This window comes from Anguilla anguilla, chromosome 2 (assembly GCF_013347855.1).
Source record: "Anguilla anguilla isolate fAngAng1 chromosome 2, fAngAng1.pri, whole genome shotgun sequence".
Lineage (NCBI taxonomy): Eukaryota > Metazoa > Chordata > Actinopteri > Anguilliformes > Anguillidae > Anguilla > Anguilla anguilla.
The window spans coordinates 748176-809123 of NC_049202.1; the positions used below are offsets into that span (position 1 = coordinate 748176).

Below are 60948 nucleotides of genomic sequence, written 5' to 3' on the forward strand. Positions count from 1 at the left end.
ACTGTTCAATGTAAACACATGGAGACAGGATCAAATCACACGCGTCTCCAGTCTTTTCTGTCTGTAGCTTTCTCTGGATTAGCAGTGAGCTCTTTATAAAAAAGAGTGAGTTTGGCTCAATGCTCAAATGAAATGTTCTGTGCCATGTATCTTAAAATGTTATGGAAACACATCTTTCCTATAAAATTTATATTTCATGAGACAGTGTCTTCCTAACTTAACTACACAGTCTAGCTCAGGGACCACCAGATACTTTGATAACATATACAAATTAATTGCCTAGCCTGTTCACACTTCAAAAAAAAAAAAAAATCTAAGCATGACTGTTTCATCTACAGTAGATGTTGGTGTGTGCATATGAAAGGTGTGTATGTATATGTCTGTCCCACTCAAAACAAGTACATTTACACATAAACAAAACTAATGAGAGCCATAAGCAGAGCATGGCTCTGGGGTATTACACACACAGGCAGCGCCGGGGAGAAGGGAAGGGCGCTCCTCGGGATCCCCAAATTAATTCACAGTCGATTAGATGTGCTGCTGCTGGCCCAACGAGCGGCACAAGACATGAGGAGCCTCATTAAAGTACGAAACCTAAAGGGTGTAAAAATACTGAGCGAGTCTGCTTGTGTCTCTCGCCAGGGAACAAAGAAAACTGTAAACAACAGACACCATGGGGAACTGACCCACAGACACCGGCGTGAGCTGATCGGTTACAACTGTCAGTGACATCATTACTGTTATTATTATCGTCAGTTATAAAAACAACGGTTAACAATCTCAGGTACACAGATACACTGGTGAATGCATCGCATGGCGCTGGTGTTTGTTTCTTAAGGCCCGTTAGTGTTTAAGCTGCACGTATAATCAGGTTTTGGCCCGGTTCCCCTTCTGAGAGGAAGAGCACGTGTGAATGAGCCGGGGCAGAACCGGAGCAGAACCGGGGCAGAACCGGAGCAGAACCGGGGCAGAACCGGGGCAGAACCGGAGCAGAACCGGGGCAGAACCGGGGCAGAACCGGAGCAGAACCGGGGCAGAACCGGGGAAGAACCGGAGCAGAACTGGGGCAGAACCGGGGAAGAACCGTGGCAGAACCGGGGAACCCCGCGGCGTGGTGGTCGTTTCGGGGGGGGGGGGTTACTGCACGCGGCGGCAGTAGTACCCCAGCACCTTGCACTTCTCACACAGGTGCTGCGGGTGCTCCTTGCTCTGGTCCGACACGTCCAGCCCGTCCGGCTTCTCCAGGGGCCTCTGGGAGAAGGAGAGGCGGACAGAGAGAGAGAGAGAGAGAAACAGGGTGAACACGCTGTGTTTGTAACCCTAACCCTAACTCGTCCGGCTTCTCCAGGGGTCTCTACGAGGAGGAGGAGAGAGAGAGAAACGCAGTGAGCCGCACCATCCTGCGCGGGCCTGTTTCCCAGAGCTGGTCCTGCACCTTCACCTGAAGGTCACGCCCTCGAACCGTGGACATCCCAGGTAAGGGTTCATTATGTTCCTCGTTTGACTGTCCCTTTTGTAAAAAAGGAACACCGAGTCAAGGACTGTTTTGAGCTGGTTGACTGGTTTGCACTTTTAGCACTAAGCGTTGTGAATGTGCTTTTGTGTTCTGTTCTTTATTCTGTTACTGAAGGTCTTAAGTAATTTGGCTGGGTTAAGTGAGGAAAAAAATTATTTCAGTGTTTATTCTAAATTTAAGTACAGTCGAACCTGGATGACCTTGAACAATTCAAATAAAGTGTCACCTACATTTTTACATTTGTAATGAATATTTTGCTGTATTCGTTTAAAAAAAGACCTTCACTGTGTCCACATTTACAGCAGAGTGTCATTGGCTGTTCTAGAAAGTATAAATTCAATACCATAATTTATTTTTCTATCAAATACCCTGAAAATGTGCTGAAAATGAAGGCCAAGACTTCAGTGTTTATTGATAGAGCAAAGCCCCAGAGGGGGGTACTGGGTACAAGCACACACTGAATGAGTTTCCATGCCAACACATCCTTTGGACAACGATCCTAAGCAATCATGCATATAAAAGTGATATTTAAAATTACAAGACAAACGCACAAAACTGACGCTGGTTCATATCAGGCGGTGTGTGCTTCTTAGGGAGCCGGTCACTGAATGGATTATGGCTAAAACGTTTTTCAGGAGTTTTACAGAGTTGCTCAGAAACGCTGAACTGATTTGTAAGGCGTGCAGATATAGTCCATGCCTCTAGTGAGTTTCACATCGCAGTACAGATCACTTTCCCCCCATTCATCTGGCCGACACTAAACTAGAACTGAGATTTTTTATTGTTGTAAAGCAAACAAGCACAGAGGTCAGAGGTCACGGTCACAGAAGCTATGTCAACACTTCCCTGCCCTCCTGCTGGCCTGTAATATGAACACCCAGGAAAAGCAGAGTCACCGACAACTTTACACTTTCAGCTGATGCATATAGAACGAAAAAATCTAGCCACATTACTAACTAGCGAGGGCAGTTTTTATTTGGTTCAATAGCTAGCTTACGAAATTCTTAGCATTCTTAGCCAAATTTAAGGATCAACAACAAGCTGAGCTGTGAAGCAAGAAAAGCCAAAATATATTTGCAACATCTTGTGAAGGATGTCCAGCCTCTACTTAAAAAAAAATTCTACTGTATTTTAAATGGAAATGGGCAGACTGGATCAGCATTGTTAAAGGTGTCATTTGCGCGGATAAAAAGATATTATTTGGTTCCATATGTCTGTAAAATGAGGTGTTGCGTGAATAAAACTGAACAATTAGTGACAAATGCGAGGCCTGGAGCTTGAAAGGGACCAAGACAGTTATCAAAACTATCCAAATCCAGTCGGAATGTTTCTTAATTGGCCACACTTGTATTCAGATGACGTAATGCGAGTGGGGAAAAAATGCTTTCGACAATTTGACCGAGCTAAACTTGCCAAAAACGAATCGCCCTCAGGAATTTAAAATTGTTTCCCGCCCGGTGTTGACAGGATTCTCCCATAAATCTTTATGAAAACTGAAATACCCGTATATTTTATGAGTTTATATAAGAATCTGGCCCCTGAACAGCATTGAGAATCTGATCTTTCCCAACAGTCATTAAAATGTGCATTGCTCTTATAGTACAGATGCATAGATGTTCAGCATTTCATGAATCAGAGAAAGTGAGCAGAGGGACAGATGGGGTGTGTTCACCAGCAGCCAGGAGGTCAACGCTGAGGAGAATCACAAATTTAAAAAATATATGTATTCCCGTAAATACGCTCCAGGGACTTTGATGAATTGATCTGTTGCAAGAGGAAAGGTGGACGCAGTTGTGCAACGTCTTTGACGGAATTTAGTACAGCTTAACTACGTAGAGAGGGGGCGCTGAGTCAGCACAGAAATAAATTTTGCAGAGCGACAGAATCGTGTTTCCCCCTTAATTCCCACTAAGACTTGAGAAAGAAAGGCCTTTCACTACAGAAATGTCACCACATGGTGTGAGTGGTCTCCACAGACATTGCTTATTTCAGAAAGCAGAGCCTGGCCTCTGTTGCGTTGGATTCCGCTTGTTTCCAGCATCTTCAGTAGGGAGGATAATGGCTTCCACACCTCCCTGACCCAGCAGCTGAATGAGAGCAGCTTACTCCTGGACACGTACGGAAATGGAAATCAAATGATAGAAAATTAAAGAGGCAAAGCCCAAGGAGGTATTGCCTGCGTGAAACTCTTAGTTTTTTCTCTTTTGGAGCTCATGCAGATACAGATGGTTAGAGCTGCGAATGAGTCTTCAGCAGACAGATTCTGAGACGTGTGTTGGCTGCAGTGATCCGAAGGCTACGTATGTTTGTAAAAAAATGAGGTCTGTGCTGTGTACTTGGAGCTTAAATTTCTATTTTACATACTCATATAGCAGGGAATACAGGACATATAGTGTACGATTCATGTGCTCTGTCAGCTTGAATGAGATATGGCCAAGTTAAATGAAATCTTGCCACCATTTGAAGGATATGTCTTAAGCCTGTCAAAGCCCAACAGCTCAGGAGTGTTCAGGCTCTCTGGAGGATTTAAAGAGGAGATATCAGTCCATAGTGTTACTCTCTTTTTAATATTTGCTGTTGTGTTCTCACTGCTATGTCCATTTAAGGGTGCTGCATGTTTGCTGAAAACACAAAGTGCACTCAAGGAAAGTGTGCTCACACCCGGGCTTTTCTCCCTGCCATAATTGCAAACAGACAAATTGAGTGATTTTTTTTTTGACATCACAAGAGAACAGCTCCCCAAGTAAACACCCGCAGTAACGTGAAGTGATTCGTGTGTCTCACAAAGTTGGGGGATTGAGTAACTAGTCTTTCAAGCACTAATCAGAGATTTCAAATGTTTTCTTTTTTGTAAAATAAAAAAACGTTTACTTCTACTATGTGTTTAAGGGTGAAGGGCTTAATTTAAAAGCATTTGAAGCCATTGTTTGAAGTTTAGCAGACCAAAAGAACGGGTCACATCTAAATAGCCAAGGAAATATCTAATGTGATCCCATCATGCAATCTGTCTCTGGATGTCATTAACACTAGCAAGTGGACTTTCTTCTGTCATCGAAATCAAACTTAAAACACGGCTCACAGTTATTCTTTGTTTAAACGTAAAATTTTCTGTATTTTCGATACTAAAATAAAATGTGCTCCTGTGAAAATGAAGACAGCCCGTGGCGTGCAGGGCACATCCCGTGTCTCGAGCCGAGCCTTCTGGGAATTATCACTAATAAAAGCCACGTTTATCCTCCGGGCACGCGACAGGAAAAAAAAAAAAGATTTTATTTTTTAACATAATACAAGTACCTTGGATGACAAAACTAAATTGGAAAATATTTCCAGAAATATAATTTGTATGATTTTTGTTGAATTTCCCTTCTGTAAATTTCAGCAGAGCAGAATATCCTGAGTTTCCTGAGATTAAGCCCAGAGAGAGATAGCAGCTCTAACACTTACAGCAGCACCTTCAGCTGCCTTTGAAGAGTGAAAGAGGTTTTTCTACATGCTCTCTCTTCTCCCTGCCTGCATTTAGAAGCAGTTTATTTCAATATCAGTTTATTTCTGACACAGAAGCTCGATCGGGGGAGCTCTTCTCCAGTACATAAACACAGAAGTCACGATATCCCTTCTGCACAGAATGCACTTGTTTCCAACCGGTTTGCCGTGAAACGAGCCTTTGCTGACCAATAAAGTACACCAACGTTTAAGATGGCAAAACTGAACATGCAAGAATTACAACTTGCAACGACTGAAAAACGACAACAGAAAGCCGCTTTACACAAGTCAGCGGTCCCTGGAGAGCTTCTGAACCGTTTCGCTGTTGCATGTTCTCTGCTTTTTGCCGATAAAGCTTGCGGGAAACCGTAGTGAGGACATTTCCTTCCCGTGCCGGACCTTTGGCCAGTGCTGCTCACGGTCCCAAAACAGAAAATACACACCGGTGACCTGGCCCTCAGAACAGGCACCCACTGATTATCCTTGAGCACTCGCCAAGCACAACATAATGCATTTTACACACATTCTGTGTAATATTAATGGATTCAAATGGAGTGTCTGATGATATTTTTTATTTTTTATTTTTTATTTTTTTTTACTATTACTTGCAATCCATGTTAAGTTGGTTTCAGGAGTGGGGAGGGGGTAGATTAGTGTGTGTTGCTTACAGAAATAAATAACTTAAACAACTTTTTTGGGCGGGGGCAAATCTGTTTGTCTGGACCGTCCAAATAAAGTCAATATTTGGGAATCAGTGTGAATGACTACTGATGAGCATGGAAAGAAGGTTAGATACCTGCTTGTGTGGGTAAACGTTGATGTGGCACTTGATGCACTCCTGTCCCATGTTGGCCCAGGAGTTCCCGCTCATCCACTTCCTCTTGCACTTGGGGCATTTGTACTCTCCGAAGCACCTCTTCTTGCCCTGGTACGGGGTCAGGCCTTCCCCCTTCGGCCGGGCCTGGACAGAGGAGAAGAGCCGCGGTTAGATCTGAACGCACGAGGACGCGGGAGAACGCCCTGCCGAACTCAGCCCTCAGCGAGAGAGGTCAGGGCCTGTTAGGCACCGCGCCGCATGGCGGTGGGCATCGTGGGGCATGTGGGCATCGCGGGGGCACGTCGGTGCCCGGTGGGCATGTTGGTGCCCAGGGCTTTAACTCAGCGCGCTCACCCTACAGGCCATCAGCTCAACACTTTCATTAGGTTTTGCTCTTTTTCTTCAACACCACCTTCTCGGCCTGTTTCAAAGTGCTGCAAATGGATTGCTGACATTAGTTAGCGCTGCGCTAACGTGTTAAATGACCAGAAACGTGAGAGCTCTCCGGCGTGACCTCTGTGATCTTTACACAGGGTTAAGTGCTGGGCAGAGCGTTTTTATGACAAAGGCCATTTCTGGACTTTAATAATGGCCAAACACAGGGTTCTGGCCACTGAGTTTAACCCTGGCAGTCCTTTCTAAGCTGTGGTCCTGCGTGTGCTATTTAATGGGGTTTAACCTTGTCAATATCTTATCTACGATAAGGAAACTCATGTGAAAGGTCTTAAATATAACCATAAAAATCTGTGGTTTGTGAGAATTTTTAAATGACTTATGATGTCAAACTACTGTTGCTTCTCTGATGGTAAGGGAATGGTAGAGTCAGTCATGCAGAATATTCTACTTTTCTTCAGCGATCTTTTATTTGGTGTTGATGAGATCCTAGATTCCGGTCCAATAATAAAACATTCACCCTGAAATTTGAACATTCACTGAAACAGCTAATACTTGCCCTTCCATGTCAATTTGGCGATTTTTAAAATAAAAATTTTTTGTGCCATAATAAAATAAACTTAAAATGTTAAGTGATAATGCAACACAGGCCTACATTCACTATTTAGTTCCATTAAAATTAATTTTAAGGGAAGTTTTCCAAATCTTTCTTGCAAAACATATTTTATTTCCATGCGGGTTAACTAAAGGTTAAAGAATAAATAAGTAAATAAGTATCGGCATTTGTCTGAATAGAAGTCATTGTTCTGCCCAAACGCAGCCTGTGTGAAATCCTAAATGTTTTGCGTGCGTATAGGGTCAGAGATTTAGCTGTGGACTCAGAGTAGCTCTGTATAATGAGCTGGACGTGTTTTTCTTCTCCTTTCTGAACGGGAGGAGTGATGTACGACTCGGCTGGGAGGGACAGAGCAACATGGAATTACTCCAGCATATTCCACTGGCTTCAGGGAGTACAGGCTGACTGAGTGTATTATCAAAATAAATACAACAGTTCAACCTGAGTGTCTTATCAAAATAAATACACCACTTCAACTTGAGTGTCTTATGAAAATAAATACATCATTTTCAGATTGCACACTGACATCAGGGACGAGCATTAGTAATATTATTTTCAATTATTGTCTACATTTTTTCAGATATTAATGTACGCGTGATTGACTCAAGTGTCATGACATCACTCTTAAATTTGCGGTCAAAATCCCATTCTCAGCACCGTGTTAAAGTGTGTATATATTTAAACAAAGAAATACAACGCTGTTGGCTTGGACTCCGTTTAAAGATGGTTTCTGTTTACTCAAGATGCATATCAGCAGCTGCATATAATGTGTTGGGAAATGCCTCTATCATCCAGGCTGCAAGGGTCCCTTTATGCTGCAGCCAGGTTTTTTTCCTGTTTTTTTAAGAAAAATGCATATTGTGATGCTTTTACCCAAGAACAGTTTGTTTTTGGGATCGCGTGTGCGTGTGCGTGTGTGTGTGCGTGTGTGCTGTTCTTAATGAGCTTCTCATCTGACCCGCTTTTCTTTACTGTGTTGCAGCTGCGTTGCTTTTGCAGCTACGTGGGCCAGCTGGCTTCACCCAGAACTTGTATTCAGTTTCACATAAACCCATCTATGCATATGCGTTCTGTAAATGTATATAATAACACTGAGTCAAGTGCACTCTAAGGTAACTCTTTGACTCTGAGGTGAGGCACTGTGCGCCATGATTGCTGACTCCGCTGAAACCAAACGGACACATTCCACACGCTACGCGGCTGACATCATCATTGAACAGAGTGGCTTATGGGTGTTAATCGGCTTAGTTTAACCAGATCAACGCTTTTTTTAAACGTGACGCCGAGGTTCAGTAATCAGTGAGAAGAACTGCCGCTCGACTCGCAGGGAAAGAGCGAGAGCAAGGCCTCCCTGGGGGGGCAGAGTTTCCCCATCGGCTGAAATATTCTTTGTTTTGTGTGTTGACCCCCCACCCTCCCCCCCATTCCTGGGGGCAGCTGAACACCAACACTTGGGAATATCGCACAAACAGGTCTGTTGTTTTGCCAGTTGGGAACGGGGATAAAAATCCATGACATCAGAATTCCAGCATTCCGTTCTCAGAGTCTGGCATTCCGAAGGGTCGGGTTGGGAAAACAGTCTCTCTCCGACACCTCAGAGGGACGGCGAATGTGGGGGGGCGAGAGTGAATGTCTGTAAACGCGTTCAGCAAAGGCCGTTCACACTTCTCCTGTAACTGCACTGCCTTACCAAAGCGCACTAATTCTGATAATATTACGTACATTAAGATAATGGCCCAAAGACACCAGCAGTGATTTCCCTTTTAAACCTCCCGTTCATCTCCATTAATGACACACTGCGATTGGCCAGCAGGGAACTTTGAGGAAATGCACTCCAAAGCCATCTGAGGCTAAAATGCTTTTTTATTACCCACTGTGCGAAACTCAGTTAATAGTCTGAAGGTGGAACACAGACAGAAGTATGGGAATCGTGCGAAGTCTCCGTGCTCGTGCACACGTGACCGAGCTGCTCGCTGAAAGCTCACAGACCGGTTACTTCACCACCGGTAATCCCAGACACCTATTTTTTACCTGCGTTTACTGTTTAAATTTCACTGCCTCACATCCTAACGGCAAAACACAGTCATCGGACTCTAGATCTGGCACACACATGGCGACCGTATGATTTGTTGTTTTCCAAACCATATCTAAACCTTTCCAATATATTCCTGGCCATTGGCTAAAATGTTGTATGCCAATAACCTCTGGTGAAATTGACAGGCTTATTGAAAGCTCGGTATGCTGACAGTAAGCAGCCATTTAATAGTTTTTTAAGCTTCATTTAATCATATTGTGCCAAATAATGGTCTCTAACTTCATAATCCATCGGTCAGTGGGCTTATTTTTATTTGATAATAGTACACCATTTACATTTTCTGTTATCTTGTTCATTGTCCCGATACACTTTCGTTTTACATTCCAACTCTGCCATAAAAACACTGAAGAACAATAATAAGCAGTACTGAACACCCAGGTTTGGCTGTGTTCTGCGCTGAATTCTGTAAAACGGCATTTTGCAATCCGGTCTGGAGGGACTAACTGCTGTTCGGAGTTTAAACGCGAGGCGACGGGCGCAGTGTGTGTTTCGGTCGTGTGTTTACACTCTCACACGCTGAGCAGCACTCTGGAGCTAACACATCCATCATGGCCGCTGTGAGGTCATCTCGCTGCTACAGGAAGAGGCTCACACACTCTGTTTCCCTGGGCGCCTGTCGAGCAAAATTACAACCTTAATTAGAAAATAAAATGATAATATACGAGCTGGTCAAGCAGAAAATGTTTGCTGACCTTAAATCTTATCGTACGGCGTAGTGTGTAGAGTTTTCTCTTCACATCTACCCTACGTTAGGATAGAAGTGGCTTGTTCTAGGGACCACCAGCCAGTTCCAGTAAGGAGAGATTGGTAAAGGTCATTACTAACGTAGACGGCAGAAATTGGTTGATACCAATCAAGTGCCTGAAATTACGAACCCGTCCCTGAAGTCATAGCTGCAGTACAGATACATCTGCACTGACTCAGACACCAGTCGGGTAATTCAGATACAGTGTGACTCAGTGCTTTTCTGACTGATCTGGCCTTATGAGCCAAATGCCGGAATCTGGGCAAAACCCATTTTATCTCTCAGCGGGAGCAGCGGGTCTCACCCTAGGGGATCGGTCTGGCCCATCTCCTTGAGCGCAAAGCGCCGCTTTTTTTTTTTGTTTTTTTTTTAAGGAGAAGCGGATTAAAAAGAGAGGTCCTCTCTCCCTCCAGCAGTGCCCCCCAGGGAGATTCAGGGGGGTCCTGGCCTGACTGATCCACCAATCAGCTGCAGCTCCCTTCAGAGGGGTGAATACCTCAGACCCCCCGTCAACGCTGCCAGCTGGGGAGGGCCGTCCCATCAGCCCTTAGAGGACTCGAGGGGGGGGGGGGGAGGGGGAGGAAATCAAAGCCAGATGAACTCCACACTTGTATAACACAAGAAAATACTAAACCCATTATAAAATCCCCCTGTCTGTTTTCAATTAAGTTGTGTGTTTTGAATTAAGTTATGTGTTAGAATGCGAAGGGGGGGGGGGCTAAAAAATTGAGAAGTGTACATGTTGAAGCCTCGGGCAGTAAACATGTAGGATGTACGGTATGTAACACGGCACGGAAAGGGGAGAAGAGGTTTCTTTTTAAAGGTCCACACCTCTGGCCATGAAGAGAGATGCATTCCACATATAGTGTATTGGTGGGAAATTAAATAATAAATAAGTAATCAGGTTTTCAATTTTTTTTTTTAGCTGACCTACAGCGATGTCACAGTAGAGGAAATGCTAATGAATCAGCCGTCATTGCCTGCAGTGGCAGTGAGAATCCACTGTGGGGCGCTGTGGTGGCCTTATGGCAGTGATGCGCAGTCCATCCCCGTCCCTCCCCTCTTCCCCCTCCCCTGCAGACACGGACACCGTGCAGCATGTAACTGGGTAAGGCAGAGTCCTGCTCTTCCTGCAGGAGGAAGCCGCTTTCACTCTGTAGAACCAGCAAAACAAACACACTCACTCGCAGGGTGAAAGGTCACGCAGCGCTTAACCGTTTCCACCACAGTCGGAACAAGGTATTGACCAGCGAAACTGCAAAAAAAAACAAAACTAAAAAGACACAAAACAGACCACTTCCAGCATGTACACGACAGAATAGCTGTTGTTTGTACTTTTAAGTAACCATATGTATTTCATATAATTGTAGTACAAAAAATCTATTTTCACTTGACATTTGAGACAAATTCTTGTTTCATTTTTCCTCTACAAATAAAGTAATTTGCTTTGTCATTATGGTAGAGGAATGGTTTGGGACAAAAGTATTCTCAAGATTGAAACAAATCCTTTTGATTTAGTTTGAGTACCCTGTGGCAGCCAAAAACCAGAATGGTAATTAAAAAAACATTTCTGCTGTACAGTACAGCTTGAAATGATTTTGAACTCTTTTCCTTGACATAGTGACAGAAAAAAACAAAATGTTTATGTGAGTACTTTTGTTTCTGTTGAATATAAAACCGAATGATGTTTCTTTATGCTGTTGCTCATTTTAACGTACAGTAAATGGATGTTCCAGTGAAAAACAGCTGATCTGTTTGAGGGAAGTGTCCGCTTGTGTAACCAATAAACCCCAAATTCTGAGAGGTTTTTGAAATCCAAAGTTAACCGTAAAGTTTACTTGCAACAATAAAGCGCTATCACAAGATGTGGGCAATATGACAATGTTTAGTCTGCAGTGACCATCTGTTTGGATGGCAAAGCAAAACAATATGCAGTGTAGTCCGTAAGTATTTGGACAGTGACCCAGTTAGCGTTGTTCTGGCTCTGTACTCCAGCACATTGGATCTGAAATGAAACCGTGAACGTGAGGGTTGAGTGGAGACCAGGAACTTTAACTTGCATGTATTTTTCGGGTGAACCATGCAGGAATTGCAGCCCGTTTTTTATACATAGCCCAATCCCCCCCCCCCCCCACACACACATTTTGGGGGAACAAAAGTAATGGGATAATTGGCTGCTCAGCTGTTTCTTGGCCAGCTGTGTGTTGTTGCATCATTAGTTCATGCACAAGAAAGCTAACAAAAGGTCCAGAGTTGATTCTAGGTTTGGAATGTGTATTTGTCTCAACATGAGGACTAAAGAAATGTCAATGTCAGTAAAGCAGGGCATCATGGGGTGGAAAAATCTGAATAAATCAATCAGAGACCATGGTCAGACAGATCTAGAACAATCTCCAGGATGCAGGCAGAGACCACCCTAACCTCAGAGACTGCAACATGCAAACCACTGGCAAGCCTGAAGAACAGGGTGGCCAGGTTAGTTCCCTAAAAAGTACTTGGGGGAAGAAACTGTAGAGTTCTGAAACAAACTCTTATGAACAGATGTGATGAGTAGTAACCTGTACCAAAGTGAATGAAAGCAGAGAGAGTAGAGAAGGAAAGGAACTGCTCATGATCCAAAGCACACCATCTCATCTGTGAAACATGATGGAGGAAGTGTTAGGGCTTGGACATGTATGGCCTCTACTGGAACGGGCTCACCTGTCTTCACTGATTATGTGATTGCTGACGGATTGTGATTGCTCAGATCCAACCAAATGGCTCAAAACCCATTGGTTGGCACTTCACCAAAAGCACCTTGACCTAAAGCAACCAGAGTTTTTCAGTGCCAAGAAGTGGAATGTCCTTGACTGGCCAAGCCATTCACCAGACCTGAATCCAACTGAACATGTGTTTTACTTGCTGAAGACAAAAGTGAAAGCAGATATCCCTCAAAACAAAGATGATTGCAGTACAGGCCTGGCAGAGCATCACTACAGAAGATACCCAGCGTCTGGTGATGTCTACGGGTTGCATACTTCAGGCAGTCATCGAATGTAAAGGATTTGCAATCAAGTACTAAATATGGTGGCTTTGAGATTATTGGTGGTGGCTGAGGTGAGTGATCACTGTAAAGCACTTTGAGCATCTGGAAAAGTGGTATATAAATGCAATGTTTCATTCATTCATTCATTTATGTTAATTTTACTGAATAGTTTTGGTCCCATAAAATGTGGGGACTATGAATAAAATTGGCTGTAATTCTTACATGGATCACTGAATATGGATGCAAATACTCCTAAATTAAAAGCTGCTGCACTCTAACCTCATATTCATGGTTTCCTTTCAAATCCAACGTGCTCCAGTACAGAGCCAAAACAACAAAAACTGTGTCACTGTCCAGATACTTATGGACTGCACTGTATGTTTTGACTGAAACACAGCACAATGAAAAAGTCTAGTCATCAGCTGTGCCAATTGTAGACAGGCTGGTAAGGAAGGCCTTGTTTAAACAAGTCAAATTTGTCAGTAAAAGTACTTTGCCTTACAAGTATGTATGGTATGATACTACTTCAGAATTCCCACACAGAAATGCTTCACTAGAGTGGTTGACTGTGGGGAGCGGGCCTCTAGTCTGAGGTTTATGGTACAGAAACTCCGTATTTAAATTCAGCGGTTGGCTTTAACAGGCTACTCTCTCATTAAGTCACTTGGCTGCTGAGACATTGTAATGTTCTCCAAAGCTGATTTTTCAGAACATTTTCTACTCGCTGCCACCATTCCTCTCCGTCTTTGTGGGGAAGATCTTTGGCAGCAGATTTAAGTTTCTCCTCCTGTTGGCGTCTTGTCTGCAAAGCTCCTCCTCGTTGCGATTCTCGTGTTTTTTGCCGTTTGCCAAGTCGGGCGCTGTGTCCGCTGTTCTTGCGTGTCTGTCGCTGATAGCGCCTCGTGTGCCAGGTCTGCCACACCCACCCATACCCACTTAGAGGGGCATCTGCACTTCACCGTCGCAGAAAGCGTGTGGCTTCACAGGAAATGGAAACTAGAACCATACTTTCTTTTCTGTTTTCTAAATATCCAAGGGCCACAGTTTTGGTGATGAGTCATTTTGCCGGGCTTTAGGAAGCATCTTTTCCATCCACTCAACAGGGAATCTGAACAGTTTATCAAAGCCTGCTTTTAGAGTCCACAGGCTTAGGCACTAGAGCTCAGTGGACTCTGAATTTGGAGATCAGAGGAACGGGTTGGTTGAACTTCAGCTTCAAACAATCATTCTGTCTGATCGTTCAGACAAATCAATCTGTTAATCTGAATTTCTTTTTCTTTTTTTGCTTGTTATTTTGGCATCTGCCTCAGTGTGCCTTCCACTTCCTGGTTCTCCTCTTTCTCAGTCCAGGATTCTGTGTCATTCAGGCACTTTACTGGTCTCATGCAGTTTGAGCCATTCCTTTTGCCGTTACATTTTTTAATATTTCTCCCTCCAGTTTATATGAGTGCCCATCATTCATATGTTTTTACTGGTGAATATGCAGTGTTTGCCAGTGAATATGCATTCTAGAGGCTGTTTATCTGAAATGTTGGGAAGTGGCCTCCTTCATGCTGCCATTGAGCCAGAACATAAATACTAGAAGATACAGGGAAACAGGTGTGCGGTGAAATGATAAATCTGGCTCCACAGTCACTTTTTGCCGAATGTCCCTTGAATCAGTGCCTAGACATCTTGAACAACCTTACAATAAATAAATAGTCAGCCACAGAAGGGCTCTGCAACAGTTAAGAGAGGGAAGTAAAAACTGTGTATATTTTGGCCCTTTGCACAAAGTTCCAGTCAAACAATGGCTGTAACAAAAATATTCACTGATTTACTGTATTAGAGAGCGCTGGCGAATCAAAACTGAAGAGCTAAAATATATTTGAAGTGTAAGTGAAAATATTACTGAACTCCTGCCAGTAAGTCACATTTCATAGCCTCAGGGTCCAATACATGGAACGGTTCCTGTATCAGTAACACGCGTTCAGTTTGTACATTTTTTAGAACATTATAAAAGAGAACCTGACATTCTCTACAGTCTAGTGTATTGTCTGTTTAGATTTGGTTGATATTTTATTGTCTTCCTACTTGATGCTAAAGTCTCTGGACAGACATACATAGGAGAATAATTGATTGCATCTGAAAATGCTCCGTGTCTGATTGAAATTTATGATGCGTCTCTGTATTCGAGCTGCTGGTGTGCTACTCGACCCCCTGGACTGGAACATCTGACTGTTCTGAACGTTCAATCCTGGAACAAAAGTGAAAATATCGGAGAGCAGTTGTGAGGCTGTTTAGAATGCTTTCTCTCCCTCTTGTTGAAGTTTTTTTTCTTGGCCGTACCTGAAGGTTCTGGTTGATGGAAAAAGCCTGTCCCCTAAACCGAGTGTCACCGGGAACAACAAACACAAATACTGTTTCCAAGGTCAATCAGAGGTCAATCCCAGAGCTTGTTCCCTCTTCTCATGTTTCACTTAACTGACTTACAATTTAAACTTTTTCTTTAAAACTGATAATTCTTCTGTGCTTCCAGTGTCCAAAAGTCAATTAAAAAAAAAAAATCACTTTTGAAACAAGTAGAATAACTGGCCTCCAAACCCCTTTTTCCTGAGGTGATTCTGAAGTAAAGACATGTTTTCTGAGCGCTCCAGATAGCGCTGGCCTGCTTCCTGGTTGCTGGCGAAGGCCCCGGGAGGTTGGCGCTCTCCCTGCCCGCATCTGGAAGCCATCAGTATAAACAATGGAGTCCTCCGAACCCGAGCCCCAAGCCCCTTCCCCCGCCCCCGAGCCCCTTCCCCCTCTCCCGGGGGACACCAGGCCCGAGAACACCAGAGCGCAGAAACCGCTGTACACCATGTGCTGGATTACACCGTGCTAACACACCCAAAACGCTAACGCACCCAGCGCGCTAATGCACCCAAAGCGCTAACACACCCAGGGCGCTAACGGACCCAGAGCGCTAACGCACCCAAAACGCTAACGCACCCAGAGTGCTAACGCACCCAGCGCGCTAACGCACCCAGTGCGCTAACAGACCCAAAGCGCTAGCGCACCCAGGGCGCTAACAGACCCAATGCGCTAAGGCACCCAGAGCGCTAACGCACCCAAAGCGCTAGCGCACCCAGGGCGCTAACGGACCCAGAGCGCTAACGCACCCAGAGCGCTAACGGACCCAGAGCGCTAACGCACCCAGAACGCTAACGGACCCAGAGCGCTAACGCACCCAGAACGCTAATGGACCCAGAGCGCTAATGGACCCAGAGCGCTAACAGACCCAGAGCGCTAACGGACACAATACGCTAATGCACCCAGAGGGCTAACAGACCCAATGCGCTAACGCACCCAGAGCGCTAACAGACCCAATGCGCTAACGCACCCAGAGCGCTAACGGGCTCTAGCTCCGCTCCACTCAGCCCAGCTGCAGCGTTTCCCAGAGGAGCCCAGCTGTTCTGAGCAGGAGTGAAAAACGAGAGACGGACTGAAAGATGAGCGCTTTCTGGCTGTGTGCAGACGCACAGATACACATATACGTTTCAACAGTTTAGATTCCGCTGGCATGAGCGATGGAGAGGAGGATTGTGGGGGATGTAACACTCCGTTCTGCTCGACTTACTCTCTTAGCACATTTGCTTTACTGGCTTGCTTAAGGTTTTGGGGCCACAGATGCCAAAATTCATCCAGATAATTCAGTGTATTCTTTTTCTGTCAGGAACGGCCATTCCCTTTATTAAATACAAACTTCATTTAAGCAAGTGGTTCCTTTTAATCTGTAGAAATGGCTGCCTGCAGCACGTTCTACATGAAGACTCATGGAACTTAAGGGAACGCTCAAGTTTATGCTTTCAAGTGAAGCCGCAAACCGGATACATTTCACAATCCTGAGCTAATTTATATCGCCGCTGTTGCACCACTGTTTCCAGGACTATTTAGAGGTCTCTGGAGGAAACACACACACCATAAAGCCAGCATAAATAGTGTCTTTACAAATAAATGTTCCACAGTGGATGAGGCAACAGTTGGGGGTTAGCTCAAAGTAATCGGATCACTCATGCACACATTGTTTAACATACTGCGCTGACCGGCACGTTTAAAGTGACAGTCCCTTATAGGTTTATGTCAAGTGAACGCCATATTGATTCTCTAAGAGCAGGAAGAGTCAAATATAGAATATTTGTGTCCTTTTGGCAATGCGAGTCCATAAACCTGACATACGAGTGCGTTCTGGAGGAGAAGCTGTAGCTGGATACTGCAGCTGCTGTGCCGTATCTGCTGAGGTTCTTATTCTATACAGCTGTTACCAAGTAACCACACTCTCATTACACAATCAGAGCATTACCAAGCAACCACACTCACATTGCACAATCACAGCATTAAAGTCTGGCTACCTCCTGCTGCATCCTGTACATATACAGAAATAACACTACTGCATGCTGTCAGTCGAACGTGTTTTTTTATTTAAACACTGCATCCGTAATGAAATGATTTATATATGTACACCACCTGCAGCAGAAGCTGAAGGTAGAGGTGTGCATGAGGAGGCCTGTGGTTTCTGTAATTACAGTGTTTTCATTCACACTGTAGTAGAGCAGGAGCACGCTGGACTACCTGAATGATCTGGAGCTGAATGGCCGCTCTCATCCCTTTAGGGAGGTGTGAACCCACCGTGGCCGATCTCTCACCCCACACATTCCCAGAAAGAAAACACGCCGGCCTCGTGTCTGCCGCGGTGGTCCAAAAGTTCACGGCGCATAGAGGCGGTGTTGGCGGGAGGCACGGCCCGCGTCCGCTGCAGACTCTTCGGCCAGACCCACGTACAGGAACCCCTTCTCTGCGAGATGATTTAGCGCCTGGTGCTAAAACCATGTGCTGCACACGATAAAAATGTGGCTGAACACACTCCTGAGTTTATAAAAACAGGCTGGACGTGTAAGTTTCGATGTTTTGACTTTGTAGGTGCAGTTAAATTTAGTATGGATCCAAGCAAAGCATTTTCACCTCCTGTAACAGGCCCCAAATTGCAAATACTTTTTTTCTGTCCTACATCCACCAAGATGATAATATGTAAGTAAGATAATTTGCCATAACAGGCCATTGCCACCTAAGTTAACATTTTGCTCTTAAACCCGAGAGGATGAGGCATGCTTGTAGCTGTACGACACCATATATCAGTCATCACAGTTGTCTGCCCTCAACGTGTCCTATCACACCATACACCCTTAGCAGAGCATTCCATATGAACAGCCAGAGCAAGCCCCCAGTCCACCTCCCCCACGCCACAAGACTCCCCGGAGAGCCCAGTGCTTCTGACAGATGGTGTGGCAGCAGTTCACATGAGCATAGATACCACAGTGATGTATGACAAGGGCTCTGGCATCCAAAGCTCTCTGAAGTTCTGTCAATAAAGGTCAAAGTTCAGATTTAAAAAATGGACTAAGTAGTACAATGCTCGGCAGTGTGCTTCTGCATCAAGCACTGAGAGACACTGAGTGTAGGCATGGACAGCTCAGTGAGTATAACTGTCCATACGCCCTTCTGCATGGTGAAAACCACACCGAACCGAGAGACATCACCTATGTGAGGGGATCAGGAGGTCTGTAGAGCACTTCCACCAGCTGCCCTATTCAGTGTGCCAAATCTGAATACTCTTTACATCAGTTATGTAAAATTGGGTTTTCATATCAATCCCTAAAATATTGAAAGTCTGCAAACAACAGTTTGTAAATGGTGCACGCAGTCATAGAGGAACAAAGTATGACTGTGAGTATGACTGTGAGTATGACTGTGAGTATGACTGTGAGTATGACTGTGAGTATTACTGTGAGCTGAGAGACCGTTGGGGAGCAGAGAGGCCCCACAGATCTCACGCTGAAGAAACTCGGTACAGACGACGGGAACCCACTGCTGTGCGGATCTGTCACTGTGCCTCTCGTTCTCCTTCAACCGCAGTAATCTCGCCAACTTTCAGCGGCAAACACAAAGCAAAGCATTCTGCCATTCTACCATTCTGACATGCTCACTAGCAACAGTGACAAAGACACATGGACTCTCCCTGTGACCTCCACCACTGTTCACCTCAAACATGTGGGAAATGATCAAGTCCAGAAATATCTTTAAAAAAGGAGTTAGGCTGAGGAAACACAGTTACTGTGGTATATGAGGAGGCATCTCTTTCTCTCTCTCTCTCTCTCTCTCTCAATTTCAATTCAATTCAAAATACTCTATTGGCATGACAAATTTCAATATACAGTATGTGTTGCCAAAGCTTCACAAAGCACATTACAATGTGAATAAACTACCATGCAATGTCATCAGTTATAAACAAATAAACTCCTAATACATGCTAATACATAAGCGAATAATTAGATGAAGAATACTAATTAATAAAACAACAAATGACAGCATTCTCTCTCCCTCTCCCTCACCCTCTCTCCTCCCTCCCTCCATGTTGGGTGGTGGGAAAGTCTAGCTCCGGTAAGCTAGGTTATCAGGAGGCTCTTCCTGGTGCTTCGCTGGATTCCTCGGCTCTCGGGCACAGGGAAGGGCGGTTTGAGGCCGATTCTCTCACAGCCAATGAGGCGCATCCCGTTTAACTTCCCTTTGTCAGGCGATATCGCCGTGGTTTCCCAACAGGAAACTGGAGGGTTCTTCGGTGAAGACATAAGAACCACAGGATAGCGTATTTGTGAGATTGTGGGGATGTTGTGGAAGGTAAAAATGTACACACTCGGGAACTCTGAACACAGTAGGGTGACCATTATCTTCTGTTCATCTCAACAACGAACAGCACTCCCGGAATTGTAGTGCGTCCTGTAGGCTGACAGGAAGCAAGATCGAAGATCAGATTTCTTGCACTGTGTTCCTCTTCCAAACCCAAACCAGATTTTAGCATGCAAACTTCAGCCCAGCATTAGAACAGTTTTGTAAAAACTGGACCCCAACCAAAGGGCGCACTTATGAAACGTTTACAAAGGTTTAAGCAGTCCTCCCATAAAGCATTACCATAGAGTAAACTCTCCAGCACAGGCAGGGGACTCAACCAATCCTCCCATAAAGCACTACCATAGAATAAACTCTCAGCACAGGCAGGGGACTCAGCATAAATACACACAGTGGAGAGTAAACATTATGCAATCCAACAAATCATATTTATTGTATTCTGGGCTTTTTATTTTATAGGCATAAAGATGTGTTCCATCATATAAATTTATTCTGGAATTTTTCACATACTATTTAAAAAATCCATGTTATAACACAAAGGATTTCCTTGTAATAATAAGGAGGGTGACCTCAAGGACAGACATTTTAGACTGTTTTTAATTACATTTCAAAGGATAACAGGTTTTTTTGTAATTTCACTCAATAAGAAGCACTAATACATCTTGTTCACAGATCAATAATCAAGCTAATATTTGTGTTTAAAGTAGCATGCCATTCTGACTCATGTTTATTAATCTAAGGAGTGATATCATAACTACAAGTGAGGCCTCATTATTTCCAGCATTACTTCATCAGAAAAAGGGTGTTAGCTTGGTGTAGCTATGGTACCAGCACAAAGCACATGCAAACTGCAGAAACGTATTTCTCTCATGATAGTAAGAATAGTAATATCACTATGCATTAATCCAAGGCGGAAGCTTGAAATAGCTTTTCCAAATGAACCGCTCATCGTTGCATACCAGGTACACAGTAAGTGAGAGGCATCGGCTTCTGTGCCAATCCATGGCCCTGTGCCCTTCTCATGAATATACAGGAATGGGCTCCTTTAAACTATACTGTCTCTATCTGTGAGGAGGGAACATGATCCCGTGCCAAAAAAAGGAAAGCTGGACACCCATTCTGATTGGCTAATGGTTCCAGTCCTGGGCACCCATTCTGATTGGCTTATGTTTCCAGCACATTTTATTGGGGTGGTATGGATAAGGCTCTGAATTTTTAACCAAAAGGTTGCAGGTTTTTTTTACCAGGTAGGAACAGTTTCTGGGACAAAGGCCCTGAATTGCCTCAGCATTTCTTTAGCTGCACAAATGCATATATGGAAAGTCCATATGCTAGACGGCGAGACGTGCCAAGAAAGTAAATCACGCAGTGTTGGTGCTCAATATCTGCTTACGCGATCAGGTGTAACTGCTATAACGGTGGCTGCTTCAGTTCAGCTCTGAGAATCTATGAAAGGCTCAATAAATGAACGGCACAGGGGAAAAGGGAAAGCTAACGTTTAATGTTACAAGAGATAACATTACCTAATTAGCAAGGCTTGGTATTGTGTAAAGGTAACTATTCTATCATTAGTGACAGAAATAGTATAAACTAAAATTACACTAAAATGAAGAAATAATAAAATACATTGAATTAAGATAATATAATGTTCCTGGCTTGACCAATCAGTACAGTTCCAGCACTGTTACACCAGTACTGATTGGTCAGCACTGTTAGAGCTATAGTAGATTGGCATTTTTAAGAATATGAACATCATTATTACTATTATTATTATTATTATTATTATTATTACATTACAAAAAATCTGTAGTTGCTGTAAATTGCCTGTTGTCTGCTACATTGTGAAGTATTACATTTTTTATTGCTGTTTGTCAGGAAATTGAATTTCCTAAATCCTTCACCACAAGTGAAACTCACAATAACAGTGCACTGTCTGTGAGTGTGCTTGCCAGTCGTCCCACAAAATAAACTGAGGAATGTTTACACATATTAAGCAAGTATTTTGTTGACAATGAAATATGCTGGGAAGACAACATGATGCTCCCTGTTTATTTGGATTAGTTTTAAAATATTTTAATAACTTTTCAATTTAGATTTTTAAGTCGCCTCTTACCAGAATATTGTATTTTCAATTAGAGATGCATATCGAGGGACACTGTAATCTGTCCTCTCTTGAACTCAAGGTTGCATTGCTTTTAAACGCACTGCTTTCAAACCCAGTGTGTTTCATAAAGACCTAAGTTAGGTCACAAAGATGAAACTATAAAGTGTATATTTTTACCATAATGTTTTGTGCATACATTGCAAGTTCAGTGGTTGGTGACATGAACAAAAGAACCGCTAACAGTTAAAGAAACGCAGCGCTTGTTTAACTCAGTCAGACGAAGCTGAGGAGTAAACAGATTCAACAAAGATGGAATGCAGTTATCAAAGACATTTCAGCAGTTGAGAAAGCGTGCTGCCCCAGCCAATGAAGCGGTGTTTAAGACTGACATCTGAATGACTGCTGTAGTTACTGCTGTTATTATCGCTGTTGCCCAACACTGCACTGATGTAAGCTTGGCGCGGGACGGAGAGCACAGACCGGGGTGCTGGGGGGCTGGCCGGGGCGCTGAGGGGGCTGGCGGGCGTGCTGGGGGGGCTGGCGGTGCTTCCTGGGGGGTTAACCACACTGCCCAACCCCAGAATCTGTATCTTTTCTTCTGCATTACACACCAAGATCCCGATCCCGGCGATGCTGGCTCTAAGAACGGGTGCATCTGTGCCACGGGATTAAGTTTCAGAGGGAGTGAGTGACAGGGCCAGGTGGGGGGGCTTCTATGGGGAAAGAACCCAAAAAAACAACATTTTCCCAGCTTCGTTCAGGACGCAGAGGCCTGGGATTTGAGGAGGGAAACTCTTGGTTATCTCAGATTCCTCAGACAGTCAGGGTGGAGCTCCACGGTGGAAAGCCATAAATCGCTCTACAGCTGCTAGGCCAATCGCTTCGCTGACTGGACTTTTGTCTGCGCGGACCGTAGCCAGAGTTCTTCAAGTATTTCATGCAATAATAATGAGATGTTTTCACTCGTGTGTGTGTTGCCACAGACACAGTGTCTACAGGTGCAGTATAGGAAAACCTTGTAAGTGTTACAGTAGAGCCCTAAGCGTGGGGGGGCTAGGGGGCTAGGCCTGGTATCCAACACCACAGATAAGCCTTACCCATTATAAATGTCACTCACTTCCTCTCCTTCCCAGTGAACCCCCCCCCCCCCCCCCGCCCTGGTCTGTTCTGGCGGCCGGCTATAGCCGGAGTCTGGATGTCAGACTGTAAATACCCCCCCCCCCCCCACAGATCCGTGTTTCCCCCCAGTACAGTTTTCACAGTAATCCTGTCCAGCAGCATCCATTACAGCTCAATAAAGCCGTCTGATAATAACACTGATGCACCTTGGCTGCTTCTGGCCGAATTTAGACCTGGCTGCATCGCTCAACGCTGACGTTCATCCATGAGACCACTGCAGCCACTTGGATCTGTTAAACATAGTTCTGACTTCCTCTAATAATTGGGGCCTACACCACAAACATTTGAGAGCTTGAATTGTGTCTAATAATATCTAAGTCAGTGGTACAGTACTGGTCATACACAGCCACATTCAACCTTTCAGCGACGGTGTTTCTACTAAACATTAAGTGAAAAGCCTTTTTTTTTAGAGCAAATATAACAGACTCTTTCTGCTGCTGAATTTCTGAGGCTAAACAGCACTCTTCATGCATGTACTCTTAAATGAATCCACCAAAGAAACATAGTCAATACACAAGTACCTATTTGGCATTTGAGTCTAACAGAATGATCAATGATAACAATTATATGATATCAATATGGGATAAGTTAGAGAAAAGAGAACATTTCTGATTCCTGATTCATATAATGGTCCACAACATCAGACTGTAAATTACACCAATTCAGTCTGGTAATATAGGCTACAGCCTGTACACAAATGCATGGAAGGTCTTTGCATGAAGCACCAAAAATACACACATTTCTACCGCAAAAGACCGCAAATACATTTCTAGTTCTATTTCCGCAACTGCAAAGCACTCTGGGGGAAAAAGGAAAGCCTCTCCAGTAACGGCCCGCCGTCCGGTCCAAACCGAACGAGGCCACGTGTGTGAGACCTGGCCTGATTCCCACAGGTCTCTCAGCTTCACTGCCGAGGTAAAGCGCCCTGGGCACCAGACCTGAGCTCTGCGGAGTCGAGCTGGCAATCCTGCCAACGCAAACAGAAATATATCCTCCAGATAACAGAGTTATCAGAAACAAAAACAGCCCGACTTCAGTCTTTAACATAATCAGTTTCAGACGCTGCAGGCCTTCAGACTGAAGTGGTTCTGAAGTGGGGGATTGAATGGCCATTTGAAAACAGAGCATAATGCAATTATGTATTCTTCATCTGGTGGATTATTCCATAAAATAATACACAGAGACCACACAGGTGGCCAAGATGAAAAATGAAAGAGCAAAAAATTTTATATTTCCATTTATCAATCCCTAGAAAAACTCAAGGAAAGACAATGGTAATGGGTAAAAGGTATACTATATCCTCCTATGGTATGTATTGATAATGCAACAAATGCCTTGCAGTTATGTACAGGCATCATTTAAATTCAGCAGCGGGACTCAAAGCAAAGGATTCTGGGTCTTAGGATCAGGGGGCTCAACAAAGGATGGGACATTATCGTTGTATCCTTGAGCAACATGCTTCACCTCAATTGTTCCTTGAAAAATAAAATGCTGCGGTCTGTCCCTAAACTCGTACGCATAATGCAATGCGGGGTGTCCTTAACTTTGAATAATAATTTCAACCAGATGTTTTTCATTACTTGCTCAACATGTTTATTCATGTCAGAAGTTGGTTAACACATACTGACAGCTATGCGCATAACTTCAAAACAATCAACAACTTTTGCATTCAACAGTTAAGCGTTACCATTAGGAAAGATAATCCTGACACAGGCCTGGATTCAATCAACAACTGTATTAACTAAGTCTTACAATAATTATTGATGTAAATACATTGTTTTCTCTATAAACACAGTTCTGGGTTTGGCAGAGACCAAAATGAACATGCCAAAGTGTGTCTTTGAAAGAAGGAAATAGCTCTATTTGGACAGACAGAGACAGAGTCCAGGCCAATAGTCTCTCAGAATTAAAACGTTTATTAGTAAATAGTCATTAATAGTCATAGTTTATTTATATTTGTTTATTTGTAATACCTCTCATTCAGAGTGACAAGCAGGGGCATTAAGTGAGGAGGACTTCACAGGACTATTAATAAAGAGGGCTCAGACACATACAGCACATCTGTGACAGTGTGCCATGCAGCCAAATCAGGATGATGTTCCATCCAGGCCTATGACTTCAACTGTTCTTCACACAACAGACACATGAACAGCAAACACATACAACATACAAACATCATTCTAGTTTAATTTTTGTTTTTTGGCACAGAAGCCTGTGTGAGTTTAGCTGGGAGCACTACAGACAAGGGGAAGGGCTACAGTACGAGCCGGAGGTTTTACTAGCCACCATCTCTCGTTCAATTCCGCCATCTTCAAAGGGAGATTCACAGAGCTGCTCCTTCTCCAAAGGGAGATTCACAGACCTGCTCCTTCTCCAAAGGGAGATTCACAGAGCTGCTCCTTCTCCAAAGGGAGATTCACGGCGCAGCAGCAGTGTCGAAGGGACCAGCCGGCACATTTCACTCACACAAGCGTATCTTTGTCCGTTTGATCTGAAGTCTCCTGTTTTCAATCCAAACAGCTTGTCATGCGCTGAGCGTTCCGACATCACCGAAGCCCGTTCGCACATCAAGCGATCGCTGCCTTTTCTTTCTTTTCTTTAATCTCCGAAAGGGGTCGGTGTGTTTCTGTTTTGGGGAGTGCTGCTCTTTCTTGCTATCAAACTGTGTGCCCAAGTTCAAGAAAACAACCTACTGTTTATTTTTTTGCAATGCACTGGGAAAAAACATTTTTCTTTTGAATTTTCTAAGATAACATTTTGCAGAGAGTGTGTGATATTGAAATATAACATGGTGTTCCCACTGGTGCCCCTAATAATATCGCTGGATCTGCTGGCACAGAGTATTCACGGCAAAAATAAGTATTTAGGGAATACCATACCAGGCCTTGAGAAGCCCTGATTATTACTGGACCCTCGGCCCACTTCATATAAACAAAACAGCAACACATAGTTCATTTCCATCCTGCCCTTAGAGACACTGAAAGGAATTCAGTTAAGACATACGTACATGTATAAACACACGGCACGGATAAGATAAGAATTTGATAAGCATGTGCGCTAAAACCACAGTCACATATATTAAGGGAGAAGAGTGTTTTGGTGTAATAGTTTGAATTAAAAGTGCTTTTAATTATATTCTTGCATATTGTTACATCTTCACAGCTGCAATGTGGGTTTTGACTAGAAAACCGGAACCAGTCCCCATGCTGGGCTTCTGTTGGGAAGGTGGGGTTTGCTGTTGGGAAGGCGGGGTTTGCTGTTGGGAAGGCGGGGTTTGCTGTTGGGAAGGCGGGGTTTGCTGTTGGGAAGGTGGGGTTTGCTGTTGGGAAGGCGGGGCTTCTGTTGGGAAGGCGGGGTTTGCTGTTGGGAAGGTGGGGTTTGCTGTTGGGAAGGCAGGGCTTCTGTTGGGAAGGCGGGGTTTGCTGTTGGGAAGGTGGGGTTTGCTGTTGGGAAGGCGGGGCTTCTGTTGGGAAGGTGGGGTTTGCTGTTGGGAAGGCGGGGTTTGCTGTTGGGAAGGTGGGGTTTGCTGTTGGGAAGGCGGGGCTTCTGTTGGGAAGGCGGGGTTTGCTGTTGGGAATGCGGGGCAGCTGTTGGGAAGGCGGGGTTTGCTGTTGGACAGGGCCTCTACGAAGCGAGCAGTAGGGCAGAACACGCAGAGGCAGCGATGCTCCAGGACTCGAGCCACAGAGGGGCAGTCCGCCTCCTGCAGAGGGAACAATGCAAGCTGACCTCCTGACCTTCTCATCCAGAGCCTCGAGGAGATGAACAATCCAAGCCTTATTTATCTCCCGCCAATCTCGCCACCACGTCCCGCCTCCGCCATTTACTGCCCGGGGCTGCTGGGATTCCTGCGTTTCCACACGTTAGCAGGCTCACGGAGAAAAGGCCTGAGATTGCGAGGGTGCATAGGGATTAGACCTGATTACTCCAGCAGAGTACTGTATTCACAGTTATGGAAGCTTTGTAAGTGTTGCTGTATAGAATGTAGAGTTGAGGTAGTTCGGTAACTAGCATTTTCAAAACAAGGTTGGGACTAGATTTAAGAAACCTGTTCAGGGGTACACTGGAAAAGAAAAACTATACATCCATGCTATTCATGGAAGTGAAGAACGTACAGTTAATACGCAATAAAATATTCAGTATTAAATAAACTCAGACAGAGTTTACTTGAATCCATTATGGCCAAAGTGGACTCACATAAATTCTCAGAGTGTATTTAACACTGAATATCTCACTGTATATCCATGGATGTAATATACAAACATACAGTGTGTTCTGTAGGGACCATAAAATAATAGGAAAATAAAAATATAAACATCCCCACTATTAGTTAATTATGCTCATTTATCTGATGAGCTTTGTTGCTTAATCTGCGCAGACAATCCCAGTGCTGACCTGTTCATTCTGCTTCAAGCAGATATTACACATTTCTATGGAGCTGTCTGTAATAATAAAAAGTTAATGGAAAAATAATTGCCCTAAGTGAATAAATACCCTTCTGATTCTGCCCCGGGGAGGGGCCTTCCTATTCCTCCCCACACCCCCCCCCCCCCCCCAGCTACATACCCCAGCATGAACAAAAAGCATATTGTTCCTTCGATGTCAGCAATCTCCAGACAACATATTAAAGTCTATTCTGTGACTGTAGAAGCCTTTGTGACCAGAGAGTCTGTCCTATTCACTGCTGTGAGTTTGACATTCTCAAACACACTTTACTTTCTGACAAAAATCTGACATCATCTTACAGCCGTGTGTAAGTCTGAAGTGTTAATGGATTCTGGACATTTCAAAAGGAGGGGTGATAAGGAATTACTTACGCTCATCTTAAAGATTGACATAAATTTACAGCATCTCAGAAAGTATTTACCACAGTACTTCTGCTTGGACATGGATATCTGTTTCATCAGAAAAAATGTCCAGGAGCAGTATGAATTTTTCAGACCATATTTGAAGAATACATACCTACTGCCCTCACATTTGTTCAAATAACTTCTTCCAAAATGTTAAACACATTTACTCAAACTCTTGTCTTGCCCTTTCCTTTGAATAGTTCATGTAAGCAAGCAGTTTTTATATTTGTAATCATAGGCTTATTAATTTCAGAACTCCCAAACTCATAAGCATATGAAAAGTACAGTTTGCTGAAACTGAAGGATAGGGTTTTGTGCAGGAAAGGCTGTGTAGGGGCCAGAGTTTGTTCTTTTCTGCTCTGGAGGGGAAGACGGACAACTGTTGTATCAGCGACCCAAAGGAAGACTGATATTCCCAAACAAAACACGAAACAGCTGTCAGGAAACCCTCTTTCTATTCTTTTAACTTTGATTTCCTTTTAGAGGAAGAAGTGTCGTCAACGTGCATGCCCTACTTCTATCTCTTTCAGAGCTGGAGGGGGAAAAAACCCACTTTGCTCTGGTTGGGTTAACTTCTATGGAAACAGGCTTACATAATAAGGCCAGATCAGCACAAAGATCAAGCAAACAAACAAATTTCATCTGATTGTCCGAGCTCATTGCAATGCATTGTTTTCATGCATACAGAATTAGGCACAGTGTCCAGCTCCATGAACCCTCATTGCTAACCTGAGGCTAACTTCACAGCTAGCATCTGCATTCACCCGCCTGCAATACCGTTAACCTGAGGCTAGCTCCACAGCTAGCATCTGCATTCAGCTGCCTGAAATACCGCTAACCTGAGGCTAGCTCCACAGCTAGCATCTGCATTCACCCGCCTGCAATACCGCTAACCTGAGGCTAGCTCCACAGCTAGAATCTGCATTCAGCCGGCTGAAATACCGCTAACCTGAGGCTAGCTCCACAGCTAGCATCTGCATTCACCCGCCTGCAATACCGCTAACCTGAGGCTAGCTCAACAGCTAGCATTAGCATTCACCCGCCCGAAATACCGCTAACCTGAGGCTAACTCCGCATTCATCCACCTGAAATACCGACATGCATCTGAGTTTTAAGCTATTCTGGGAATGGGCACATTGAAACACATGAAAATGTGATCTGAGAGCTCGTATTGCAGGAGCGTCTGAAGGTGTTGCGGCGCACGGTGACTTAGGCTACGAGCCATCCCCAGCCTCTGAGGGTGGCCCGACGCAGAGTCGTCTGCTGAAAGCCGTGTCGACATCACCGCGTCTCTGTTGACACCAGACCAAGGTCAGCGGTGCAGGAGAACAGGCGTAGATATGCGCTACTGCCTGCCAGTTCTCATTGGCTTCTGCTGCTCCAAGCCTTCCCAGGATCCCTCAGTGGATTCCACTGGTGCAAACGACTTTGCAAGATCCTCAGTCAGTGTGCGAGGGAAATGTTTCGCATTTCTTGTGAATAGCCTGCATGTTTTTTTTTTTTTTTCTTTTTTTGTTTTGTGAAATTCATCCCTGAGAACCGTCCCAGAATCTCCCACTTCAGGAGATGATATTAAAAAATACTCAAAATACGAAAGTGTGCAAAAACAAGCAACACTGTTTTTTATATTAAGCACAGTAGGCATGTGCATACAGAGAGCAGCTGCACTCCTGTTACTGGCCGCACAGCTGCAGGCCACAGGAGACGGGGCGTGTCGGTATTAAAACACTGCTGTCCTATTTAATGGACTGCACGCCTGGCTGAACCACACTGCTAACCCAAATATCACGCGCTACCAAGCGGGTCTGAATCATTCACCATTCATCTCCTGATTAACTGACAAATTGCATCATTTCCAGAAGACAAATACACCATGCAGTGCCAGCACAAAATGTATCTTACATTCCTGTTGCCTTAAGTATCACAAAAACTGTTTGTTAATGTCCAGATTGCCATCCACTTGTAAAGGGAGTATTTTATGATAGATAAGTTGAAAAACTGCACACAGCACAGATGCATGCTCGACATTTCTCAGCGCTGCAGTGTCACACTGTCACCTGGAAAACAACCTCACAATCAGAACTTCATCCACGGGACACAAAGAGCAGACCGGGGGAAATGTGAAAAGGGCATCGCTGGGTTATTCAGAGCCTGGCGCTGCAACTCTTAGTGCGGGCCAACTTACCCTAAAGATCAGCCTGTGGGAGCTGTGTGCTATATATACAGTACATATATTAACACACATTTTATAACCACCATTACAACTTGAATAAACGATGCATTTTGAAATAAAAAGGGCTCCATTAAAAAGGCCTCTGGGAGATTCATGAGGGTAGCACCATTTTGACAACCACTCATTATTCCCGTCTTTCAGTACACACTGTTAAATAATGTACTGAGCATAATTTATCACATGACATAATTCACTACATTCAACATTTATAGGTAGATGGTTTATCTTCTTGGCTCATTTCAAAACATTCTGATGAAAAGTGTTTTGGTTTGCATAAGTTTCAGCAAGCTGTGTAACTTCTACACACTGTGGAACTTTTCACCATGGACAAGCAATCTGGAAAACTATGTCTTCCTTAGATCTCTAAAGTACAAAGGCCATTCCTGTCAGATCCAAACCGTTTGATTAATCCCAGTCTGGCTGTGCCTGACTGTTGGAAGACCCTACAGTGTGTCTCCAGGAACGCCGTCCCAGCCCTACAGTGTGTCTCCAGGAACGCTGTCCCAGCCCTACAGTGTGTCTCCAGGAACGCCGTCCCAGCCCTACAGTGTGTCTCCAGGAACGCCGTCCCAGCCCTACAGTGTGTCTCCAGGAACGCCGTCCCAGCCCTACAGTGTGTCTCCAGGAACGCCGTCCCAGCCCTACAGTGTGTCTCCAGGAACGCTGTCCCAGCCCTACAGTGTGTCTCCAGGAACGCTGTCCCAGCCCTACAGTGTGTCTCCAGGAACGCCGTCCCAGCCCTACAGTGTGTCTCCAGGAACGCCGTCCCAGCCCTACAGTGTGTCTCCAGCCTTTCAGTCGAGCTCAGGGATCACGAGCGCGTAACGAGCGTCTCCCGCAAAGGAAGCCTCGGATATCACCGACTGCCGACTGAAACCCAACACCGCTCGGACTGAACGCTGACTGTGACTGCAGCTTAGCGCGGCTGCTGGAGCTCAGCACTAATGAGCACGCCGGACCTGGGTTACACAGAGGCTAGGAGTCACAGCCCAGCTGGCTAGCCGAGGCTCTGGACTAATGAGCACGCCGGACCTGGGTTACACAGAGGCTAGGAGTCACAGCCCAGCTGGCTAGCCGAGGCTCTGGACTACATTACATTACAGGCATTTAGCAGACGCTCTTATCCGAGCTGGCTAGCCGAGGCTCTGGACTAATGAGCTGACCGGGCCTGGGTTAAACAGAGGCTAGGAGTCACAGCCGAGCTGGCCAGCCGAGGCTTTGGCTCGGCCACCAACATTCCAGCAAAGAGCAATTTTCCATTTTCCAGAAGAAAAAAAAAGCTTTAGCCTGGGCACTGCAGCTCTGGGATGTGTAGGCTGACGAGCTGAATGCCTTTATTGTCCTTTAGGACATCCCTCCATTAAAGCCGTCCCAGTCTTCTTCGTGAAGGCCAGTGCGTTTGGGCTGGCCGCGTGCCAAAAGAAAATGGCGTCCAGGATTCCTTTAATAACTGACAAGCCCACTGCAGCCTGAGCACCCTTAGCATGGCCAAGCCACCCAACACTGGAAACAGGCCCCTTATTCGCTACCCAACACCGACACAGGCTCCAGATTTGCTACCCAACACCGACACAGGCTCCAGATTTGCTACCCAACACCGGAAACAGCGCCTGATTCGCCGCCCAACACCGGCAACAAGCTCCTGATTCGCCACCCAACACCAGCAACAGGCTCTTGATTCGCCGCCCAACACCGGCAACAGGCTCCCGATTTGCTACCCAACACTGGCAACAGGCGCCCAATTCGCCACCCAACACCGACAACAGGCTCCCGATTCAGTGGATTTAGCGTTGCAAGCTAGCGCCTGCCATAAACTTCCAACATAGTGCCATCCTGATTCCAATCCACCCCCCACCCGCCACCCCTCACCCCAGCAGCCCATCCACAGGGGAGGGGAATCTGAGATTCTCGGGGGACTGCAGAGCGCTTTGCTTTATCTCTGGACAGCAGCAGAGGTATGCAGTGGGAGCGGGGCTTTGCGAATGCGATCCCCATCGCTGGACCCAGATCACAGCGCTGGAGCAGGGCCCTGTGTGTTTACACTGGCACCCCCGTCCCGCCCCACAGACACGACTTCAGTCAGCTTCACTGGGACCTGCTTATCCCACAGTTTATTTCCTTTAGCAGCCCACGCAGAGTAAAACATGCAGTTTATTGAATTTTGCAATGAGATCATCCGACCCTTTGAAAGAACATGTAAAGCTTAATGTGATTAATGCACAAAATATGAATTTATCTGATGTCTGTGGTACGACTACAGTGGTTTGGTTACAAACATAGAACCCAGAGAGGAGGGTAAAAGAACTGGATCATAACAGCATGAAGTGAGAAGCTTTGAATGTTCCTCTCAGTTCCATCAGAACCCGGGTTTTCAACAGGGGTTCCGTGAAGGTTCTGTAGGAGGTCCCTGGCCAGATTTGATATTTGATGACTCTGTATAGATTTGGAAATATATTTCTAAATATAAAACCATTTTCTATGTTTGAAAACCTCTGCATTATACGTTTTTTTTTAAATCAGCTGCACTAATTTACTGTGCATCGAGTGCACGTGATGCCAGGCTGCTGGGTTCTAGTCCTGGCACAGAGCGATCGCTTTCGTTCAGGCTCTGGCGTCGTCATGGGTACTGTCGCTAGGGTATTATCGATGTGAAATACACCCTTTCAGGATCTGCGGTTGGTTTCAGTCACTGCTTGATCTACGGGGGGTTCTACTGTTGCCACATGGTCTGGGTCTGTGTGGAGCAGCGCTTCAAACACAGGGCTTCAATTAACCCTTCAGACTCAGCAGAGAGGGACTTCAAAGAGCGCACACCAGAAAGAGCGGACTGGGCCCGATACCAGCCTGCCTGCTCAGACAGGGGCATTAATCTGCGTCACAGCCATAATCCTGCAATGAGACTGAAAGCCTGCGTTTCCTGCTTCAAACAGGCCTGTTACTCCACTGGATGGATCCCCCCTCCAACACACACACACACACTCACACACAAGCACGTACGCACACACGCGCACACTCACACACACACACTCCACCACACGTTCTCTGCAGTCAGCAGTTGGCGGCTGCCCTGCCCCCATCTCTGGGTCCTGCTCAGAGTCAGACACACGTAGTCCACACATCAGCGAGGCCGCATCGCAGGGGAAAGGCTGCACTGTAATATGAATATGCGTGTTTCACACTTCCTACAGCGGCACTCCCGCCATGGCAGAAAATCACAGCGCAACTCTCTGAGCACGTGCAGTACGCACCCCTCACAGCCAACCACTCTGCATAAACAAGATAAATAAACAATCAACAAAAAGTTCCTGGACCAAATTAAATAAATGAATACAAACCAATCTGTTGTGATGTATTTTCCTTATAGGCTTCGGTCACTTCCTGTGGGCTACAACTTATGGAACAAGCTAAAGCTAACGCTAACGCCTAGCATGCCGCTCTAACAGAGGCTGGAGATCCATACAGGCTAAGAGACCCTGTCAACACAGAGAACGGGGGAGATACTTTACCCCCTCAGTTTGCAGGGCTTGTCCAGCCCGTGCAGGGAAGCCCCTCATCTTTCATAAGGAGAGGCTTACTGTTTTAATCCCACATCTGGCCCTGGTTACAGTGCCCTGGTACACTCAATTGAAATGGGATGTGGGGTGGAATCTCTCTCTGCCTTTTGGAAACTACAGCGTGGTTCAATAAATCACCAATAGCACCAAAAAAAAAAAAGAAAATAAACTTTCATTTTCATTCTTTCATTACATAATTTCTTTTTGAAACCATGACAAACAAGTTTAGGTGGTCCAATGATTGAAAATGGAAAACAATAACAGGGATGTTTTAATTGGATGTAGTTCTGCCAAAAACACATATAATGCAGTTACAGTTTAAACTTCATGTTTCATACACATATGTTGGCATGCGTGTTGCTGACAGGAGGATTAAGCTTGGACGTATTGCAGCACCATCTGATCATATAACTGCCATGATTTGATTATTATCTGCACTGGATATGACACATAGTACAGATACTGAAAATATATGTGCACCTATGAAAACAACAAAAAAAGACATATTGTGACCAGGAGCACACATTTCTGAAGTCCCTCTCGTATTAGAATCTCTGCAAGTTATAATGGTTTGAGTGTATTTTTTTTTGTTGTTGAATATACTAATCAAACACAGAAAAAAACTATTTCTTTAGCCTGATTTTGTACCCAAACGTACTCTCTGGCTGCAAAAAATCTTGTCTACTGAAAACAGCTGCTGCTGATTTTCAAGATACTAGATACAAGACTAAAGTGATTCATGAAGTATAGCTTGAAATTAAGTGTGGTGACTTAAATGTATAAAACAGTGCGCAGCGTGCGCATAACTGTTTTGCTGTAAAAGGTCAGCACAGCCCTCGAGACGCGGAGTTTCCACACAGCGCTGCGCTGGTCTGAGGCCTGTTTCCCTGCGGCTAATATTATTTAGATTTCATGTCTGCTGTACAAATCTTCCCTCCAGTTACTGTCCATTCAGTTCCACTCAAACCAGAAAATCAGATCCAATTTAGTCCTGAAGGGGTGTGTCTTTTATCCCCCTTGTCAAATGCACACTAGACCTCACATCTGAGATCACGAACTAGAGACCAGAGAGAAAATGGCAGTTTTCTCCAGTAACAGTCAGCGCAGCTCGTTTTGAACACATGGGCTTGGAATCGTGAAACACTCTCATTGGTTCCTCAGGGTTCACCACACCTTTGTCATTGGCTTGATACGCTTGACACAAACACAGAGGAGATCCATTAGGAAAGCAGGCCAGGGACGCAGTTTTCCCAGAGGGCCGTGGGGCAGGTTAAGGGTCTTACCTGCGGGCAGTCTTTGATGTAGTGTCCCTTGTTGAAGCACAGGTGGCACAGGTAGTTGGGCGGCGGCCTTTTGCTGGGTTTCCGCGGCTCGGAGGAGAGGGACAGGTCGGAGAAGTGGTCGGTCAGCGAGCTCAGGCCGTCCACGATGTTGTTGAGAGAGCCGCAGGGGGAGGTGCTTTTATATGGCCTGTTATTCAGGGCCTGCAGGGGAACAGCAGAACAGAGGAACAGCAGAACAGAGGAACAGCGATCAGTTCCTGCTTTTATATGGTCTGTTAATCAAGGCTTGCAGTGGAACAGCAGAACACTGATCAGTTCCTGAAAGCGGTTCCATTTTACGCTCTGTGGCAGTGAAATATGCATGACATCAGAGGATCAACTTTGGGACGCGGTGTTAAAAACGCTCCAGACCACACTGGAGCTGGCATACTGAGAGCCAATGGCACGGGCCATTGTGTAATCTCTGTGGGGAGTCTGCACTGTGATTGGCTGCGCTGAGGGAAACGTCAAAGCCAATCAATGACTCCTTTAAAAACACTTATGTTTCAATGCTATATGACAAGCATATTTACTGGCATAGTGAAAAATGCCATATATTCATCCATATAACCTTTATTACTGCTAGTGCCTCTGAGCTGACCTATATCACGCTGGTCTAGATTTAACAGTTTGCTCCTTTTCTATTCTGTGAATTTCACCTGCATGAGAAACATCTCACTTGGCCGCCTCATTTATGTCTGCATACTATGTTGCAATTTCTAGAAGTTAAGACACATGAAACTAATAGTTCATAGTTTTTTGTTTGTTTCTTTTGTTTTAATCAAATACAGTATGGTACCATTGACACACCCCTGTAAACAGTTTATTTAGATAACTGAAATCCCTTGTGAGCAAACACTGCACAGAACCAATACTTTTCTAAAGAGTTGACGTAAATATTTGGGATGGTGGAAACTTGAAAGAGCATTGGTCTTCATTATGTGGTTGAGGTGAAAGTGACCCAACATTGTTTCTCCGTTCAGATGCACTCAGATACCCAAACAAACAGCGGCAGCTCACTGCGGATCAGCCCAGCCGGATGATGAGGTTGTCTGCCATAGTACACAAGCTTTTATGGTCTGCAGAGGATGAGACTGTGTAGAGGATGTCACCGTGACATCTGTGAAATTCCTTCTCTTTTATTCTGTAAAAGCAGAGTTTCTCTTTCCCCGTGTGTCATACCATGAACTCAATTAATCCCCACAAATGACGAGCATTCCCCAAGTGGCCAATCTTATTCAGCAGCTGTTGCTCATCTTATCATTTCTTTCACACAAGATATTTGAATTAAATTAACAATCATTCAATTTAGTTTTTCCCCCTTTTCCCTCGAATAAGCACACGTTTGTATTTATTTGGCTACATATTTTGAAGTAAACCAAAATTTGATACTTCCTTTGCTGGAATGTTGCCTGTAGCTGGCCATATATCTTTTGACACAGGGCTTCAACAGAAATAAAAAACGAATGCAGTATTTTACAGGCAGTATTTTTACAGGTAATTCTGGGACTGGGAAACTCTTGTTGGACAAGAGAGGGGTTGACCAGGGATGTAAAACACCTGTGAAATCATGTGCCCAACAATTGTCATTGACACTAACCTAGTGCTCGCGTGAATGCAGTTAATTTGACAAGTTTTAAAAGTAACTGCCACATCTGAAAATATGCTGAGGTACAGTTTAGTAATGGGAGGGACAGAGAATCTGTTCACTCATCAAGTGATTCAGCAAGAATCGGATAATTATCAGTAAATGGAAACGCTGGTGTGGTATGGGAAGATGTTTTCAGCATCAGTACAGCTCCAGTAAAAACTTCAACGAACGTTTTTTTACTGGTCTGCCTGCACAGCGAGCAGAACAAGACGTTATTATAGTCCTGCAGATGTGTGTGCTCTCCTCGCTGAGAGAAAAGCCTGAATTCTGCTTCTGCAAAGAACCAAGCTCCTGTTCTCATGGCTTTTCTCATTCTTGATAGATTCTCCTATACAATCGGCCCCATTGTATTGCCGGGGAGTGGCCGAGCAGTGCAGAAGGGTGTGAACGCATACGTGCTGCAGGAAGATGTCGACTGTAACCCAGTTACTCAGGCAGTGTCCAGGGCTGCTGTATCTGGGGTTATAAGTTCTGCCACACTCATGCCCAGCTGTTAAGCAACTGCATGCTGCACTGAAAAAAAGTGATGTCTACCTCGTCATGTCAGAGTTTAAGATTAATAACGTATTGGGAAAAAAAACTATATTTTTTCCCGTATTTTAATAGATATGGAATGCAGGTCTGCCTGATCTACTAGACATTTCAGTGCCAACTCTCGGAACTTATATTGTCAGGATTAGATTCTGGGTGAAGTCACAGCACCAATGATTACTGCTTTAGCTGGGTGTGACACTTGGTAGCCAGATGACATACATCTCTGACAAAGTCAATAAGGACCCTTGTGTCTGCCACTGCCTAGCTTAGACACAGAGCGGCCTGTTCACATTCATGTTAACCGTGTCAGGATGTCCACCGTCACCTCTGTTTCCATCTCATTTGCATTTCCCTTTGCATACCAGAGACCGGGATCACATTTTACCAGCACACCAGAGAGAGGGAACACATTTTACCAGCACACCAGAGAGAGGGGACACATTTTACCGGCACACCAGAGAGAGAGGTCACATTTTACCAGCACACCAGAGAGCGTCAACACACCATAGAATTGTATCTGTGACACCCACCTCCCCACCACACACACACACACAAACATACACACACGCACCACACATAGAACTGAAAAGTAAAACAATAGCACAACCTTAAAAGAAGACACATTTGTCCACACAAAGAGACACCTCTACCCTCACAAAATTTAAAAAGAATGAGTGCACCACAAGATCAAAACAATTTCCCAGAAAGATGCAGCCTCAAAATAATACTCTTCAGAATTTCATGAATGCCATTATTACAAATGTGCTTAAATGGCATAACTCATACATAATGCACAAAGGTTTCATATCCACATCAAGTTTTTGTTGTCTCTTCAAATTGCACAACACAGCAGGATTATAGAAGTACTATATCAAATAAAACTTTATTCACAGAGAGTGAAATCTTGTGATCTCTTCAAATGTATTAGCATTTTTACACCATTGCTAAATATTAGCATTTGGGTATTTAGCTTAAACGAAAACAGAGTCTCCCAATTCAAATTGCACCCTGTGGACTTGAACTCCTGCTGACCAAAGCTGTTTTTTCTGAAGGCTGATGTTCCCCTGAAGTGGAGGTTAATTGAATCGAGCAGCTGACCTGGGTAACTGGACGTTACACGCACTCTGTCGGGGGGGAGCCGGACCTCGGCGAACTCTTCCGCACAGGTTATAGAAATCAGTCTGAGGGCCTTTTTTTAGCCGGCCGTTGCTCCACAGCTGCCCACTGACACCAGAACGCAGTTCTGACACACAGGCACTATATCAAGAGACAATGAGGGCTTATTCGCTCAGAAAATGGCTGCCGCGTGTCCGAGTCGGGCTGTGCTCCGGCCGTTCGGGGCCCAGGAGCTCTGGCTGTTTGGTGACCGGTTCCCCGGCCCGGGGGGGGCAGCCCGGGGGGGCAGCCCGGGGGCTTCAGTCTGGGGAATAATTCCATCGAGCGCTCAACACCTCCGATGGCCACAGCGTCCGCTGGCCAGTGAGTCCGTTCGAAACAGCCGTTACTAATTCTCATAAAGCGTGGAGTGCAGCAGTACACATCTGTCGCTACAGCGGAGGGCACGTTTCATTGTATTTTATTTTTCCTCGCTGCACAAAATTTTGAGTAAAATAAAAGAAGACTTTTTTGTAATTTGCTAGACTGTGGATAACATGATAGACAGCATCCTAGCTGGGTGGGAAATATGGGTGAAGATTAATTTAATCTGAAAAATATATAAACAGTTGTGTGCTGAGAGTGTTCTAGGAAAACACAAAGATTTTGAACCCAAAATATGGGAGCGGAACACCCCCTCATATCAACACCCGGGTTTTATGAACATTCCACAATAATCACCCAGATGGCTCGACCCAAAATACTTTACCACACCACCATCCTCTGCTATAAAAAAGGCTAAGATTATGATCCGGTGTAGATTAACTATAGCCTAATCACAGACACACTACACCATATATTCATGAACTGATAGTTATATATTGTCACAGTGGTTTGTGTTCCACAGCTTAGCCAATGGGTGAGCGCATTGCACATGAACATTTCTGGGAAACAGCAGATCAAGTGAAGCAAAAAGACCAATGCTGCCCTGTCAGTAGTGACCATCAAAACACCAACCACACCAACATCATAATTATCATCACAATAATTATCGATTTTGCATAAGTCAAGATTTTAAACCATTCAGCAATCATTCCAATAACATTTCAACATGGCCTCCAAAGTAAAGTTCTACATAGCAACTGTTTCATTCTGCTGGGGCATAGCATTGTGGGTAATATACTAATTACAGCTCTCTGGTTCAAGAGGGTTCATGGTCAGTCTTACATAATCTCATATGGAGGTTCCCTGGCTGTAGTGGGTTAGAGAATTCTGTTCTGTAAAGTTTACTTCACAGCAAAATCACATTAATCACGCCACTTAAAGCTCTGGAACCATTCATACTTGGCAATGAAGTTTATAAAAGATGTGCGTTATGCAACTGCTCCCAGAATGCCTCTGGTTTCCTGCTGAATATGAAACTTATCAAAGCTATTTTTTTCTGCAAAGTATGTACATGACTCGCCTCAAGTTTTAAATTTTTTTTATTTTTTATCTTGGCTGCTGATTTGCTGTGCTTACAAGAAACCTTTCAAGCCATCATCAAGTGCAGTACCACACTTTCTAATGCTACGTAATAGAAAACAGGCCAGTCTCACTGTACCAAGCCCCGCCTTCAATTCATCACATTAGCACCACAAAAATAGCATCCTCTACAAATTAAACCATAACAGTAATTTGAAATATTTAAATGTCTTTACTGACAATTTTTTCAAACCTTTTGTGGATTCTGTGCAAACTTAAATAATCAACAGTAGAAGTCTAAATTATATAAATGCTTTTCAAAGAAAATTTTAAAGAAAATTAATTCCAAAAATACTTAAAGATAATTTAGTAATGTCATGCATATGCATTTGAAACAAAACATTATTTACTGTATGCTTGGTCTGAAAAGACACTGTAAAGACACTCTTGACTACATTTAGCAATATACGCCCATACAAAGCATGGCTTCATAGCGGTTTTGAACCCAGTAATAACCAATGGTGTGGGTAACTGGATAAACGCGTCCGCCAAATAAATGTAATGTAATGTAATGGGACCTAGCATGAATATGCAATTAACAACAGCAGTAATAGACAAGTTAGGACAGAACAATGTATAAGACAACTTCAGTGCGTAAGTAGATGGTTTGGTGTGTTTTATTTATATAAAAGTAAGCAGCATTATTTTAAAGGCCTTCAGTAGCATTTTGAGTATTGTAGCACTACCATTTTATAAATTATTGTGGGACTTCAGCTACTACTTGACTGTATATTTTCCGCCACTCCACATAAACTAAGGCCAGTACTACTGAATCTGTTTAATAGAAAACTGTATAATGAAATTCTACAGAACAAAAATGGTCCCACAGAACAATTTAATAAACATTTTAGTAATGTGACACAATGCTGCTCAGCAAATACATGTATCATCGATCACTTCCATAACGCACCGTTTTTACGCGTATACTAACTTCACTTTATGTTCTTATCTTTTCATTATGCAGACCACAACCTCAGAAATCTCGACGTGCAGGACATTCTAATTAGCCACAATACAAGACAGCCTTATGTGAAGGCATTCACCCTTGATCAGAGTTTTAAAAGTATATCTTGCAGCAAGACACCACTGACAATTAAAAGGAGACGTGACATAAATTTGTTTGTAGGCTACTGGTGCTATTTTGGCCTACGAGCGGCCACAAAAGAACTGCGCGAGTCTGTTTGTAATGTCAGGCTGTCCCGACATCGTCCCTACACAGTCCGTGGGGCGATCAAATGTAAACAAAAAGCATATATGTTAAAAGCTATCGTCCAAGTATGTGTGCGCAACACAAATGTTGCCGCATTGTTGGCAAATAAAAATGTTCTCGCATTCGCCATAAAATGCACCCTAATTATAAACTTAATCTCCAAATAATAGCTATTTTAATGATGAGTTCATGTCAAACGATACAATTCAACTTGTTGATCATCAGATAAGGTGAAATATGTCGTCTCGATCCACAGTCTCTTGACCACGACTAAATATAACTGGCCAAGTATAAATCAAATTGTGGAACTTAATTGAATCGGCTCCAACAAATGAATCAGCTATTTCTAACTGACAACAATAACTTCTGTGAAGTTTGCAGTTTCACATTCTCGTCGAAGGCCAAAATAATATAAGTAAACCAAAACTGAATATACTATTCGTATTATCGACATTGTGGAGTCAGTGTGTCTGCAAATAGTAGGCTACATATGAAATATGGAAAAACCGGAATACGCATGGACGCAGCACAATTATTTCAACAGTTAACGGAGAACATGAGTTACTTCCAGTCGGGAAGTGCAAACAACATCGATGCAATCAATATTCAAGTGAAAAAGAACATATTCCGAATCTCTCTAACCTCATTCCTTTGCAGCTGAAAGAAGTTGTTGAGATAGTTGGAATTTAGAGAGGAGCTCAGGTCGGCAGCGGGAGGCTTGGTATAGTTCAGATCCGGATGGGAAGAATTAGACTCTGGTCTGAATGCATCAAAAGCACTGGTCTGGTGGGTGTCTTGTAAAGAGAGGTAAACCCAGTTTAAGAGCTGTGCAGGCTGGTACACAGAGGCACTGGTGTCTATGGCAGACATCAAGCTCATCTTTGAACGGATTAGCTGTTCGATTCTCCACCTTTACTTTTAGGTAAATCACAACTTCGGATTCTAGTTTGTCACTTGAGTGTCCTTTTCTGTGTGTTTCTTTTCTCTCGCCGCACCCAGAAGTGTCTTACTTTCCTTCTCTTCACCCCTCGGATCCTGCTGGGATCCCTGTCCCTGGTTTACGATTACGCAAAAGTCATAGTTCTGGCCTGTCAGGCTAAAAAGTTTGTGCAGGAGTCTGTGGTCCGCTATCTCCCTTTATTTGCACTGGAGCAGCCAGAGCCTCATTGCATATTCCGGAGAAACCCGGAGTGCGTCACGCGTCTAACGGGCCAATAGGGCTGCTGTTTGCGTGGATTTTTTATTCATCGCCGGAGATAATTGGCCGCTCTGTCGAATATTAAGTAACCATTCCTCTTCTTAAACCAGGAAAAGGATTGGTCTTGCAGTGCAATTTTTAGAAGGCCCAGAAGAACGCTTGTAGTCCTAGAAAAGGAATGGAGGCTATACTCGTACTTCTTATCCTATTCTCCGCACTCACAACACCTCCAATATTTTATGTCCGTGTCTGCTTATGTCATGGTTTGAAAAACAAACAGCACTTGAATCCATAAACTTTAGAGACTGACGTTATTTTCTTGGGATGAATATAATGGTTCATGATCAAAAATGTTTCCTCCTGATGTTGCTGAACTAAGTTAATCATAAATAAATAAATAATTCAGCTCACATCATTCACGCTGCCATCTTGCATGACTGTACATGGGCATCATGTGTAATGTAAGGGTGGAAATCAAACTAAATTAAAAAAGTTAAACAACGATTTCTTGATCACGTAAACCATATCATACCAGAAAAAGCATACCTCAAATCCATATATTTCTGTATTGTTACAATAAAAAGCCATTATGGTTGTCAGCTTGACATGTTTGTTACAAATCCAAATGTCACACAGCCAGTATTGTGAAATTTCTAAGATCTGCAACAGCCTCCTGTGGTCATATTTATGGGCAGTGACTCTGATTGTAGGGGGTGGGGGGCAGGATAGAGAGGAGATGGGACTGAGGGGAGGGGCCTTCTTTGGGAGGTGGCAATTATGCTCCATGTGGAGCGGAGTGGCCTGGAAAGAGGAGTGTGAGGTTTGATAAGTTTTTATATTTCATTCCATCTCTGCGGAGCTTGACAAGGGATGCAGTTGAGAGATATTACCGCCTACTGGCGTTCTGTCTGGGATCATAAAAGCCTTGTAGCAAAAGAGACATATGCACCAGGAGTGTAGTCAATCCTGAGATTACCCATATGGAAATGCTAAGAAAGATCATTTTTCTTCCAGCTGTTGCACAATGATATTTGGAAGATATTCAGAAAATGAGATTAGCAGGGTGTTAAAAGTGAACGTTTAATGGAAAAAGAAACAATGGTGATTGATGCACACTATAAAACAGGTGTTGTAATGCATGTATTTACTTATGCATGAATAATTCAAGAGGAACAGACACTGGTCAGCAGTTAATTAGAAAACCAGTCAATAGTGTGTAGGTGTGCCCACATGCATATACGCACATACACACATCACATTAACTTTTTCACTTTGGTGAAATTGGTGCATTTGGTGCACCAATTTCATCTCTTAGTAAGTAAATATGTGTTCGATCAGAGACTCATCTGCTCCAGCAGAAACTGGAGGAGTAAACCAGGAAAACTGCATCCTGCTCAGGACAGAATTTGTTCACAGTTGTGTAATCTTAAACTACGTACCATTTAACATGTTAATTCTGGAGGTTTCAGATGACCCTCTTTACCATGACAGGCCTCCCAGAAATATGCAGCTTCCAGGAAATAAGCTCTTTGTCATGCAGTCTGTATGATACATTCAGAACGAGAGGGTTTATGTCTTCCATATTCCTCGCTCATAAGAGGAGCCTCAAAGAAGAAGAATATTGTTGCTCAAACCATTAGATTCCTCAGGGAGTTGTAAAATTCTGTAGCAGGACATGCTCTTTCTCAGCACTGCGTGTTGAAATAAGAGATGAGAAATACAGCCGTTATATTTCTGCTGAACCTTTAAAAGACGTTTTATTATTATTATTATTATTATTATTATTATTATTTATTTATTTTTTAATTTTTATTTTTTTATTTTACAAATGTATATTTTCACACCAATTCAGTTAATTATCACAATTATCAGAATATTTACCACAGTGGGGTGCACACTTGTACCGCACACAACATTCCTATTAACCAACCTTCAAAATACTAGATGTTTCATGCAAGGTCAGTGATTTCCACACAATCTACAAAATTACAAGATAACTCCATATTTGATATACCAGCCCCCCACACTTGTAATTCTTGTACACTGTTTGAATAATAACAATTAAAAGACACAAATAAATAAAAATTCATGAAAGCTACTTTATTGCCATTACCATTCAATTTTGCCACACAGCATTTTTTATTTTATGTGGAATGACATGTTGAAGTTAGGTTAACAAATATTTCAGTGCCAATAAAATATATTTAAACAATACATTGAAAATGTATTTGTATTATGTTAGTCATATTGCCATCCTTTCAAATTCCATTACCCATGACTCTCATGAAAGAATTGAGATTGCCATCTGCTGGTCATGCACAGTATTGCGGAAAAAACTTTTTTTTTTTTTTTTTTATCTTCACAGAGGACTTGTTGGACTCCCTGGTGGATTTTCAGTATAAATAATCATTATGCTGCTAGGTAATGCTTTCCTGTATGAAATGAATGCAGCATAAATAACACTGTTTTTTATAATCCAAGCTCCAACATGTTACTTTTTTAAAAATTCATTGTAATGCATCCACTTCAGTAAGACATTATATCAATCTGCATTATGATTATTTTGGTCAGTGGAATTGACATCAGTTTATGGAAGCATAAAAATGTATGTGCACTCATGTATATCCATCCATCCTTTATGTTACCCATCTATTCCTGGTCAGGGTCATGGGGGGTGGTGGTGGGGTGTTGTCGAACCGGGGGGGTTGCTGTCGGATGTGGGCGCTCCTCATCACATTAATACCGCTAATTAAATCAAGCGGCAGTAAACTGCATCGGAGAAATTAGCTGTTTCAACTCGTCGCTACACGAAACACTGCACAAAAAAATTATTGCCAGTCATTTCGGTGTCACCCGATGCATGTCTTTGGACTGTGGGAGGAAACCGGAGTACTTGGAAGAAACCCACGCAGATGCAGGGAGAACATTCAAACTCCTCACAGAATTTCAATTTCAATTTCAATACTTTTATTGTCCCCGGAGGAAAATTTGCCTTGCGCGGCAGGTAGCCTATACAAAGGTTAAAACAACACAGACCACATTTTACACGACAGCCATAAAAATACAGACACTTAACAGACATGAGATTAAAACACGAGCAGGAAACACTTGACCGTAAAGTGCATAATCTGGGCATAACCAATGATCGATATTTGTCAATACATAGCATTATATAGCACATCATTAGGTTAAAATAAACAAACAAATAAATAAATAAATAAATAAATAAATAAATAAAAGGCAATCATAACAAGAGTGTTAAGAGCAATGTCATTACTTGTGTGTGTTCAGCAGAAAGATAGAATTTAAGAATTATTTAAATAGAATAAAACCACTTTCCCAAGCAGGCAACAGACTGTAGTAACATAAATGGTAATAGTGCAACTGCATAATCCTACCAGCTGTGGGCACTGTTTATCCTTTGGATTTGTTCAAGTGCCAAGTCACTCTAGGCACACAATGTCCTACATTAACATCAGGGAAGAGTTTCACAGTGTTTCACGGTTTGACATAAGAAGTGTGGAGTGTAGTTTTTAATGCGTGCTATATTTATGTTGAATAAAGACTGAGTGTAGATTACTCATTATACTGATAGTACATGTTTGCGTTTTTCATTTTCCCTGAAATGTGGTCACATAATGTGAAAATACAGAAATTACATGTAGCAGTTATGAAACCAACAGTATATTATATGCCTTAATTTGCCTACCTTATCTTGACAAATATGTGAGGTATGCAACAGCACTTCAGAGTATAGGTTTACTACATTCTGGAGTAGACTGAAGTTATTAACTAACTCTATGATTATACATCAAAAAACACCCATTTAAATCACATTTAAATACACATTGATAGTGCTCATCGCTCACAGAGATTGATTGCTCAGTTGTTTTCATGACATGCTCATATCCTTAATAAGCCACATACCTCCTTTATTTTTATATTATTTCCACATTCAGTAATGTGCTCATAAATGCATTCTTAAGTGGATTTGCCAGGTTTTTGCAATAAAGGAAACTTGCCCAACTGGACTTGACTAACGTGGCAGAACGTCTCAGTGCGGTTAAATGTGACATTGAGACACTAGCCACTGCACGTCGCGCAGAGCGTAGCCTACTTTGCGTGGTGTAAATTGTTTTACATTACGGTGGCCATGACTTGGAATCGTGTACGTCTTTGTTTATGCTGTTGCTCATGGTTGATCGGCGTTTACACTCAAACGGTATTGGCACTACACGAATAATGCTTGGGTTGTATTTGGATGAATTGGTAATTATCTAAAAATGTTTCATAGAATTTTTCAGTGTTTATGAATACTTAACGTAGCATATACTATAAAGGAAAATATTAATGGGGGTCGGTCAGGTAGACTCCAGATCGTAATCGCCAGCCAAGGCGCAACCCGTAGCCTAGCACAGCGGTTCCCGACCCTGTTCCTGGAGATCCACCGCCCTGTTTTCATTTTAACCCCAATTTGGCACACCTGATTCTGCTAATTCGCAGTTCAATGAGGTCTCGAGCTGATGAATGAGGCGTGCTTTGTTATGGTTGGAGTGAACGCGAACAGGTCAGGGTAGATCTCTAGGAATCTCTAGGGCTGGGAACCACTGCCGAAGCATTTGACTTCACAAAAGAATCCTCCTACGCGCTTTCAATGAATCTTTCACCCGCAGGTGTGTCAGCTCAGGTCATGTGATCTTTTTAGTAAGGTGTGTGTAGCCAACTGTCTGTGAAACTCTTTTCCATATTTCCAAATATTTTAGTTTCCTTTGGAAACGTGTGCAGCGTTTGAGCCTGAGGAATGGCCTCAAACAAGAGAATATGTACAGAGCCTGCGGATGTCGTATTTTAAACAGCACTTAAAACAGTGTTAGATTTAGCCACGAATGCAGTTTCCATGCACTGACGACATGGTGCTTTTAGATAGTGACACTGTACAAAGTGTGCAACGTGGATGCAAATGTAGGCTTCTTGAAACAGGAAAATGCCTGCATCCTTTTTCGATTCCAATTATAGCAATAGCTTGTTCAAATTCCACGGTGTGTTTCGAAAACATTTTGCGTTTTGGCCTTTTTAGAGAGTATGTAGGTATAACATATATTTAGATTCGATACAACACAATGGATTATGTCCTCCCTAATTGTTTCTTTTCTTACATATAAGTGGTTACTTTTCTTGTTAAGCGTTGCTGTTGTTCAATAAATACTGTCACATTTGTACACCGCCTCAGTTGTGTCATATTTAGTAGGCACAAAATAACTTCGGTTACTCCACGGGATGATCCATGTTTGATATGTACAGTGGGTGTTGCGTACATACAACCGAAACAATAAGGGAGACCCACCCACTCGTGGTGAAACTGCAGCACGTCCTTCCTGACAGTGTTTCCACCCAGAGAAGCCCGGACGACTACAGCTTCAGTAAGTACGCTACACAAATGTCGCCGTTTCGTTTTGTTTCTGCCGTCACATTTACAGAAGTTTATATCCGCGAAGATTTCCAACTTTGTAAAGAGACGGCCTTAACTCAGGCGTTTCATTTTAATTAGCCTAAGTGCTTACAGGCTACAGCACAATCCTCTTTATCGCGGTAGGCTACTGTGTTTGATGCGTTTCCTAACATACACTGAAATATATGCCTATTCATGCAGGTCGTGTTGTGCCGTCTTCGAAAGAAATATTAGCCTATTATTCCATTCTCCCTATTAGTTCCCGGAGGTCTTACGTAAGCGTTAGCATAACGTTACTCCGCTACACAGCTGCCATTTTGTATGAAGTGGACTTTTGATGCTGTCTTTCTTTTGCTCGGCGCCGCAATGCAGTTCGCGTCTTGGCCTACAATATGATGCAATCGTAAATAATATCGTAATGTTCATATATCAGGAGATCTGAAAAGAGTTGTTGTTGCAGCGAGAATAAGAAAAGAGCGCACGATGTTGCAACATGTTATTTCCATTGAATAGGAAGTAGATTGGCGTACATTGTTGAGTGAGAGTGTGACATTGCCACAGCTTGTGGCGTCTATTAGCTCTCCTTAGAATATTTCACGCAAATCTTATAAGCATCTTAAATTCGGCTTGATTTGGAGAATTATGTTTTTCGGTGTGTTAAATTTTCAATTATATAAAATGTGGAGTTTTTCCTCTCTGATCGACCGGCGTGCATGAGGTTACAATCTTATCTGTATAGCGAACAACACCTGTTGCATTTCGGAGAGATACAGGATTTTGCAGTGATGCGTAGGGAACATGATGGGAGGCCATAATGTATTAGCTAATATAAACACGTTTTCAGCATATAAAAATGCCAAGTTACTCCTGCATACAAAGTACCGTTTATACGCTGTTGATTAAAACTAGGAAAATCTTGGCCTGTCGTTAAAAGTATTAATATCAAAATGAGGCCTAGTTACAGTAAACAATATTAGCTTAGCTCACACTGATTAAACGTTCTGTTCCAAAACAATGCTACCCAGTTTTTCCTAAATTATTTAACTTGGCCCTGTGTTTGTTACTGGTACCATCTGAAAAGTGTGTGATCATTCAAAGATTATGTGGTAAATTAGTTTGAAAATTCAATCATTTATAGTGGAAATAATCAGCAGTTCAGCTGTGTTACACTTAAACATAGTTAAAGTAACTACATTAGTGTGTACTTTAAGTTGTACATTTTGTAAAATTAACCTGACAAACAATGAACATACAATTTCTGGAGTTTAAGTCTTCATCAGCTGTTTAAAGCATTATTTTAAATAATAATAATAATAAAGATCAGTTAGTCTTCTACCATGAGGCCATTTTTTTATTTGACCCTTTGACGTGACACAAAGTTTAAAATGCTAATAGAATGTATCTTGTCAATACAAATGCAGTGGTTTGTGATTTTTAAAATGATGTCCTTAAAAATAAAAATAAAAACTAACTAAAAGGGAAGGGGGCTATTTTGTATTGTCAAGTCTGCAATGTTCAGTTATTATTTTTAGAAATGTCAGCAGGATGTACTGTAGTTTGAGGTTACATTGCTGTGCCATATTTAAGCACGTAAAAGACTATGAAACTAATCTAAATATGTAGCCTATGCAGCGAAGGGGTGGAGTTCATGTGTGCTCTCGCGAGATATCTAAACCAACGGGGTGCACTTCCAAAAAAATAAATGTAATTGTAGGATTGTAGAAAAGTTTGGCTAATGTCTTGCCCTAATTGTTTGTCTGTCCAGGTGTACAGTGTTATAGTGTGAGGGTAATTAGAAAACTGTTGAAATCCGTGTCAGAATGCTGGGAGGAATTTGGGTGAAATCCAGTTTTATCTGCAGTTTACCTGCTTGCTTATCTATGCTTTCTATAGGAACGTGCTGGGAGAAGTTTATTAGTTTCCCTGACAACAAGCGTGCTTAAGCATGTTTGCCTGTTACGCAATGCTACCTCACGCAGATATGACACAAGTGCACAAACTTTAGATATTTGCTTTTATAGCATCCATGACTGCACCCAGGGGCGGAGCTAGCCTGTCATACGTTCATTCTCCTGGGGGCGGAGCTAGTCTGTCATACATGCATTCTCCTGGGGGCGGAGCTAGTCTGTCATGCATGCATTCTCCTGGGGGCGGAGCTAGTCCGTCATGCATGCATTCTCCTGGGGGCGGAGCTAGCCTGTCATACACATGGGTAGCCTATGTGAGGCAGGATGAGAAATCGAGCAACACAATTAGAATAATGCAGAGGAATACATTTATGATACTATACATTTCAACGTCTACTCTGATTAAAAAATGAGTGAGTGAGCTCCATAATCTAAGACCAGGACTTTTTTTTTTTCTTCTTCTTGATTTGGCTCTGTACTCCACAATTTTGAATATGCAATCAAACAATTTGCCCAATCTGAATTCAGTTGAACATGCTTTTCATATGCTGAAGGGAGAACTTAAGGCAACGAGAACTAAAAAAACAAAAACAAGCAGGAGCTGAAGATTGGCCTGGGTACAGGCCTGGCAGAGCATCACCAGATCACACAACTTGATTTTGATGATATGGCTGGACCAACCTGTTAGGTTTCCCTTGCAGGTCGCCAGCATGAGTTACCCTGGATATCCCCAGCCCGGCGGTGGGTACCCACCCCAGGGGGGCGGCTATCCCCCCCAAGCAGGCGGCTATCCCCCGCAACCTGGAGCCTACCCCCCACAGCCTGGGGCCTACCCTCCTCAAGCTGGGGGATATCCCCCTCAGGGCGGCGGCTATCCTGGGCAGCCAGGCGGCTACCCTCCCCAGGCAGGAGGCTACCCCCCCCAGTCCGGCGGCTATCCTGGGCAGCCAGGCGGCTACCCTCAGCAGCCGGGCGGCTATCCCCAGCAACCGGGCGGCTTTCCCCAGCAACCGGGCGGCTTTCCCCAGCAACCGGGCGGCTTTCCCTCCATGCCTCCCGGCGGTAAGCACGCAGCTTTAGCGCTAATCGCTACTCGCTAGTTTTGCGGGATACTGGATCTTTCCCAGCTTTGCTTCTTAATGAGTACTTTTCTCTTTTTTCCCCCCATGAGAATTTTCTTTTGTTTTTTTTTTTCACGTGTCTATGTTTAAAGAAATATTCTGTAATGTACGATTTACCCTTTAATTGGTACTATTCAATTCATTAATTTCCTGACCTACATAAGAAATGGTTTGACAGGGCAGAGTATTTTTTTGCTGTCTAGGAAACAGTACTGGCATGGTTTAGGACTTAAAATTCCTAAGCATGATGGATATTGTTCCTTAGACTTTTACCTGCTGATTATTGCATGTCATAACTTTTAGATAATAACAAGTGTGGTTCAGTGATTAGATTATGTCATTGGTGAACCACGTATAATATGGTAGTCAGTACCTCATCCCGATTGGCTGTGGGTTTGAAGCACTGTTTACTGAGGCAGTTTGTATACTAATATGCAGTGGCATGGAATTACATAAATGCTGTCTGCTGAATATCATTTCAATGATGGATACAGCATGCCTAAAATATTATAATTTACAATATAGACTTGGTCTTGCCTTAGTAAATGACCTAGTTTATTGAAGTATTTTATAAACGGCACATGTTTTGCCCGTGAAGAGTTGCTGGGGAGGATAGTGTGGTGTGAATGTAAGGCTGCCGCTGATGTAAACTGCGGAACGTTCCGGTCTGTCTGCACTGACCGAGGCGGCGGCGACTTGGTGATAAAACGCTAGAGAAAGCATTCCACAGTCCGTATCCCGTCCCACAGGGAGGGGGGCGCGGTCTGCTTTCGGGCAGACAAAGAATGCCTCGTAAAGAGCTTTCAGACTTGGGGAGGGCGGGGGCTGGGGGTCCGGGGGATAGGAGGAGCTCAGTTTTGGTTTTTTTTACTTGTTATCTGTTCTGAAAATGTCTGGTGTCTCTGTACGCTTTCCATATTAGTTCTAAAAAGTGATTGTGTAATTAGTCTTTACGCTATTAGTTTACCCTCTTTGATGAGATTGAAACTTTTGTAATGCTATTGTCAGAGTTGCAGTCTGAAATTTTATGTTCATTAACCTATTTCCGTTCTGCCTAATGTGCATCTTGGTCTTGGTCTCTTAATACATGTATTTGAATGAATGGCCTGCTTAAATGGTCTTGTATTTAAAAAATAATAATAGTGGCACAGGTGAAAACAACATGATTTAGACTACCTTTATCAATGTTGACTAAACTCAGTTGTGGAAGCATGCACACTGATGTAGTGCCAATCTGCAGCTGAAATGTGGGTGTTTGGTGACTAATCGATGTGAACGGGTCTTTTTCTTTGTAGGCAGTAACACTGGTTGGGGAAGTGGACCGGGCTTTGGAGCGGTAAAGTTCACTGTGATTCTAGACACATGTTGCACATACAGAATACTAAATACATTAATTTCACATGAGGAAATAATTTTAATGAAATTGAATTGTATAAATTAAATTACTCAATATCGCTCGAGCTGATGAGATTTGACTGCCGAAAGTCCAGCGCGTTGCGCGTGTGTTGTGATGTAAAGTAAAGGATGCGTGTGTGTGTTGTGATGTAAAGTAAAGGATGCGTGTGTGTGTTGTGATGTAAAGTAAAGGATGCGTGTGTGTGTTGTGATGTAAAGTAAAGGATGCGTGTGTGTGTTGTGATGTAAAGTAAAGGATGCGTGTGTGTGTTGTGATGTAAAGTAAAGGATGCGTGTGTGTGTTGTGATGTAAAGTAAAGGATGCGTGTGTGTGTTGTGATGTAAAGTAAAGGATGCGTGTGTGTGTTGTGATGTAAAGGATGCACGTGTGTGTGTTGTGATGTAAAGTAAAGGATGCGTGTGTGTGTTGTGATGTAAAGTAAAGGATGCGTGTGTGTGTTGTGATGTAAAGTAAAGGATGCGTGTGTGTTGTGATGTAAAGTAAAGGATGCGTGTGTGTTGTGATGTAAAGTAAAGGATGCGTGTGTGTGTTGTGATGTAAAGGATGCGTGTGTGTGTTGTGATGTAAAGGATGCGTGTGTGTGTTGTGATGTAAAGTAAAGGATGCGTGTGTGTTTTCCTTTACATTTACATGAGCAAATCAAATGGGAAATTTAAATTTCAGTCACGTGCATTATTCAGGTTAATTTTTCATCAGCTCCAGTGGGTTAAATTCTCTGTCTCTTCCATGAGCCTGTCTGGTAGAGTTTGTGTCCACAGCTTTTGGAATGTGACCGATATTAATAGTGGCTCTATACTTAGTTCTATATTTAATTGTCTGCCTTGGCCAGAGTGATGTAGACAGACACTGATTCATTTAGCGTACAACAACAGTCCCCCCCACCTGGGAATTTACCCAGAGTCCTTAGGATTGCAAGCCCTGCCCTTCAGCAGCTGTTCCCCTCTGTGAAGCCTTCATGTGACAAATCATCTCGAGCTAAAGAGATTCTGCCTTCTCACCTGGAGGACAGAAGCATCCGTCTTTGTCCATCGCTCTTCTCAAAAGCACTCTTTGACCAGTGGGTTTTGGTGCACTCTCCCTCACTGGTACCTTGTGTGATCCAGCCCCAGGGCGGTGGAGGCATGCCCCAGGGATATCCAGGTGGTCCCGCCCCAGGCCAGCAGCCCATGCCAAATTACCCAGGAGCCCCTGCAGCTAACCCGTCCATGCCGGCCTATGGAGGGGGGGGTCCTGCAGCACCGATGGCCCCAGCTGTTAATGTGAGAGACCCCTTTTTTCAGCGTTTTACCTTGCAAGCGTCTTGTTACATTAGAATATCTTTACTGTCGTCATGGTAGATGGCTTGGTGTCGTGTTCATGGCTGTTGTACGTGAGGCAGGTGTAATAGTTGATTTGCACGCTGTGTAGTAAACGGTGTGTATAGCCAGGTGTCGTGTTCATGGCTGTTGTACGTGAGGCAGGTGTAATAGTTGATTAGTAAACGGTGTGTATAGCCAGCTGTAGTGTTCATGGCTGTTGTACGTGAGGCAGGTGTAATAGTTGATTTGCACGCTGTGTAGTAAACGGTGTGTATAGCCAGCTGTAGTGTTCATGGCTGTTGTACGTGAGGCAGGTGTAATAGTTGATTTGCACGCTGTGTAGTAAACGGTGTGTATAGCCAGCTGTAGTGTTCATGGCTGCTCCTCGTGGGGCAGGAGTAACCGGTTTTTAACCCTGGACTCTTAGAGAGGATACCGGGGCTCAATCAAGGACTTCCCCGGAGCGGACCCTCTGAGGGACGTGGAGGTCCTCCGGAAGGCCATGAAGGGCTTCGGTGAGCGGTCCTCCTCCTAGTGACCCTGCGCTATTCGCCCTTTCCGCCCGCATTTCAGATTACTCTGCTCATGTACGTGAAGTGATCACAGCCTGTGTGCCGTAAGTGGTCAAGGCAAGTGCATATTTACTGGGAAAAGTTCTGTCACCAAAAAAAAAGAAGAGAATTCACCATATTTTAACAGGGTGTCAGTTGTGTGTTATTCATATTTAATTTGCAGCTGATTGTTATATTGCATGTCTCTCTTCTGGAACATCTTACCCATGTTGAATTATTGCAGGGTTTTTCCGTAAGCTATGTTACCAGTGTGAGGTTTGGAGCAGTGACTGTGTGTAAATACACTTACATGTCAAACGCTTTCGACAGGCACTGATGAGCAGGCTATAATCGAGCTGCTCGGAAACCGCACTACCAAGCAGCGTGTGCCGTTGCTGGCGGCCTATAAAACCACGTACGGAAAGGTGAGGTTGCGTGCGGTACTTTCACAGATTTCGCCTCACACGTGACAACGGGATACATGACTGCATGCGGGTTTGAGATTGACTCTGTCTTTCTTCCAGGATTTGATTTCCGATTTGAAGTCGGAACTCACCGGAAACTTCGAGCACCTCGTCATGACCATGTTGAGGACTCCTGCTCAGCTTGCCGCTCATGAGCTTAAGGATGCCATTCAGGTGAGGGAACACCTGCCAGTGTCACTACCATCCGTCTTTGATTTCTACTTTCAGAGAAGTTTGTGTTTAGCGTTGTATTTTTCCATAATCTTAAATGAGTCATTTGAAAGGAGAAGAGAATAATTTATGTGCTGCAATTGCTGTTTACAATAGATTATGGTAATGAGATGTGTTGGTACTAAGTCAAATATGTAAGCAATTGGCTGTCAAAGAGGTAGAATGTTGATTGCTCTTACATCTAACAGGAAAAGCCGGTTTCTTACACACCCCAGATCGTGATTGTCTCTGAACTTTGGTGCGTTAGAGCGCGAGTGTGTCAAAGGTTCAAGAGCAGGTGCCAAACGGCATGTCGAGGCAGGAAACCCTGGAAGCTGAATCTGAGGCTGAGGCTGAATCTGAGGCTGAATCTGAGGCTGAAGCTGATGAGGCTGAAGCTGATGAAGCTGTTTGAAGGCTGAAGGCATGTTTTTATCTGACAGGGAGCTGGCACAGACGAGGCCTGCCTCATCGAGATCCTGGCTTCCCGCGACAACGCTGAGATCCACGAAATCAACGCAATTTACAAAGCAGGTCGGTGTCGTTGGTGACGGACGGATCACCCACCCTCCTGGTTTATGGTTGGGAGGTGTCCTTGGTTAGGGACAGATCATCCACCCTCCTGGTTTATGGTTGGGAGGTGTCCTTGGTTAGGGACAGATCATCCACCCTCCTGGTTTATGGTTGGGAGTCTGCCTTGTGCCGTGTCAGGGTGCTTGCCAGGTCAATGTGTTTGGAGAGCGTATTCAGTTCATTATGCCCATGAAAATGAAAATGATCGGTTTGGTTTCAAGCTTTGTCTTATAGCTTAAAACACGAATGATTACAAAGCTAGTATGGGAACATTTCTTTCCTCTCCAGTCCAGTCCAGTCCAGCGCGTGCGTGTGTGCGTGCGTGCGTGCGGTGATGTTATGAATATGTCATTGTAGATGTGCAGTTGAATTGCCTGGAAAATCATTCTAGGATGTTTAAAGCTTAATTTAATTTCAGATTATGGCAAGAAACTGGAGGATGCGATCATTAGTGACACGTCAGGACACTTCCGCAGGCTGCTGGTCTCCCTTTCTCAGGTGACGTGCTTTTCATACTATGCAAAGTAGGTGTGGAGTCCCTGTCACTGCACCTTATTATCCATTGTGTTGAAATAATTATTCAGCTATTGTCGTTGTAATTATATGCACAGCACTGGAAATTCAAGCTGCCAAGGATGACTCATACACAAGTCAGATATTACAGGCAGATTTGTGTATTTATTTAGTCTGTGAGTGAATGTTTTTGCTACCTTTTACCTTACAGTATGTAGAAGTATTGGTATTTCTTTATTATAAAAGTGAAACATTATTTCTCTACCTGTTGTTTTGTATATGTAACACAATTTTATTGTTATTTACTTCCCAGTAATTGTAAATACTGTTTTACCTTTTCCAGATCTATAAATTATGCTTTTGCACATGAGAACTGTGTATAAAAATTAAATGATGTGTATAGTGTTATTAGCTTATTATAGTATTAAAGTGTGTTAAAGTTCCCTACAAACTGAACTGTAGCTGCCGTCAGAACACCTCCATGGAAACCATTCTTTACCTTGCATGCATTGCAGCCCACTAAGCTTGGGTGCGTCACTGCTTTGTCATTTCTTCCAGCTCTGTGGGTATAATGGTTAGGTTGGAGTGCAGCACTGTGGTTAGTGAGCGGTTAAAGCACCAGAAACTGACATTTTCCCCGTCTGAATCCGTACATGCTCTGTCTTTTGGAGGAGTCATTTGGAGAGTGATTAAAGTGGCAGTAGATGAGACGTTTTTGGGCCTAATTTGTGTTGTGTTGCGTGTTTGCAGGGTAACAGAGATGAGAGGGAAACGGTGGACATCTCCGTGGCTAAACAGGATGCCCAGGTAACGGGAGCAAAGTGGCACTGCCCCTGCGTCTGAAGAGAGAGGCAATCATTTGGGTTTTTTTCCAGCCATATAGTCGTCCCACATGTTTACTTCTAACGTGAAATGTAATGATATTCACGTGGAGCACTTTGCTAAAAGGGTTTTTGGAAGCACTGAGATCGCTGCACTGTCCTGCTGACGCTTCAGCGGGTCCCTGTTTGTGTGATTGGTGCTCTCCTGGGCAGCCTTTGGGGTGTGGGGGGGTGATTTCTGGGGGGTGGGGGGGAAGGGCTCAGTCTCACGCTCATGTTTGCTTCGTCAGAAACTCCACGCAGCGGGGGAGAACAAGGTGGGGACTGACGAGTCGCAGTTCAACGCCATCCTGTGTGCAAGGAGCAAGCCTCACCTCAGAGCAGGTAGCTGGAGAAACGCGGCACCCTCAGCTCTGAGTTCCATTCCTCTGATCTCTCATGTCTCAAACTGACTCTGAACCGGCTGTATGTGGCTGTGTCAGGCTGTGCCACGCTCTCTCAATCTCTGTTTTACGGTTAATGGCCATTTATTATGTGCTTATATTTCCTCTTTATTTCACAGTAGAGATGCCTGCGTATTATATATTATTAAAGTACAAATAATTAAAATAGGTTATGGGGAAACATTTAAATGTGGAATTGGCCAGAAGGACGTATTGCAGTGTGCATTAAACGTTGAGCGGTAGAGTTTGCGATAAGCACACTGAAACAGAACGTTCTGTGATAGCTGACTGAAGTGGTCTCTGTAGCGGTCGCTCCCTGTTGACAGGATATTGCAGCCACTTCCTGTTGGAAAGGGTCTGTGACCCGTATCACTGCAGAAGACACAAACAGTGAGCCGGCGGAGATGGAGGGAAGCCGCGTGTGCTCTGGAGGCTCGTGGGTTCGGCTGGCTTTTAGCCCTGTTTCTTCCCCATAGTTTCACTGACCGGGGGTTTGATGTCCGATCCCTCGATCACAGTTTGTTACCGTAAAATAAATTTGCCAGAACGGGTCGTCTTGTTTTTAGTGATCTGACCCTTTTATCAGGGTAGACTGAACTGAAAAACACAGAATGAAGGTTGAGCAAAATGCAAATAGACCCTTTTCTAAGAACTATTTACTATTTTACGTAGTAAGTCAAATGGACAGATAACTTGCTGGAAGGCAAGAGAACGTGTGTTTTCCTTTGTTAAAGGAGCATAACAGAGCCACGGTTTGGTTGGTATGATTAACCCATCAAAAGTACTGTTCATACCAGCCTGTCACTGATCCTAAACGTGGGCCAGTCGACACTGAACTCTGAAATCGATTCACTTTCCCTCGTAATTGAATGCGTTGGGGGGGAGGGGTCTGTTTTTTCTCATCGTGTATCCAGTTTGGTGTTCCATGATGTGTCCGGTTCGGTGTTTGGTGGTGTGTCCGGTTCGGTGTTTGGTGGTGTGTCCGGTTCGGTGTTCCGTGGTGTGTCCAGTTCGGTGTTTGGTATTCCGTGGTGTGTCCGGTTCGGTGTTTGGTGTTCCGTGGTGTGTCCGGTTCGGTGTTTGGTATTCCGTGGTGTGTCCGGTTCCCTGTTTGGTGTTTCTTGGTGTATCTGGTTTGGCGTATCCGGTTCGGTGTTTGGTGTTCCGTGGCGTGTCCGGTTCAGTGTTTGGTGGCGTGTCCGGTTCAGTGTTTGGTGATTAATGGAGCGCTCAGACCTCTCAGCCGCGTCTCTGCTGTGCCTCAGTGTTCCACGAGTACCAGCAGATGAGCGGGAGGGACGTGGAGAAGAGCATCTGCAGGGAGATGTCTGGAGACCTGGAGAGCGGCATGGTGGCTGTGGGTGAGTCAGTCCTCTTCTGCTGGATTCAAACTGGCAACTCCCACTCCCACTCTTTCTCATGCTGATAAATTTTGAAACTTTACTGACATTTAATTTAATTTTTTTTTAACTAAGCAAAAATGATTGTAGCCCCTTTTCAGAGGAGAAACTCGGTTTAAGGAACTTGTGCCAAGAAGCAGATATTTGCATGTATAATATGTGCACGTGTGAAATATTTAATTGGCAGGTTATAAAACTTCGCAGCCTCGTTAATTTAAATGTGCAGGGAATGGCATGCTTGTACTCTTAGTAATTTTGTTATCTTGTATTTCCTCAGTTTGCTCTCGTGGTTCAGGGTGATGGTAACGTGTCTGTGTGCTGGGTGTTCTTGTTGTTTCTGTTTTCTTCTGAATGCTTATGGAATAAACATTTGAAGCCTGAGTCATTTTGTGGTCCCACGACATTGTGGTGAGGTCTGTTCTCTTTCCTGCTGTGGCCTCTGCATGCCCGTCGCTCTCCTGTCTGTTCCCGTGTAGGACGGGGGGCTCACTTTGAGAGCACAGCCCTGTAGATGTGTTCTCAGCGCACTACCGTCCAAAACACTTCGCAACTACAAGTGGGGGGATGATAAAGCAAAAAACTTACCATAACCCTGCTGTACCATGCATTTTAAAGGACTTCCTGTGTTCCTCTCTGTGTGGATGTGTGTGCGTTTGCTGTAAGTAGTGCTGTGTGAATGGAACGCTCAGTCTAGGTGCTGTAATGTTCTTTCCTTTTTTAGTGAAGTGCATCAAGAACACGCCAGCCTACTTCGCGGAACGACTGCACAAGGCCATGCAGGTGGGGATGAGCTTGCTCTGCCCTGATTGGGTGGCTGCCCTTTATTAAAGACACTTAAATGCTTTTGACTGCTTGGTGGATTTAGTACCACAGTTCTGGCTATCCCAGATTTCTCCACCTGCCTTGTTTTGACAGGGAGCTGGGACCAAGGACAGGACCCTGGTGCGGATCATGGTGTCCCGCGCGGAGGTGGACATGCTGGACATCCGTCAGGAGTATGCGCAGAAATACGGGAAGTCCCTGTACACGCACATCTCTGTGAGTAACTCTCCCGGTTCTCTTTCTGCTTTCACCCCAAAATTTCCTTCATTTTTACTCAGTATCTGCTTTTTTCAGCTGTCTGCAACGAGTAGGTTGCATCATGTATAACTACACTCAGACAGTCACATAAGTAAACGCAAAACATTAATAATCCCATTGAGACCAAAATGTGTAATTATTTTCCATTGTTCTTTATTAAATTACTTATGAAATGTCATATTTCATGGTTCTGTTTCTCAGTGGGGAAAGCTGTGACTCAAGAAACCAGTTTCTAAATCTAGCATCTCCGACCTTTTTTTCAGCTTCTGTTTTTAAATGTTATGTTTCCTTTTGGATGCATTTGGTTACATATTACAAAACAATTGGCACCTGAATGGAAAAGACCACCAGTTGGATGTTCTGCTCCCAGAATAGATCAAACACAACACTGTTAGGCTATAGAAACCAGCCTCTTGTTATCAGCACCCAGATGTGTGTTGTCACGTAAAAATATTTCTCTGCAAGAAAATTCAAATAAAAACAAATCACAATATTAAAAATAAAACACCGTCCTGCCAAGCCTTTTATGCAATCTCATATTTCACTGAAAACCGTCTTGCTTCATATTTTAAAATTAATGAAAGATTTGCAGATGTTTAATATCGTAGTAACCTATTCAATTAAAAAATAGCCCTGCTCTTTAGATTCAGCAAACTGTGATTTTTATTTATTTTTCCATCAGCTGAAGACTGCGCGCGTATCCTAAATGCGATACGTGCGGTGTTTAGATATGAAAATGAGTGAATGAGCACTGGCATGTGTTTGTGAAAGTAGGTCAGGGCGGTCGGTTTGAACTGAAAGCGACCCACACTGGCTGTGCAGAGCTGGAGCCCAGTGCTCCTGTGGTATAGACTCATAACGCAGTGTGGAACATGTTTGTTTGCTCCTGTGGTATAGACGAGTAAAACAGTGTGGAAAACATTTGTTTGCTTTCTGTCTGGCAGGGCGACACCTCTGGTGATTACAAGAAGCTGCTGTTAAAACTGTGTGGTGGAAATGACTAGAGGGGTTGAAGTCGTCACAAAGTTCTGGAAGTTCTGGAAGGTCTGGCAATCGAAACGTTGTGAACAGGTGCCCCTGTACCTCACAGTAGTGTGCACGCCATAGCAATGCATGATGTGTCTGTGTTTTTTTAGTCCCCATCAAGGCAAGTTTTTACATATATACTTATACGTGGCTAGGCTTTTATATCCTGTAATGAGAGAGGTATAGCAAATATAAGATGATTCCTGATGTATAATCATTAAGTGTGCGTATTGTTTGACTGAATATTTTGAGTATGTATCTCAGACTAAATGTCAAATATGTGTCATGTGTCTCAGCCAACTCTATTGAAAGTACCATATTAATCGTGTAACAGCACTGACTGCCAAATATTAATGTAGCCATTCTATTAACAAATCTGCAATTGTAATGCCTCTGCTTATAATCCTATGCAATTTAACAAAATATTGTAAAATTAAATCTTAGATTTATGTTTGTAATGTAAGTAATCTTAGCTCTGCTGCAAAACAAATTTGACACAATTTTTTTTTTTTTTACCAAAACATCTTTGGAAGATGAAATTGTTTTTTCTGAATAAAAGTCCAGACATTTATGCAGTAAATAATGTGTGTACTTATCTGTCAAGCGGTACATTTTTCTGTGAATCGATCAGTGTCCACAGTGCAGATGTGTGTTATATTACAGATGTATTGAATTATGAATACTCATTATTAATTTGGCCATATTATATATCTTGCATGGCCTGTGGATGATGGAGTTCCCTAACAGGAGCCCCAGGGATTCTGCTCTGGACGAAATCACTCTTCAGCATCTGTTGACCCGTTGAGTTCCAGTCCTTATAAAGAGAACT

The 60948-nt window shown here is 43.6% G+C and overlaps 2 protein-coding genes across 2 annotated transcripts; one reads left to right on the forward strand and one right to left on the reverse strand.

The window, feature by feature from the left end:
* Nucleotides 1–1091: 1091 nt before the first annotated feature.
* LOC118220745 (zinc finger CCHC domain-containing protein 24-like) lies at nt 1092–41795 on the reverse strand. The gene is made up of 4 exons (XM_035404925.1): nt 41291–41795; nt 34596–34796; nt 5796–5960; nt 1092–1251 (listed from the first exon to the last, which is right to left on the reverse strand). The coding sequence occupies exons 1-4, from the start codon at nt 41525–41527 to the stop codon at nt 1138–1140; spliced, it is 717 nt and encodes a 238-aa protein (XP_035260816.1). The 5' UTR covers nt 41528–41795; the 3' UTR covers nt 1092–1137.
* A 5333-nt stretch (nt 41796–47128) lies between these two features.
* LOC118220875 (annexin A4-like) lies at nt 47129–60699 on the forward strand. Its single transcript, XM_035405254.1, has 15 exons — nt 47129–47266; nt 49904–50264; nt 51619–51659; nt 52844–52999; nt 53466–53553; nt 53920–54014; nt 54114–54227; nt 54707–54797; nt 55255–55334; nt 56100–56156; nt 56461–56554; nt 57879–57974; nt 58735–58793; nt 58929–59051; nt 60038–60699. The coding sequence occupies exons 2-15, from the start codon at nt 49913–49915 to the stop codon at nt 60095–60097; spliced, it is 1506 nt and encodes a 501-aa protein (XP_035261145.1). The 5' UTR covers nt 47129–47266; nt 49904–49912; the 3' UTR covers nt 60098–60699.
* Nucleotides 60700–60948: the final 249 nt, after the last annotated feature.

Excerpts from the sequence above, each read along its gene's own strand:
- LOC118220745 (XM_035404925.1), bottom strand. The coding sequence starts at position 41,527 with ATGAGCTTGATGTCTGCCATAGACACCAGTGCCTCTGTGTACCAGCCT. Across the intron at positions 34,797-41,290 it reads TTCAGCTGCAAAGGAATGAG|GCCCTGAATAACAGGCCATA; the intron begins GTTAGAGAGATT and ends GTTCCCCTGCAG. Across the intron at positions 1,252-5,795 it reads ACGTTTACCCACACAAGCAG|AGGCCCCTGGAGAAGCCGGA; the intron begins GTATCTAACCTT and ends TCCTTCTCCCAG.
- LOC118220875 (XM_035405254.1), top strand. The coding sequence starts at position 49,913 with ATGAGTTACCCTGGATATCCCCAGCCCGGCGGTGGGTACCCACCCCAG. Across the intron at positions 51,660-52,843 it reads GTGGACCGGGCTTTGGAGCG|CCCCAGGGCGGTGGAGGCAT; the intron begins GTAAAGTTCACT and ends TGTGTGATCCAG. Across the intron at positions 57,975-58,734 it reads GAGCGGCATGGTGGCTGTGG|TGAAGTGCATCAAGAACACG; the intron begins GTGAGTCAGTCC and ends TTCCTTTTTTAG.